The sequence below is a fragment of the Hevea brasiliensis genome, chromosome 12 (genome assembly GCF_030052815.1).
Source record: "Hevea brasiliensis isolate MT/VB/25A 57/8 chromosome 12, ASM3005281v1, whole genome shotgun sequence".
NCBI lineage: Eukaryota > Viridiplantae > Streptophyta > Magnoliopsida > Malpighiales > Euphorbiaceae > Hevea > Hevea brasiliensis.
This window is the reverse complement of record NC_079504.1, coordinates 70,834,123-70,906,211: the sequence shown is the minus strand read 5'-3', so window position 1 is coordinate 70,906,211 and position 72,089 is coordinate 70,834,123. Positions and strand designations below refer to the sequence as shown.

At 34.5% G+C, this 72,089-nt stretch overlaps 1 protein-coding gene across 1 annotated transcript; it reads right to left on the bottom strand.

Moving 5' to 3' along the window:
- Positions 1–34,963: 34,963 nt before the first annotated feature.
- On the bottom strand, positions 34,964–36,583 carry LOC110660384 (spermidine sinapoyl-CoA acyltransferase). Its single transcript, XM_021818692.2, has one exon. The coding sequence runs from the start codon at positions 36,512–36,514 to the stop codon at positions 35,069–35,071; it is 1,446 nt and encodes a 481-aa protein (XP_021674384.2). The 5' UTR covers positions 36,515–36,583; the 3' UTR covers positions 34,964–35,068.
- Positions 36,584–72,089: the final 35,506 nt, after the last annotated feature.

The following is a 72,089-nucleotide window of genomic DNA, read 5'->3' as shown; positions in this document are numbered from 1 at the left end:
ACAACTTTAAAAAATCATATTTAAATATGATTCAAACAACTTTAAAAATTCAGATTTGAATCACATTCAAACAACTTTTAAAATTCAGATTTGAATCACATTCAAACAATTTTTAAAATTCTGATTTGAATCAAAATTTAATTGTGTGATTAAAACTACTAATTAAACACTTTAATTAGTCATAGGATAGGCCTTAGATCATACAACAATTGCAAATTAAAAAGCCAAACATTGCACCACCCATGAAGCCTAAACCATGCGCACCATGTTGGAGTTCATCAAGCATGCCGCCACACATCCATTGCAACCAGCAATGGATAAATCATCTCAAGATCAAAACACACAATTAAATCATATAATCAACAATCTAAATAGTAAATATAGTGGCTCTGATACCAATTAAAGGATCGAAAGCATAAAAAATATAGGTTTATACCATTGAATTCCAAAATTTTCACCTATGGTCACATGCATCATGCAAGATTTATTTTTATCTATTTGATTTCAATGATAAACAACATATTAAAACACTTTTAATATGTTTTTGGATCTTTATTTGCCATTTAAGATTTTAGAATTAATCAAATTAATTTTTAGAATCCTAGATTAGATCAAGAATAAATACACTAAGCTCTTGATGCACTGCAGTATATTTGTGCATTTCGGATGCGTTTTCAGGACACCAGATGTTGTCCCTCTAGCTTTTCCATACCAAGAACACCTAGCCCTTGAACAGCTTCTAAAGCTTTTTCTATTAATTAGAAAATCAAGTTTTGCTTTTTAAGAGATTAAAGATGTAAACAGGACACTAGAAACGATTTCTAGTATTTTTAATTCAAGAGATTGTTTGCTAATCTCATGGAATAGATGAGAGAAGAAGATGAAGAGAAGGGGAACCTCTTGGGTGGCGGCACCAAAGAGAATAGTTGCTGGTTGTTTTTTTTTTTTTTTTCATAATAATACTTATATAAGTAGGTTAACACATAAAAGCCTTGCCACATGTCACCCTCTGATTGGTTCTAGGTTTAATTGACCCAATCACATTGTGCCAAGTGTCAAACCTATATTTAATCTTAATTTTAATCATCTTACATGATTAGAAAAAAATATTTGGTAAGCTTATGTATAGTGCCATGTGTCACCATCTCATGGTGCCACATGTCATACTGTGAAATGACCAAAATGCCCCTGTGTCTTAATTTTGAGTTCTCAACCCAAAATAATTATTTCTCTTCGTCTAATCAATTTATATCAAATATAAATCAATTAATTAATCTTTATTAATTAATTTCTCATTAATTAAATTCATATTTAAACACTTTAAATATAAATTTAACTTATACTATATATCCAATAACCTAGATTTGGTTTCAAGTCATGCTAGGGACTTTGCAACCTAATTGCAAATCAAACCTATTTAATTAATCAATTAAACTCTTTAATTAATTAATTAAATCATATTTAATTAGGTGATAACTTGTGTATGTGTGTGACTTACTAGGCTCATCACTAATTGGCAATGAGGTATGATATCAACTCTTAATATCATCAGAACTCTTTCTTACCATAAATGATTTCTCTAAATCATTTTATGTACCTCATAGACCATGGTTAACACCTAGCATAGCATGCCATGGCCACCCAATTAGTAATAAAATTTACCTTAAATGAACCTATAATCATATGTTATCATGCGCTAAAATCTCTCTGTTACAAAATCCCAACTCAAGCTGGAGTCATGGTTTATGTCAAACTCCATTTGCTATGAATATTATGTTCTCTTTTAATTCAAGTTCTTGATTAAAAAGATTTTCTCATCAGAAACTCTTTCTGAATAAATCTATCTATCCTGGCCAGGAACTTGAAATATCAAGAATAATTAAATGAACATAGGATTTTATCTCTATTTACTTAGAGGAACAGATTCCATCTTGATCAACACCTACCTCCATATAGAACTAGTAGGAGCCAACACATGCCCCTATACCCATACACAGTACAAGTATGAAAGCAGTATCAAACTCAAACCACCTATATACAAGATAACTGTGCTATCTCAGGTCTAAAGATTATATGCACTGATATGATTTATGACAATACATTGACAAGAGTAAACTCCATGTACTTGTCATAAGTGTCACTGGTTCGGCCTACTTATCATGTATAAGTGCCTTCATGTTTATTATATGGCATGAGACTCACCATTCCATCTTATTTATATCTCATATAAATAACTTGGGAACAAGCATGAATACAATCTTTCTGGATAAGTCATGTCCTTATTATGAAGTATCCTCGATTGTGAACCTATTTATGATACTTTGTACTAGAAATACCGTCACTCATATTCTTAACAACTTAAGAATAGAATTTCTAACAAAATATCAATGGACCTTTTCTATTACACATAAATATATTATGTAAACGGAAAAGTAGAAATGCCTTTTATTAATAAAAACATGTACAAGATACATACTAAATGATATGCTCTAGGGCATACTCCTAACACCTACTACTTTTGTGGGGGTTGGGTTTGTACTTGGGCTTGGGCTGACATATTATCAGCTATTTGTTGAAAGAATGTGGCCATCTACTAGGCCATTTGTATAGTAATTTGTATAGGAGGGACTGGTGTAGCCGGGCCTCCAACACTCTAAGGAGCTGGGGCCTCTTCCTGTACATCAGCCGTAACAGACTGTTCTACTATCTTATCCTTCTCTTCCATATCTATTCATAAAATTTTCTACTATTGGACAACCAACACAAGGAGATTTCTCCCCGTTAGTTTATATTCATGATGTAAATGCACTATATGTATCAAACATTTGAGTAGTTGTACTTATCGAAAAGTATTTCAAATTCACAATTCAAAACTTACATTACAAACTAGCTCTGATACCACTAAAACATGTCACACCTTACCCCTCTGTAAGATATGACATGATCCCGTAGTATACCTAATAAATTATCGAACTTCACCTACCGATAATCTATTAAATATACTACAAGGAATTTTGACGAAACAAAATTCATTTTTGAGTTTATTGTGGTGGCAAAAGAATTAATTAAGCGTCTTCTATTTAAGAACAATTCATGTAGAAACAAATAGGTATTTTTAAAATTTTACAAAAAATCCTCGTGGTTACGACTAAAACTACATAAAAACAGTTCTTTTAAAACCTGTTGGAAACCACCTGTAACAATTGTATAACATAATTAAATATATCATCATTCAGAAATTACTTTCTTTCATTCACAACCCCAAAAAGAATACAGCTTTATTTTTACAATTGAAAAATATTTTATTACAAGTTGATATCCATTGGAATTGAGGAAATTAATATTACAAAACTTACAATTGATCAAACTCACAAAAATAATATTACAACAATTTATATTTGATTAAAGTCCCAAAAATAATATTACAAATTTTTCTATACAACTGCTCGAATGTAATTACATATAAATAGCTACATGATTACATCAAAATTTATATACAAAGATATACCTATGATATACTCGAAGACCGTCCCAACAAGATTTCAAGTCACAGCTTCAAGTAGTCTCACTTAGCTGCTCTATCCTTTCTTTCACCTGCGACAGCATACAAAGCTATTGCTGAGCGGTGAACTCAATGATGCACAACTAATAATTTAAAGCTTAATATAGAACATGCTTTGACAATTCATAGTAAAGAGCTTAAACTATTTAAATTCTTCATAGTTCATAAAACCAAAATCAATATTTTCAATCATGCAATCATTTCTTTGGATGACATTTGATCAAGTAATCATAATTTACCAAATCATAAAAAAGCATTTGAAATATTTATATTTTTCTTGAATCATGAAAACAATATGACATTTTTCAACCACTAACAAACATTTATTTCAATCTTATTTTCATCAATGTATAATTTAAGGGAGTTGCCAACAATTCACATAGTTAGACCCATGACACAAAATTTCACGATGATTCCCGTGTTGTACACCACGATAAAGCAAACTCCCCCTAATAACCAAGGCTAAAGGAAGGCACCAAAGACTAGCTAGTATATATAAGTACTCATCCAAACTCAACCTCAAATGGCAAGCCAGAGGGGGAGGAAACTTAACCCCAACAAGTGGAGGAGATTACAATCAATATCATCTCACCAGACAAGCTAATGAGGAACACAATCACATTGCCATGTCAACTGTGGTTTCAAAACATTTTTAAAGAAATTCCATTCACAAAACACATTTATAAATTAACAAACGTATTTAATTATTGTAAATTTATGCACATGGTTGGCAACATATCAAGTTCACAAAAGCACTTCAAAATACATTCGAATATCAGCCCACCCCCTTGCTACAATGAAATCAAAGGCCAACATCCGCTTTTTCATAATATAAGTTCATTTCACAATTCACAATCTTCAAAATAATGTAAATAATTCTTTAGATGCATAGGAAAATCGCATTTGATTCATACAACTCCATTCAACAATTTAAAGTTCTCAATACAATAAAAATCATAATTCATTTATATAGGCTTATTCAAATCAATTTCAAAGTGAAAAACAAATAAAAAAGGTTAGTTATGCACAAACCTTCAATGAAATTTTCTTTTCTTGGCTTAATCCTTTCCTTTCTTAGAAGTTTCTTTGTCCTCTGAAATCACACAATTACTAAGCTTCAATAATCATTTCAATTATCTACAATAGCTAATCAACTTAATGCCTAATGCATCCCTAAGTAGACATTTAAATTTTCAATTTATTTTGGATCTAGGGCAGTTTTGGACCCTGACTTTGCAACCTCACTTTAACTTAGTTCTAGTCATAATTTAGTGTAGTTCTTCATGAAACTTGTTCCTCTATGTCTTAGTTTTATTTTTCAATTTGAATCACTCAATTTGGAGTTCTAGATCTCAAGTTATGGCCAAATTACTAAACACTATTTCAAATGCCATGTCCTGAGATTCCAGGTTTCTAGATTTATACCTTAACTTTGCATTCTATATCCGGGCATTTTAAGCTCATAATTTGGCCCTAGTCCCTAAACCAATATTTTAGTTCTCTGTCTTAGGTTTCCAAATCATTTTGAATCACTTCAATTGGAGTTTTGTAGAGAAAGTTATGGGCTAATAAATATTCAGAGGTCAAAAAGCCAATTAGCTGAGGAGCAGGAATTCTAAATTTAGGATTCCTGACTTATCCCAACAATTCTCCTATATTACCCTAAGAACTGAGTTCTAGTCAAAACATGAAATGAACTGAGTTCTAGTCAAAACATGAAATTTGTAGTTCTATGTCTTATGAGAATTTTGGAGTTAGAATTACCTAATTTTCATTTTTGTAGCCCAAGTTATGGATATTTTGCCAAAACTGGTCGAATAAGTAATTGTCCAGAATTTTTAGGTTAGTCAAGAATCTGGGAAGATTTATTGGACCAAATTTGTCTAGTAATTAGATCAACTTAGGGTCATAATTTAGCTCTATGTTCTCCATAAGAGTTGTTCTCCTATGTCTGAGGTTTCCATTGGTTCAAGAATAACCTAATTTGGAGTTTTCTAGAGTGAGTCATGCCTAATTTACTAAGTACTATTCATTTAGTCATTTCTGGTCAGGTCCAGAATTGCAATCCAGATTCAAGCCAAATTTAGGGCAACCTATTATCAGTTTTTGGACAAGGTGTCTTCATGGCATTTCTAGCATATTATCTTAGGTTTCATCTCTAATTAGCCTCATACCAATTGAAACTATGTAGCTCAACTTATACTCATTCAAACATGCTAGACTCAAGGGTCTAAAATTCTAGCCATTCAACACACTATAATTCTATCGATTCCTTTCATCAATTCAACATAAATTCTTAACAAAAGTATGTCAAATGACCATAATTAGTCCTTATAAACCTTAATTGCATAACATACCACAAAACCCTAATTTCCAAAAACCCTAATTTTTCCATCTTCCAAACTCATGTAATTCCATGCAAGCTCACTGCCCCAAACATATATACAACATCATTTAACTAAGAATTTATGTTCAATTCATTTAAAACACATCAAAACCCTAATCCCCTTTGGCTGGCCGAATTTCCCTCTTCAAGATTCATGCAAAATTTTCATATTTTCTTAGGCATATTCTTCATAATTAACCCTAATTTCATGCATGGATCACTAATCAAAGCTCATAAAACTCTTACCTCTAATGGAGCTTTCAAACCTTCAAAATCCTTTCAACTTTTCTTATCTTTCTTTCTCCCAATCTTCACTTTGAAGCTTAATTAGAGGTTTTCTATTAATGTAATTGGAAAATTTATGAAAAGAGTTGGAGTTTCAAGAGCTCAATTTGTATAACAATGGAGGAAAATGGATAAGAGGGAGAGAGAGAAGGGTGCCGGCCATATGGATGAGGAAGAAGAGATTTTTTTGTTTTATTTTTATCTAAATTTTTGTCTCCTTTTATACATGATTATCCTTTAATTAAATTAATTTAAATTATAATTTTAATTGTGTCATGATGAGGTCATGCTTATATCATAATTCAATTTAAAATTGAAAATTTCATTTCATTCTTTTTTCCCATCTACTTACTTCACATTTTTAAACCCTTTTCAATAATTTAATCTCATACATTTTAATGGACATTTAGGTCAAAAGTCACCTCTTAAAGTGAATTGACCAAAATGCCCCTCATTGGGTTATAGTCCATCTTTTTCCTTAATGCTCGATGAGTTCTAAGGCTCTAATTCACTTAATTATACTTGTTCCCTTTTTATTTCTTTGATTTTCCAATTTCCAGTAGTTTCGCAACTAACCCTTAACTAAGGATTTCATGGGGTCCCATACAAATTTAAGGTAGCAACTGAGTTTGTAGTCGCTTCCCGGCTCAGTCACCCATCCTCTGTGATCTAGACTCATTTAACATATTTAAGCTTCATGTCTCTTATTTTAATTCAACCTCATTTGATCTTTATCAATTTTATTTATGGCTCTTCTATGTGAATTAAGTATAGTCCCAAACATTCTAGCCATCCGGACAGACACTAGTCACCGGAACAGTAAGATGTACGAAACTACTTAATACGAAGGTGTTACATATTGCTCTTTGATAACATTTGAAGCTTGAGACTTCGTTAGCTAAAGTTCCCTACTTTGAGTACCGAAGTGGCTACTGCTTCTTATGGGCACTTAAGTTCAGGACTTCGGCAACTGAAGTTTCCCATTTTAGCAACCAAAGTTACTTGTGCTTACCTATTTTTTCATTCCATTACAAGGCTCCAAAATCCAATTTTATGCATACAATGACCTAGAACCGATGTTATGATGTGTTTTTAGAGTATTAGAAGTCTAGAGAACTCATTAGGATTTGTCTTTTATAGGATCGGACATGAGAAACTTGGAAAGCTATATTAAGGAATAGCTATCATTCATGTTTTCAGTATTGATAGGCTATAAGAGGTGAAAAACACTAATTCTAATAAATGATGACCTTTTAATTAACTATAACTGAACTCATGATCATTCACATGCATCATTTTCATGGTATTATTTGGTTGTATGTATCTAGAAGATGAATATGCTACATTACTGCATATTTAATTATTGATGTTCAATAGATGTTGAATGAACTATTGATTTTCCCTATTTTATGGATATGATATGGATATGTTATGATCGTGCATGATATAATGTGGTAAAAGTAGGTGAGGCCTAACAAGCCCCCGTGTAACACCCTCCCTGTAGCAACTCCGTACATTCTACTGTTCCGGTGACCGGTGTCGGTCCGGACAGCTAGAACGTCCGGAAAAATATTTAAACTAAAGTGAGGGACCATAATTAACTCAAATATTAATAAGAAAAATTTGGAAAAAATTTTAGAAATAAAATACAACCGAGTTAAACGAGCCGATGCCCAAGCGATGGGTAACCAGAGGGAAGTTGCGGTTCTCGCAACGAGGAGCCCTAGACCCGGGGGAAAAATTATAAAATAATTATTGGGACTCCAAAGAAGGGTCATTGAGGTTCCTATGGCGTTAGAATGCCAAGAAAATATTTAGAAAATTTTTTCAATCGGTACAGACAATTTTGACCCGTTCAGCCAAACGGAGGGCATTTTGGTCATTTCGCCTTCAGAGGTGATTTTTGGCCGACTTGTCCAGTTGAGTAAATAATTAATATGACATAAAATATGGATAAACATTACTAGAAATTAAATTGAAGATGAGTAGTGGAGGAAAGAAAAGAAAGTGAGGAAAAAGCTTATTTATGACATCATGGTGATGTCATTTAAAATTACCAACCAATCACAATTAAGCCATCATTTGACTAACTAATAAAGAGACTAAATGAAGATCAAATAACCAAAAATTTCAGCAGCCATCACCCTCTTCCTCATGCAGCCGAAACCTCCTCCTTTCCTCCCTCCATTGATGTGCAATTAAAAGCTTCCTTTCTCCTTTGTTTCCACCACTAAACCCTAACCTCACTTCATTAAAATTTTACCCCACATCTTAAATAAGCTTTTGGCAGCCTAGAAAGTGAAGGAAAGTGAAGTTTAGAGTTGGGAAAAATCTGCCCTATTCAAGGTTAGTGCATTAGATACTTAAAACTCTTTATTTTTGTGATTTGTAACTTGAATTGAGTAAGATTTGTAACTAAAATGAACAAGAATTTTGTGTATACATACTATGAATTTTCAGCAGCCCTTGTGAAGGAATTATTTTGATTGGTTTGATGGACTTAGAGTGAACTAGAGCTTATGTTTAAAGAGCATACTTATACATATACAAAGAAAGAAAGAGTTAAGTAAGGAATTGGTGAAAACTCATATGGGAATTAGGGTTTTGAGTAGTGAAAAATTGATTTGGCTTAGGAAATTGTTAGAGAACATTTTAATGGTCAATTAGTGACTATTTTAGGTAAGTTGAGCATAATTTGGACTGAAAAATAGGATTGCAAAGTGAAGATGTAGGCTGCCCTAGGACAGCAGTAGAGGGACTGAAAATTCAGTCCACTTGGACTGCCATAACTTGGGCTGTGTTGGTCCAATTGGTGTTTGGCCAATTGGACATGAAACTAGGCTTATAATGGCACATTTTTGCTGAAGAAACCATGCCCAAAAGACCAAAGCAAGAGGACCAAAACTTGGCCCCAATCCGGATACCACAGCGATTCTGAGAATGACCAAATGAACGAATCGCTCATTTGGTCATAACTCATAGATTTGGTCAATTGACCTGAAATTTTTACAGCAACAAGTTAAGACATAAAAAAACAACTTTCATGAAGGAACCTACCCCAAATTATGGCCAGAACCCATCCAACCAAGTGACTCTAGTTACTGTTCATGTTACTGTAGATATGGTCAATTCTGTAGATTAGCAATCCGGCCAGCTGTGATTTTTGGACCATATCTGGAGCTACAAAACTCCAAATGGAGTGATTCAAAAAATGAAATTCAACTAGACAAAATAAGGAACAACTTTCATGTTTGCCATTTCTTCAAATTTCCACTGTAACAGTGTGTAATGGAATAGTAAACTTAGGCTCAAAAACTGAAATTTTCTGCCCTCTTGGTTTTAAGTTAGAAATGGTAATGGTGACCAATTCTAACAAGTTTTAAATGTAAAATGTGGTATGTTGGGAGTGCTAAAGTCAATGTACATATTTTCTATCCAAAAGTCAATATTTTTGTTGACCAATGAGGTGAATAGTGACACCAAAACTTGAAATGCACAAATTGAAGAATTTAAAAGTTTCAAATGCCCTAGTATACCTAACATGATTGGTTTGGATAGTTTGGCATGCCAATAGGGTTCGATTAGCGATCGCACATGTCAATATGCCATTATGTGATTTCATTGCTTTTAGCCATTCGACCTTGCATTGAGACTTGGCCTTGTGCTCGAGATTATTCTGACTTGGTAGCCGCTTACATTGCCTGCCGGAGATGCATATGTGACCGATGGTGTGACGGCCCGAGGTACTAGGTACCCAGCGCCAGTTTACCCGTTATCCAGTCCAGTCGTCTAGTGTAGGTTACTTGGGCAACCAAATGAATGAAAGTGAACAAAGTTAATGAATTAATGTATATACCCATACTAAACAAATGAATCATACACATTCACTACATATTTGTTTTCTTGCTATTTTCTTTTATTATATTATTGCACCACTAAGCATTATTGCTTAGCGCGTTGCTTTTGCCACGCGTAGGTACTGGAGATACAAATTGAGAATGAATAAATTTGTTTATTGGAAGTGTTTTTCACAGGTTCCGAAGAACTGTTTTCTCCATTTTTAGCCGGTACTCTGCCGGATTTTCTTTAAAATTTACGGAACCTCAAATAAATTATGATTTCAATAAATGACTTAAATGAGTTATATTTTACAAGTTATATTCAAAATTAGGATGAAAATTAATTAGGGTATATTAGAGTGTGCCAGTACACCGTGTGGCATTACTTACTAGGGTATACTGTACACGGATACGGGGTGTCACACCCCGACTCACTATTTATGATAAAGGAAGTCCAACTTCTTTATGATCTGGGCACATTGATTATGTTATATATTAACAAGAAGTCCTGAGAAGCAATTGATGAGCCAGGCAAATTGGTTATGGGAAATCACTAGTGACAAATCTATCTTATGTGAATTAGTTTTGTGGCATAAAATCATGTGCTTGATGCATTGCATTTGTATGATTAGAATGAAATGAAAAACAATATCTATTACTTTACTCACTAAGATTCCTAAATCTTACCCTTTTCCCTTAACTCCAAGTGAAATATTGTAGGATTAAAGATATCTACAGGAAAGGATAGCAAAAAGCTGAGATCTAGCAAGTTTTATATATATGATTTGAGATTTTATAGTGGACATGTAATTATAAACTGTTTGATACTATGCTTGGTTTCAGTGGATTATTAGTATGTAATATGTATGAACAAGAATAGTATGCATATTTGCCTTAATCTACAAGCACTCTCTTTTGATTATGTATGATTGGATAAATTACATTTTAGCATTTGAATGTTATAAGAAGGTTCAAAATTTTAAGCCATTTTAAAAGAAATGTTTTATGCTATGTCGGACATGCTAAAGTGTGGTTGCTTACGAAGTTCTTGGGTTTTGGTTTATATGGATTAAATAAATATTTTTCCTAGGTTTTAGGCTTGCTAGGGGTTCTGACAACCTTAAGCTAACCCATTCCCTAGCACTAATAGTGGCCCATAGTTGGGTTGTTACACAACTAATGAACTTAAAGCTATGAATAAAGCATGTAAAAAGTTCACCACATGAAGAGATAATAAGGAATTCATGCCATCCAAATAATTTTAATAATTTCAGCCCAAGCAAACCAAGCAAATTCTCATATATAAATTGAAATTAAATGAGCAAGGGTAGAAGAGCTCAAACACATCAATTTATAATGGTTCGACTCTCTTAACCTATATCCACTTCCTTAAATATCACCCTTTGAGATCCTCCCCACTATTGGACTCTTTTCATAGGCAAAAGCCAAGTTAAGTGTCACACCTTACCCCTTAGTAAGGCATAACATGATCCCAAAGAATACCTAATGAACTACCGAACTTCACCTACCGATAATTCATTAAGTACACTACAAGGGATTTTAAAACTATTTTCTTGCATTTTGGAAGTGGTGAGCATTTTGGTAGGAATTAAAATCATTTATTCAAAGCTTATAAACTAGTAAAAATTTTTGTCCATTTTTATTTTTCCGAAAATTTTATAATAATTTCGGCAGAGTGCCGTCTGTATTTTGAGAAAATAGTTCTTCAAATACCTGAGAAAAACATTTCCAATAATTTTCCACAACTCCCAACCTCCAATTAATCTCAAATCAACACAGTTCAAATCATTCCACAATTCAACCAAAAATTTATCAACTTAAAATATTTCATAATTCCTTGCATTGAGCTAATTCAAGCCTTTAATCACAACCATTTAACTACTTAAAGTTCACATCACCATCTAAGTTAATCAAATCATGCAATAACGCCCCCATACACATGCTGGCCGAAAATCATTCATGGTCCCTCAACAAATTTTTATTTCATTTTAAGCATATTTCTAAGTTAACTAAGTTATAAACACAAGTAATAAACTCATTTGTAACTTAAATCACTAACCTTTGTGTAGCAACTTCTAACTCCCCTTTCTCCAATTTTCTTTCTTCTTTTCTTCTTTCTTTGATGACCAATCTTCCTCTCAAGTGATTAAATCAAGTTTTTATGAAGCAATTATGGGAGAAGTTGAGGTTTAGTAAGGATTTCAAAGCTTGAGTGCAAGCTTTAATGTAAGATAAACAATGGAGAAGTGAGGGTGAGTGAGGCGGCAATATGGGTAAAAGAAGAAGATAATGATTTTTTTTTTCTTTTCCTTTCTTTTATTTTTTTTGTCTTATGGAAGACCAAAAAAAAAATCAATTTAATTAATTTATTAATTATAGGATTTATGGTATCATGCATGATGTCATGCATGATGTCATCTTCCTACACCTTTTTCATTTTCTTTTTTATTTTTATTTTTCTATTAGTTCTTTAATTTAATTCTCGATTCCGAAATTTTCTTTTCTCCAATTTTATTTGACAGTTAGGTCAGCAGTCAGCTCTCGGGGTCAATTGACCAAATTGCCCCTCGCCGGTTCAACCCAGTTTGCAATTAATTCAATATTTCTTTTGGCTCCCTGACCTAATTATTTGACTAGCTTAACAGTTCTTTTTCATGATTTTCTCTTTTCCACTGTGTTTATAATTGTCCTAAGGACCGCAGCGTCACATTTTACGGTTCGAAATTTGAGTTTAAAACGACTTCGCAGTCCTTCCTAAGAAGGTCACCCATTGCTGTGACTCTCGGCTCGTTTAACTTCTTATGTTCTGTTCTTCTTATTTATACTTAACCAATTGGAAATTACTAATTATTTGAGGTTATGGCTTCTCTAGTTGTCTTAAGTGTGGTTCTAATCTCCTTAATTGTTCGGACCGACTCCGGTCACCGGAACAGTGAAATATACCAGGCTATACAAATGGGGGTGTTACAATTCTCCCTCCCTTAAAATAAATTTTGTCTCGAAATTTTATCTGGTATCAATCTCTGAACAGCTGTGGGTGCTATCTCCTCATGTCCTCCTCTCATTCCCAAGTAGCCTCCTGGCCCGAATGATGGTTCCACAACACTTTTACCAATGGTATCTGCTTGTTCTGTAGCTGCTTCACCTCATAAGCTAGAATCTTTATGGGTTCTTCCTCATATGTGAGGTCTGGATTCACTTTAATTTCTTCCACTGGTAGTACATGAGATGGGTCTGATCGATACCTCTACAACATAGACACATGGAAGACATTATGTATCTTCTCCAACTCTGGAGTTAGTGCCAATGGATATGCCAAAGGACCCACTCTTTCCAAAACCTCATAAGGCCCAATGAAGTGAGGACTCAGTTTCCCCTTTCTGCCGAATCTCATAATTCTCTTTCAAGGAGAAATCTTGAGGAATACTTTGTCACCCACTGCATATTCAATATCCCTTCTCTTCAAATCAATGTAGGACTTCTGACAGTCTGATGCAGTCTTAAGTCGACCTCTGATCACCCTGATCTTCTCCTCAGGTTGCTGAACAATTTCGGGTCCAATCATTTTTCTTTCACCCACGTCATCCCAACACAATGGGGTTCTACATTTTCTGCCATACAAAGCTTCATATGGAGGCATCCCAATACTGGATTGGTAGCTGTTATTGTAAGCAAACTCAATCAAAGGCAGGTGTGTATCCCAACTGCCCTCAAACTCAATCACACAAGCCCGTAACATATCCTCCAAGATCTGAATTACCCTCTCGGGTGGCCATGCATGCGTGGGTGGAATGCGATCAAGTTCAATCTAGTTCCTAGGGCTCTCTGAAGACTACCACAGAATCTAGAAGTGAACCTAGGATCTCTGTCTGATACAGTGGATACTGGCACTCCATGAAGTCTCACAATCTTATCGATGTACAACCTGGCCAATCTGTCTAAACTGTAGTCCATTCGGACTGGCAGAAAATGAGCAGACTTAGTCAGTCTGTCGACAATGACCCATACTGTATCATGACTCTTCTGTGTCTTTGGAAGTCCCATCACAAAATCCATTGTTATTCTCTCCCATTTCCATTCTGGTACTGGTAGTGGATGTAACAACCCAGTGGGTACTTGATGCTCTGCCTTTACTTGCTGATAAGTTAGGCATTTGGAAACAAACTCTAGCACATCTCTTTTCATACCCATCCACCAGTAATGCTCCTTTAGCCCTCTATACATTTTTGTACCACCAGGGTGCATGGCAAAAGGAGACTCATGTGCTTCTTTCAAAATGATCTGCCTCAAATCAACATCATTAGGAACACACATTCTGCCCTGGTGTAGCAATAGACCATCATCTTTTATTGAGAATTCTGGTTTCTTGCCCTGCTGGACTTCTTCCAATAGTCTCTGATACTTCTGATCATTCTGAGCAGCCATTCTAATCTGATCAATCAATACTGGCTGTACATGCCATGCAACTGCTGTTTGCCCCTCATCATTAATCTCTAAACTAGCATGTAATGATCTCAACTCATGTACCATAGACAAAGGAGTAACCCGTAGACTTGCCATAGTCTTGCGACTTAAGGCATCAGCCATAACATTAGCTTTCCCTGGCTGATAGTCTATCAGACAATCATAGTCTTTTATCAACTCCAACCATCTCCTCTATCTCAAATTCAACTCTTTCTGGGTGCCCAAATACTTCAAACTCTTATGATCTGTGTAGATGTAGCACTTCTCCCCATACAAATAATGTCTCCAGATCTTAAGAGCAAACACAATAGCTGCAAGCTCCAAGTCATGTGTCGAATAATTCCTCTCATGCGGTTTTAGCTAGCGTGATGCATAGGCAATGACATTTTGATCTTGCATCAATACACAACCTAACCCATTGTGAGAAGTATCACTATAAACTGTATATTCTTTACCCGGTGTAGGTAAAGTCAGGATTGGAGCCTCAGTCAAGCATCTCTTCAATTCATCAAAACTCTGTTGGCATTTATCCGTCCACTGAAATTTCACATCTTTCCTAAGCAGCTTGGTCAATGGAGATGCCAACATGGAGAATCCCTTCACAAAACGACGGTAGTATCCAGCTAAACCTAGAAAACTGCGAATCTCTGTGATATTTCTGGGTGGCTTCCAATTAAGGACAGCTTCTATCTTGCTAGGATCTACCTTAATACCCTCTGCTGATACTATGTGCCCTAAAAAGGATATATGCTTCAGCCAAAATTCACATTTCGACAATTTGGCGTATAGCTGTTTCTCCTTCAAAGTTTGTAGTACAATCCACAGATGTCTATCATGCTCTTCTCCACTCCTCGAGTAAACCAATATATCATCGATAAATACCACAACAAACTGGTCGAGGTATGGTCTGAAGATAGTATTCATCAGACCCATAAAAGCAGCCAGAGCATTAGTTAACCCGAATGGCATAACCAAGAACTCATAATGGCCATAGCGGGTTCTAAAAGCAGTTTTAGGAATACTATGCTCTTGTACTTTTAGCTAATAATAACCTGATCTCAGGTCAATTTTGGAGAACACAGCTGCACCCCTCAACTGATCAAATAAGTCATCAATGCAAGGCAATGGGTATCTGTTCTTTATTGTCACCTTATTCAACTGCCGATAGTCAATGCATAACCAGAGAGTGCCATCCTTCTTCTTTACAAACAACACTAGTGCTCCCCAAGGTGGCACACTAGGGCGGATGAAGCCCTTGTCAAGCAACTCTTGCAACTGTACTTTCAATTCTTTTAGTTCTGCTGGTGCCATTTTGTATGGCGTTATGGAGATTGGGTCCACACCAGGCATAACATCAATTTCAAACTGCACTTCTCTTTCTGGAGGTAATCCTGGCAATTCATCAGGAAACACATCCGGAAAGTCACATACAGTAGAAATGTCCCTTAGTGCTGGACTCCCTACTTGGGTGTCTATCACATGTGCCAAATATGCTTCACACCCCTTTCTGATCATCCTTCTGGCTAGTGCAGCCAAAATGATGTTTGAAGGCAATAACTGCCTCTCCCCATGTATTACTACATCACCATACTAAGGGAGACCAAAAGTGACTGTCTTCAGTCTACAGTCAATCATTGCATGATGCCTGGCTAACCAATCCATGCCCAAGATAATGTCATAATCTCTGAAGGGTTTTTCAATCAAATCAGACAGAAAAGTGTGTCCTTGGATCACCAAAGGACAATCCCTATATAATTTATTTACCCTGACCTCCTGGCCTAATGGACTAGTTACTAGCACATCATAATCCATTGGTACACACTGGATAGCAGTAGAAAACATCACACTAGCACTAACATATGAAATGTGTGGAGTCAGGAACCAATAACACATGTACATCTTATTCAAGGATGGAGAAAATACCAGCTACTACGTCTGATGTTTCAGCCTCCTCTCTCTGACGCATAGTATACACTCGATCGTGCGCCATCGATAATCGGCCGTTAACAGTGCTTTGACTCCCAGGAGTGTTACCAGGACCCTTACCTCTGCCTCTACCTCTAGTAGCTGACTGTGACCCTCTAGGTGCAGAGACTTGGGTTGATCCCTCAGATGTAGCAGAAGGTCCAGACCGGCACGTACTAGTACAATCCTTAGCGAAATGTCCGCTCCCTCCACAGTTAAAACATGTACTGGTGGCCTTGAAACAAACCCTACCGTGTGTTCTACCACAAGTTTCACACTGCCGTACCGATAGAGCTCCTCGGGGTGCCTACTGAGTCTGCTGACCAGACCAGGATGGTCTTTGGCCAGAGAATCTGCCTCTGTCAGATCTACGGGAGCTGAATCCCTCAAACTGTTTCCTCTTCCCTAAACCACTCTCAGGTGCTTGTCTAGTAGTCTTTTCAGTTTTCTCTTTCTCTTGTGTACCCTTCTTCACTGCCCCTTCTGATTCTATCCTTTCCAGTTCCAGGGCTTGTGAAATCAACTCAGAAAAATTCTGGTGTTTGAATCCTACAACTTGCATCCTCAGATTCGGCCTTAACCCAGACTCAAACCTCTTACATCTGTCTCTGGGGGTGGAGACTAAACTTCCATCGTAGTGGCTCAGTCGAGAGAAGTCTCTCTCATATTCTGCTATGGTTCTGTCCCCTTGTTTCAAACTCAGGAATTCTTGTAACTTCATATCTACATATGCATCGAGGACCCACTTCTATCGAAACTCCTCAAAAAGTCTGACCAAGTAAGGACTGGAGGTTCTACCAGGCTGTGGGGGATGGTCTTCCACCATTCATGCGCATCCCCTTGCAACAAGGAAACAGAATACTCGAACTTCAGCTCTTTTGCACACTGCAGCTTCCTAAAAACCCGTTCCATTCGCTCTAACCACTGTTCTGCCTCCAGTGGATCCACAGTGCCTTTAAACTCGGTGGCCCTAAATTTCATCAATTTTTCATATTGCCGAGCTGAGGGCTATGGGTGTGCTACAGGTACTTGCATCTGAACATAGGGTGGCACATTTCCCGCCATTTGCTAGAAGAACGCAGCCATCTTCTGTGCAAACTGAGCAGGGAACTGCGGTGCTGGAGTAGGAGCTGGAGTAGCTAACCCACTCACTTTCTGGAGTGCTGGGGCTTCCCCTTGAACCTCAGCCTCAACAGATTGTTCCACGGAATGATCTCCTTCTTCCATTTCGTTTTCCCAAAATTTCTACTTCCTGAGATCAAACACAAGGAGGTTGACCTCCGTTAGTGCATATTCATGATGTAAATATGTTATATGTATCAATTAAAGACACTTGAGCAGTTGTACTTGTCAAAGAAATATTCACGTGCATAGTCAAAATTTATTACAAAACCATGCTCGGATACCACTAAAACATGTCACACCTTACCCCTCTGTAAGGCATAACATGATCCCGTAGAATACCTAATGAACTACCGAACTTCACCTACCGATAATTCATTAAGTACAGTACAAGGGATTTTAAAACTATTTTCTTGCATTTTGGAAGTGGTGAGCATTTTGGTAGGAATTAAAATCATTTATTCAAAGCTTATAAACTAGTAAAAATTTTTGTCCATTTTTATTTTTTCCCAAATTTTATAAAAATTTCGGCAGAGTGCCGTCTGTTTTCTGAGAAAACAGTTCTTCAAATACCTGAGAAAAACACTTCCAATAATTTTCCACAACTCCCAACCTCCAATTAATCTTAAATCAACACAGTTCAAATCATTCCACAATTCAACCAAAATTTTGTCAACTTAAAATATTTCATAATTCCATCCACAGTGCATATAATATGAAATTCACAAATACAAATATTAATTTACAGAAGAAAATCCAAAAATAATATTATTACAATTTATTATACAACTGCTCAACTTTACATTGATACATAAAACATTACAATATTTACATCAAAATAACTACAAGGGTATAAAATAATACCCGTACAAAAAGATCAGTGTGGTCCTCAATTCAATAGCAGCTCACTCTGCTGCTTTCTCCTTGCTCTTATCTGCGACAGCAAAATAAGCTATCGCTGAGTATAAAAATACTCAGTGGTGCACAATAAAAATTTTAAATACAATACATAAATCATTCATTAAAAAAACACAAGTTAAATATTTCTCAATCACATTTCACAAATTATCAAAACTCATAATAACACAATTTAGTCTAATAATTTAATAAACACAGTATTGCCAAGTCATACACAACTTAAGCCATGACACAAAATTTTAGATCAATGCCGTGTTGTACACCATGACAAAGCAATCTACAACCCCACTGATCGAAATCAATGAGGGAGGTGGCTAGCTAGCTAATGAGTACTCATCTGATCTACAACCTCAACTGGTAAACTAGAGAGGGAGAAAAAATAATCGATCTCACCCCATAAATGGAGGACGAATAATAAGGCACTGTCATGCTAAGTGTGAATAAAAAATCTATTTCAAACATTTTATTCAAATAATTCATGAGAAATCCAATAGATTTCCAAAGTCATGGTTTCATTCACAAAGTGGCAACACAATTCATGAGTAACACCAAGTTTTCATAAATCATATCAAATCAAATAAAAAATAAGAAAATGATGAAATAAGATTTATTGTGCACTAACCTGACGTGAGTCGCCTCTAGGCCTTGACTCAGTCTCTCAGACCTTCCAAGTCTTTTTCAGCTGAAACACACAGTTTCACAGTGTTTCAGTACCATAACTTAGCAAAATCCAAAAATAAACTTAACTTCACTTTTATTTAGCTCTAATGTGCTAAACTCGACGTTCTCAAAATTTTTGTGTTTTGGGTTACAATTCACTATACTATTCAAGTCAAATTGTTGACTTTATAATGCTTAATAGGTATGGGAATTCCAACTTCACCCACATACCACATTTTGGTCATTAAATTTGTTGGTTTTGATTGTTTATTCAAATTCTAAGTCTGTCTTTTAGGCAAAATTGCAAATTTTCAGTTTTGGTGCCTTAGGTTGCACTGTTCCATTGGTCACTTTACTGTTAGAATTTGGCAAAACTTTCTTCATAGAAAATGTTCTCTAATGTCTTAAGTTTATTTTCCTTTTTGAATCACTCCAATTGGATTTTTGTAGCTCAAGTTATAGCCATTTGAACCATGGCTGCCAGATTGGACTCAACCTGCACTGCAGGCAATTTTTGGTCTTTGCGCTTTGGGTCACCAACTTGGGGTGGCCAAATGACTTAGTTAATGGCATAATTTAGATTTGTGTTCTTCATGAAAGTTTTAGATCTATATCTCATCTAACCACTGATAAAATTTTAGGTCATTTAGACTTCTTAGCTCAAGTTATGACCAAATGAACAAATACTGTTCATTTGGTCAGTTTGTACAGGGCAGACTGTGATTTTTCAAGTTTGGTCAATTTATTCACTAGGTTTTAGTCACTTTTTGAGCATACTTCCTAAATGAAAATTGTGTCATTTAGTGTCTATTTTCATTCCCAATTGGTCTCATACCAATTGGACTTGTAAAATTTCATTTGGTCCCTCAAAGGTAACTTGGTCATGCTGCCAGCAGCATGACCACACTCAATCCGAATTTGGCCTTAACTCCAACCATTCCAACACACTTCATTTGGTCACCATTGACCATTTCTCACTTCAAATTAGGTCCAAGACATCATTTACAAGTTTCTCACATTTTTGGTCTCTAACCCGTAATGCCCAAACCCTAATTCACAATTTCCTTGCATTGAGCTAATTCAAGCCTTTAATCACAACCATTTAACTACTTAAAGTTCATATCACCACCTAAGTTAATCAAATCATGCAATAACACCCCTATATACATGCTAGCCGAAAATCATTCATGGTCCCTCAATAAATTTTTATTTCATTTTAAGCATGTTTCTAAGTTAACTAAGTTATAAACACAAGTAATAAACTCATTTGTAACTTAAATCACTAACCTTTGTGTAGCAACTTCTAACTCCCCTTTCTCCAATTTTCTTTCTTCTTTTCTTCTTTCTTTGATGACCAATCTTTCTCTCAAGTGATTAAATCAAGTTTTTATGAAGCAATTATGGCAGAAGTTGAGGTTTAGTAAGGATTTCAAAACTTGAGTGCAAGCTTTAATGGAAGATCAACAATGGAGAAGTGAGGGTGAGTGAGGCGGCAACATGGGTAAAAGAAGAAGACAATGATTTTTTTTTTCTTTTGCTTTCTTTTATTTATTTTGTGTTATGGAAGACCAAAAAAAAATCAATTTAATTAATTTATTAATTATAGGATTTATGGCATCATGCATGATGTCATCTTCCTACACCTTTTTCATTTTCTTTCTTTTTTTTTTAAATTTTCTATTAGTTTTTTAATTTAATTCTCGATTCCGAAATTTTCTTTTCTCCGATTTTATTTGACAGTTAGGTCAGGAGTCAGCTCTCGGGATCAATTGACCAAATTGCCCCTCACCGGTTCAACCCGGTTTGCAATTAATTCAATATTTCTTCCGGTTCCCTGACCTAATTATTTGACTGGCTTAACAGTTCTTTTTCGTGATTTTCTCTTTTCCACTGTGTTTATAATGGTCCTAAGGACCGCAACGTCACATTTTACGGTTCGAAATTTGAGTTTAAAATGACTTCGTAGTCCTTCCTGAGAAGGTCACCCATCGCTATGACACTCGGCTCGTTTAACTTCTTATGTTCTGTTCTTCTTATTTATACTTAACCAATTGGCAATTACTAATTATTTGTGTTTATGGCTTCTCTAGTTGTCTTAAGTGTGGTTCTAATCTCCTTAATTGTCCGGACCGACTCCGTTCACCGGAATAGTAAAATATACCAGGCTATACAAATGGGGGTGTTACATTAAGTGCACCCATAAGCTTTTCTGTGGAGCTCGTTAACCACTTATAAGAAAAACCCACACCTAATCTCTCAATGACAATCAAGGAATACTTTCTTAAAACCATAATAAATGTGCTTGAAGAAGTATTTAAATCTCTTTCAATCACACAATTTTATGTATTGGAGTTATCATAAGAGGTAATACTACCCGTTATGATGCAATTGCCAATTTAGTAGCATTTGTAGTACTTTAAGCTAGTATAAATTCAGTAGTTCCATGCATATTTGGCATTGTAACTTGTGATGACATGGGGCAGGCTTTAAATCGAGTTGGCGGTAAGTTTGGGAATAAGGGTGCTAAGGGTGCTTTAATAGCTGTTGAGATAGCATCCTTATTAGAGCATTATTTGAATTAGCAATGTTGTTGCTATTCTTTTTTTCCTAAGACTTTTCATGCAAACAACCTTTTTGAATTATTCACATATTGTTGGATTGCGAGTTGGATGTAACATTGAAAGGTAGCCTCGATATCCCAAGATATGTTTTCCTAGTATTTGGATTGCTTTTGCTAAATTTCCCTGAGATTGCTTATAGGCTAAGGAGAACATTTTTCATGTTTTTGAACCATGGAACTTATGTAATTCCTAAGTGCTTACATGTTAAATAAGAATTATGCAGTTGTTAATAAAAAATTGGCTGAAAACTTCCAGAAAAGCTTTTGCTTTTACTGAAGTGAATAGATCCAAAAATGCTACAATGTTTGTGACACCCCTTACCCGACTACAGTGTAGCCGAGCAAGTTATGCCACTCAGTGTGCCGGAGCACTCTATTTTATCTTAATTCATTTTTATCGTAGTTTTGAATATAACTTGTGAAATATAATTCATTTATTGAAATTGTAATTTATTTGAGGTTCCGAAAATTTTAAAGAAAATCCGGCGGAGTACCGGTTAAAAATGGAGAAAACAGTTCTTCGGAATCTGTGAAAAACACTTCTAATAATCATATTCATCCATTCACAAACTCCAATATCAAGATCTCAATATTTTTCAACCATTCGTTTCTCAATCATTCATCACATGTGATAATCATATATAAATTACAGATAAACATTCACTTTTCCATTTATAAACACAATTCTCATTATTTACATGAACATCAAATTACATTTCGTAAGTTCATTTACACATGAGAAAATAAAATCAATTACAAAATGTTATGGAAAGTCAATCACTATGTTATGGAAAGTCAATCACTATATTATTTTTTCTGTATATTTTGTATTCTGTATTCCTATTTAGGATTTCTTATTTAGGATTTCTTCCTAACTAGTAGAACACAATTATAGGAATCAATTGTATATATATACCCATGTACAGATTAATTGAAATCAATAAGAATCATCTCTTTCTACATGGTATCAGAGCAGGTCATCAATCTAGGGTGACTATTTGTTCTCACTACCCAGCTCAAAAGAGACCTTGGTCGCCGACCGGCCGTTTCAACCCCGATCAACATTGCTGGCGTCGTCTCAACCCCCTCATTCCACCACCGTGTGCTATTGCCTGATCCAATATAACCATTAAAGGACTTCTGAGGTTTGGCTCTCAGATCCTATTTCGGTATTTGCTTGATTTGTGATTTTGGGTTATTTTGCTGCTATAAGCACTTTGGATTAGCGTTTCGGTTAGTTTTCTTTGTCTCAACAAATGGCAGACAATAAGAATATTATTTCTGATGTGATTCCGGTGATGACTAAGATCACGGAACACAAACTTAATGGTTCGAATTACCTGGAGTGGAGTAAGACTGTTAGGGTCTATTTGCATAGCATTGATAAGGATGATCAGCTTACTAAAGATCCACCCACTGATGATACACGACAAACTTGGCTAAGGGAGGATGCTCGATTGTTTTTGCAGCTTCGGAACTCGATTCATAGTGAGGTAATTAGTTTAATTAATCACTGTGAATTTGTTAAGGAATTGATGGATTACTTAGATTTTCTGTATTCTGGTAAAGGGAATATCTCCCGTATTTATGATGTTTGTAAGGCATTCTACCGTGCTGAGAAAGAGGATAAGTCTCTCACGGCTTATTTTATGGATTTTAAACGGGTATATGAGGAACTTAATGTATTGTTGCCTTTTAGTCCTGATGTGAAAGTTCAGCAGGCCCAACGGGAGCAACTGGCTGTTATGAGTTTTCTTGCAGGCCTTCCTTCAGAGTATGAGACTGCTAAATCTCAGATTCTCTCCAGTACTGAGATTTCCTCTTTGCATGAAACGTTCACACGGGTCCTTCGTACAGAGAGTACTCAATCTTCACAACCTGTCAGTAGTGCTCTTATTAGCCGTAATCCAAATGGACAACAGGGTAATAGAAGAGGAAGTAGAGGAGGAATTACAGGCAACAGAAGTAATCAGCGTAATGGAGAGGCTAGTTCTAATCAGGACTCAAGAGGAGTCATTTGTTATTATTGCCATGAGCCTAGCCATACAAAATATAATTGTCCGCAACTTCAGAGGAAAAATCAGCGATCACAGATGGCAAATATGGCAGTAGAGGATTCGTCAGTATCTTCCTCTGAGAAAACTATTTTGGTATCTGCAGAGGATTTTGCACAATTTTCCCAGTATCAGGCATCTCTAAAGCCTACCAGTTCCCCTGTCACTGCGATCGCTGAGTCAGGTAAATCTACTACATGCCTTGTGTCTTCTTCATCCAAATGGGTTATTGATTCTGGTGCGACAGATCACATGACAGGTAATTCTAGTCTTCTATCTGCTTTTCAGTCTAATCTCACTTCCTCTACTGTTACTTTAGCTGATGGTTCTACTTCTTGTGTCATGGGTTCTGGAACTGCGAACCCGACTTCGTCAAATTTCTTTGTCTTCTGTTTTGTGTCTACCAAAATTCTCTTTTAATCTACTTTCTGTTAGTAAACTTACTCGTACCTTAAATTGTTATGTTTTCTTTTTTCCTGACCAATGTTTGTTTCAGGATCTTACGACGAAGCAGATTATTGGAAGAGGACGCGAGTCAAGTGGTCTCTACATTCTGGAAAATCATGTACCGCGGTCGCTTGTTTGCTCCAGTACCTTAACACCTCTTGAAGCTCATTGTAGATTGGGTCATCCTTCTTTGTCTACCATGAAGAAGCTGTGTCCTCAATTTCAGTCTTTATCAGTACTAGAATGTGAGTCGTGTCAGTTTGCAAAACATCATCATTTGCCTTCTGTGTCTAGAGTCAATAAACGGGCTTCATCTCCTTTTGAGGTAGTTCATTCTGATGTTTGGGGTCCTTGTTCTATTACATCTAAAACTGGATTTCGTTATTTTGTTACTTTTGTTGATGATTACTCTCGTGTTACCTGGTTATATTTAATGAAAAATCGTTCTGAGTTGTTTTCTATCTTTTGTGCCTTTTGTAATGAAATCAAAACTCAATTTAATATTTCTAGGCGCATATTAAGAAGTGACAATGCCAAAGAATACTTTTCAGCACAATTTCAGCCTTATATGACACAAAATGGCATTCTTCATCAGTCTTCATGTGTGGATACCCCATCCCAAAATGGCGTGGCCGAAAGAAAAAATCGTCATCTTCTTGAGGTAACTTGTGCTCTTCTTTTTCAGATGAAAGTACCTAAACACTTTTGGGCGGATGCAGTTTCCACGGCATGTTTTTTGATCAATCGTATGCCGTCTTCTGTCCTTAATGGGGATATTCCTTATACTACTTTGTTTCCTACAAAATCTTTGTTCCCTATTGAACCCCGTATTTTTGGTTGTAACTGTTTTGTGCGTGATGTTCATCCACAGGTTACTAAATTGGATCCAAAATCTCTCAAATGTGTCTTCCTTGGGTACTCCCGGCTCCAAAAAGGGTACCGTTGTTTCTCTCCTACTCTTAATCGTTATCTTGTTTCTGCAGATGTCACATTTTTTGAGTCCACTCCATTTTTTCCTCCATCATCGTGTATGAGAGTCGGGGAGGAGGATGATCTCTTAATATATCTTGTCCAACCAATGTCTAGTACTCTCCCACACTGTTCCTTCGTCTCTAGACCTACTCGACCTCCCGTTGTTCATGTTTATTCCAGAGATTGGAGATTCACTCGGATCCTCCACCAGCTACTTCGTTGGGAGATCCACGTACCTCATCGATCATGATTACGATCTAGACTTACCCATTGCTCTTCGTAAAGGTAAACGTTCATGTACTTACCCTATCTCTTCTTTTGTTTCTTATAATCAATTGTCTTCTTGTTCTCGGTGTTTTGTTACTTTTTTAGACTCTGTTACTATCCCTAATACTGTTAATGAGGCACTGTCTCATCCTGGCTGGTGTGATGCTATGAAAGAGGAAATGGAGGCTTTAGATGCTAATGGTACATGGGAACTATTGCCTTTACCCACTGGTAAGAAAGCTATTGGTTGTAAATGGGTATATCTGATGAGGTAAATCCTGTTGGTTATGTGTCTAGGTTAAAAGCACGACTTGTAGCAAAAGGATATGCTCAGACATATGGGGTTGATTACTCTGACACTTTTTCTCCTGTAGCTAAACTTACTTCTGTTCGCTTGTTTATCTCTTTAGCAGCTACATATGATTGGCCCCTGCACCAATTGGATATCAAGAATGCTTTCCTTCATGGTGATCTTCAGGAGGAGGTGTATATGGAGCAACCACCTGGGTTTGTTGCTCAGGGGGAGTTGGGTAAAGTTTGTAGGCTTCGAAAGTCTCTTTATGGCTTGAAACAAAGTCCTAGGGCATGGTTTGGGAGATTCAGTGAAGCAGTACAGGAATTTGGTATGCAAAAGAGTAAGTGTGATCACTCAGTATTTTATAGGCAATCTGAGGCTGGTCTAATTCTCTTGGTAGTCTATGTGGATGACATTGTCATCACTGGGAGTGACTCTGCAGGTATTTCATCTCTTAAAACCTTCCTCCAAACTCAGTTTCAGACCAAAGACTTGGGATTGTTAAAGTATTTCTTGGGTATCGAAGTTATGAGAAGTAAGAAGGGTATTTTCTTGTCTCAAAGAAAATATGTCCTCGATCTATTGACAGAGACAGGAAAATTAGGTGCTAAGCCTTGTAGCGCACCAATGACTCCAACTTTACAACTGTTAGCAGGGGATAGTGAGTTGTTTGAAGATCCAGAGAGATACAGGGATAGTGACTGTAAGGTAGGAAAATTGAACTACCTTACAGTCACTCGTCCTGACATTGCTTATGCCGTTAGTGTGGTAAGTCAGTTTATGTCTTCCCCAACTGTTGCTCATTGGGAAGCCTTGGAACAAATCTTGTGTTATCTGAAGGGCGCTCCAGGAAGAGGTTTGCTATATGGTAATCATGGGCATTTGAATGTTGAATGTTTTTCAGATGCCGACTGGGCTGGATCTAAGGTTGACAGGAGGTCAACTACTGGATATTGCGTTTTTATTGGGGGAAATTTGGTGTCTTGGAGAAGCAAGAAGCAGAGTGTAGTTTCTCGATCTAGTGCTAAATCCGAATACAGAGCCATGGCACAATCAGTAGGTGAGGTAATGTGGATACTTCAATTACTAGATGAGACAGGTTTTAAGACCTCCCTGCCTATGAAATTGTGGTGTGATAATCAAGCTGCTCTTCATATTGCTTCTAATCCGGTGTTTCATGAGCGAACCAAACATATTGAGATTGATTGTCACTTTATTCGTGAAAAGATTCAACAACAGATCATCTCAACAGGACACATCAAAAGCGAGAGCGATTAGGAGATATTTTCACAAAAGCTCTGAATGGAGCTAGGATTGACTACATTTGTAACAAGTTGGGCATGATTAACATCTATGCTCCAACTTGAGGGGGAGTGTTATGGAAAGTCAATCACTATGTTATGGAAAGTCAATCACTATATTATTTTTTCTGTATATTTTGTATTCTGTATTCCTATTTAGGATTTCTTATTTAGGATTTCTTCCTAACTAGTAGAACACAATTATAGGAATCAATTGTATATATATACCCATGTACAGATTAATTGAAATCAATAAGAATCATCTCTTTCTACACAAAATACCAAAATGACACCTAGTGTCCTACCAATGCACTGCAGACGGTGAGGTGACACAGACACTATGCAGAACTGTGAACGGCCTTACCCAATCTGTGGTCTACTGGGCCCTCTGTCCAAATCTTCAGTATCTACTCGTTGCAAAAGCGACGCGCTAAGCATAAAGCTTAGTGGTGCAATAATAAAATAAAAGAAAATAGCAGAAAATAAATGTGTATTTAATGTATATGCCTTATTTGGTTTGCATTTGTATATCCCTTTTTTTATTTTTTTCTTTTCGTTAACTTCGTCCACTTTCATTCATTTGGTTGCACAAGTAACCTATACTGGACGACTGGACTGGATAACGGGTCGTTGGCACTGGACACCGCGGTGCCTCGGGCCGTCATACCATGGGAAGCAGAACGTCAACCACGTATGCAGTCAGTATGGCTAAAAAGCCATGATATTACATAATCGGCATAAAAGCCATGAATACGGGCATAAAAGCCATGAATACGGGCATAAAGCCATGAATACAGGCATAAAGCCTTTCACAGTACTGCTAAAACAATACCCTATTGGCATGCCAAACTATCCAATCCGACACACATGTCTAGGCAATACAAGGGCACATAATATCATTAAATGTTCATAAGTTTTATTATTTCATTTTATGTTCCAATTATCGTTCATAGTATTTTAATTTTATTTATAGTAGAAGCATAAATCTTCAAATCTCATTTTTATATAATTTATGCATTCATCATACCATTCACATTAATTGCAATTTACATCAATCGATTTTCATGTACCATTTGTACATCGAAATATTTCCATTTCTCTCATGATGAGAGCAATTAACCCATTTACCCATCCATGTGATTCATCTAATCGTTACAATATTTATATGAATTAGTATTCACATTATTACCTCTCATGTACCAATTTTTGTACAAGGTATTATAATCCTATTTGAAACAAAGACGTAAATCCTAATGATAACTTTATCTCATTTATACTCTAAACAATCTATTTGTGTTAATTACATTTTATATTTCAAGTTGTATTACTTATGTAATATGTGTCATTTTGTTTACTATTCACCTTACTAGTCAACCAAAATGTTGACTTTTTCATACACAATAAATTTATTGAACCTAAGTTCTCAAAGATACCACATTTTGCATTTAAAACTTGTTGGAATAAGTCACAAATACCATTTCCAAACTTAAAACCAAGAGGGCAGAATTTTCTGTTTTTGTGACCCAAATTTACTGTTCCATTAAGCCCTGTTGCAGTGGGAATTTGAGGATGGTAAACATTAAAGTTGTTCCTTATTTTGTCTAGTTGAATTTCCTTTTTTGAATCACTCCATTTGGAGTTTTGTAGCTCCAGATATGGTCCAAAAACCACAGCTGGCCGGATTGCCAAACTGCAGAATTGATCATATCTACAGTAACATGAACAGTGACTGTCACTGCCATTTGGGTTAGGTTCTGGTCATAATTTGGGGTAGGTTTCTTCATGAAAGTTGTTTTTCTATGTCTTAACTTATTTCTGTAAAAATGTCAGGTCAATTGACCATATCTACAGTGAGTTATGGCCAAATGAACAGTTATTGTTCATTTGGTCATTTCTGCAGGTGCTGTTGCAGGGTATCCAGATTGGGGCCAACTTTTGGTCCTCTTACTTTGGTCTTTTGGGCATGGTTTCTTCAGCAAAAATGTGCCATTATAAGCCTAGTTTCATGTCTAATTAGCCAAACACCAATTGGACCTACACAGCCAAAGTTATGGCTGTATAAGAGGACTGAAATCTCAGTCACCTTGCTGCTGTCTCTAGGCAGCCTACACATTCACTTTGCCATGCATTATTTCAGTCCAAATTGTGGTCAACTTACCTAAAATGGTCACTAATTGACCATTAAAATGTTCTCTAACAATTTCCTAAGCCAAGTCAAATTTTCACTCTTAAAACCCTAGCTCAAATTCAAGGGTTACACCAATTACCTTAGTTAGCATACCAATTCATTATACTTGTGTATATGTACCTTAAACATCATTTCTAATCCACTCTAAGTCCAACAAAACACTCATTTCTATTCCTTTAATAGGGCTGCCGAAATTTATGGCATTCATACACATAATTTTTATTCATTTTAGTTACAATTCCTTACTTATTTCAAGTCCCTTAACATAGAAATCAAGAGCTTTAGGTGTATATATGCACTAACCTCTTTGCTCAACTTATTGAGCTTGGGAAACTCTAGAATTCCTCCTCTTTGTGGCTGCCTAGAGCTTCCTTAGGGTGTATAGGTTAATTTTTGTGAAGATAACTTAGGGTTTTGGGGTGAGGGTTGAGAGATCTTCAAGCTTGAGTGAGGAAGAAAAATGGAAGTTTTCTTCTTGGCTATGGTGCGGCTGAAATGGGGAAGGAGATGGCTGCTCACGTTTTTCTTTTCCTTTGGTCTTTGTTTTGTCTCTTTTAAGTATTTAAGAAAGCTTATTAGCTTGTGATTGGTTGGTAATTTATAAATGACATCATTATGATGTCACAAATTGCTTTATTTTGATTTTTCTTTTCTTTTCATCACTACTCAATTTCAATTTAATTTTTAGTAATGTTTCTTCATATTTTATGTCATATTAATTATTTACTTAACTGGACAAGTCGGCCAAAAATCACCTCTGAAGGCGAAATGACCAAAATGCCCTCCGTTTGGCTTAACGGGTCAAAATTGTCTGTACCGATTGAAAAATTTTTCTAGGTATTTTCTTGGCATTCTAATGCCATGGGAACCTCAATAACCCTTCTCTGGAGTCCCAAAAATTATTTTATAATTTTTTCGCCAGGTCTAGGGCTCCTCGTTGCGAGAACCGCAACTTCCCTCTGAGTTACCCCTCGCTAGGGCACCGGCTCATTTAACTTGGTTGTATTTTATTTCTAAAATTTTTACTAAATTTTTCTTGTTAATATTTGAGTTAATTATGATTCCTGACTTTAGTTTAAATATTTTTCCGGACGTTCTAGCTGTCCGGACCGACACCGGTCACCGGAACAGTAGAATGTACGGAGTGCTACCGGGAGAGTGTTACAATGTTGGATGTTGAAATATCAAGCCAAATTGAGTATGTGAATCATCTATTTATGCAGTGCATGGAAAATTATGTCTTTCCACAACTTGAGAGGCTTTACACATGTATAATGAAGGGTGTCTATAATTATCCAAACTAGGGGCGTTACCAGTGCTAGGGATCAAATCAGCTTAATGCTATTGAAACCCATAGCGATCCTAAAAACCTGTTTTACATGAACATATTCTTGTACCTCACAATCCAAGCATACTCCAAACCATTACATTTTATTTTTCTTATTCATAACTTAACATAAAATGGCTCAAAATTTAAACCTTTACATACGTGAAATCACTAAAGTGTAATTAGATTGTACATGCATACTTACATGAGGAGTTTGCTTAGATTTTAAACATACATAATTACATCACTCGAATATATAATAAAACATCTATCAAAACTTGAATACTAGCACAGTAACTATTCCTTTACATATTACATATCCATTAATCATACAACATACACAAGAACATTCTACAGCTACTCTTACTGCTCAACCTCCCAAAAGGACTCTTCTATTCCTGCACTCTTGCACCTGGAAAGAGTTGAGCTTACACAAGCTAAGTGAGTAAACTAACCAATGACATTTAATTATAATTTTCATTTTATACATATGCGTCATCCATATGAGTTTTCACATCATAAAAATTTCACATAAGATGGACTTGTCACCAGTGACTACCCAAATCCAATGTGCTCGGCTCATACAAAGGCTCATTAGGACTTTCGCTTATAACATGACATGCGTCATGAACCAAGAGGCATCATAAAAGTCTCCTTCTGAATTTTATGGATCTATAACATAACATGACCATAGACATGGGGGGAGTTAGTGGGTCATCCATAATCTATCATGTACCAATAATAATTATGCAATTATACACATATTCATGTTTTAGATAGATACACCCTAAATAAATATGACATAATGCATAAGGATGATCATAATTTAAATTTAAATTTAAAAGGTTTACGTTTATTAAGGTTATAATTACTTACCTCTTATAGCCTATCAATCACCTAAGTCGAATGGTAGCTATCCTTGGATCCTTAACATTTCGAGTTCCTCAAGCCTGATCTTATAAAATCGGACCCTAGAAAGTTATACAACTCTCTAAAACTCTCTCTCTCTCTCTCTCTCTCTCTCTCTCTCTCTCTCTCTCTCTCTCTCTATATATATATATATATATATATATATAACTATCTTATTCTAGGCCCTTAAAAACCATGAAATTAGGTTTTTGAACCTTGGAATCGAAGGAAAAATAAAGTGAGCAGAACTAAATTTGACTATCAAAGTCTTGGGCTTCGACTGTCAAACCTTGAAACATTAGATGCCCATTTTGGGTAGTAGCCATTGCAGCTGCCGAAGTCTAGGACTTTGGCTACCAAACCTAGAAAATTTTCTAGAATTTCCAAGAAACTGTATGCTTCAGTTGCTAAACCTATGGTTTTTGACAGCCAAACCTAGGAATTTCCCGAATTCCCAGGTCAAAAACTTATAGAATCCTTCTCCCATTAACACCCAAACTCACTCTAAAGTTCTAAAACTCAATCCAACCACTTAAATAAGTTTCTAAGGCCTAAAACAACTTGAAAACATGTTTAATACCCACATTCATTAACCAAATACTTAAATCCTAGGTTTTCCCCAAACTCAACATAGCATATTCAAGGATTTCTTCAAATCCATCAAGGAAAACTAGCCATTTAAGGCCCAAAACACTTAAATATTACTAAACTAATAATAAAAACATGCAATTTCAACATGCATCACAAAACCCTAACCCTAACATGTATAAGTTCCCAAAACTCACTGAAAAATAACTTTACAAGAAATTGAAGTTATAGAAACCTAATCCCTCATCAACGTTCTTAGATCTACCTATTAGATCAAGAAAAAAAAAGAAGTCACCTCTTTTCTTGGAGCTTGGAGGTGAAATAATCGAAATCTCAAAGCTTGAGTCTACTCTCTCAAACTTCTAAATGGAAGAATTCACCTCCAGATCTTGAAAAACCCAAGAAAATCTCTTTAAAGAGCTCCTTGTATGCCCTAATAGTTGAGAGAGAGGAAAGAAGAGAAAAACCTAAGTGTTGTTTACAATAAAATGAGCTTTGGACCCTTTTTATACCCTTATTGTTGAGGGACTTTCAGTTGTCAAAAGTCTAGCTTTTGACTGTCGAAGTCCATTTTATGCAAAATAATATTTGAATGATAACCCATTTTGTCCAAAATAATATTTGAATAAGAAAAAGGGACTTCGGTTGCTAAAAGTCCATCCTTCGGTTACCGAAGTTCCTTCGGCCAAAAACACTTAAAAACTTTTAGGAATTAAAACTTTTAAATCATTTTTTATTCTTAAATACATTTTAAACACATCACATAAATATACATAAGTATATTTTTACATCTTACCGTTACTTCTTTGTCAGTGAAGTTTTTAATTTTCACCAAAATATTCCATCAATGACAGATATTCCGGTATCGAAAAATGATGGGGTTTACAGTGTCTTTGAAACCAAGGACAAAGAGAAAATTAAAGATGATCCTAAATACTTAATTTTGAAGTTTTTGGTAAAAATTGCCGAGGATGAGGCAAATTTTTGAACTGGAAACACTTTTTTCCTTAAAAAAGAAAAAAGAAAAAAAATCTTATAGTTAAGTGATGTAAAGTTGAGATTTTCTTTTCAATACAAAATTACTAAGTAAAAAGTAGCAAAAAAACAAATGCTAGATTTTCTTCTATATATCTTTTCCTATTTGAAATTCCTTCATTGATACGAATATGAGGATGATCTTCAGGCTTTCTTCTTACTAACATAGATGAATTTAGAGAGAGAAGGAGGTGTGGATGGATTGCACTTCTGTTCTTCATATTCATGAACTTATTAACAGAACAAAATGCATTGTTAATGGACATCCACATCCACGTAGCCGCATGATTGTATTTTGGACCTCTTAATTCACTTTTTTCAAATAATTGGCCTTTTTTGCTAATTTTTTTAAAACTTGAGGGCTCAAATGATTCAAAATGCTTGATAAGGGCTTATATGACCTTTTGCTTTTTTCCTAAGGGCCTAAAATAACCTTTTGCCAAAGAATAATAAAGAAAATCGAAAAATATCATAGCAGCTAATAATTTGAGTAATCTAGAATTCAAAGTAGCAACATTTGTGGATTCCACAGACAAAAACTTTGGATTGCTCTATTTTCTTCTCTATGCGAGGCAAAAGTTACAATACTTTCAAAACTAATTAATTATTATTATAGTTGTTAGAACTGAACTAGACTAGCCAAGCATATTGGTTTTACAGGGAATCAAACTAGTAATCTATTTGGTTCAATTTGAAACCCTTAGATTACATAAACTGGAATCAACCCACGTGAATCGGTTGGGTAGTTCATAAACTGATTGACCTGATTGGGTTCAAATGGGCAAATTAGCCTACTATATGATAAGGACTTAGGTGAAGCTATTAGTTGCTATTCTTCATAAAGTTGATAGGGAAGGATGCTTTGAGCATCAATTGAAAATTATTTTTTTATGTACTTCTTAATAATAATAATTTTTTAAATTGTATATAATAATATACTTTAACAGTAGTATTTGTAAAAAAAATAAAATAAGTCCAAAGTTAAGTTTTGAGCTAAACAAGCCTTATTCTTTTTAATTAAGGCCAAATTAGTCATCACTTAATAAAATATTATTTTTTTAATAATAAAATATTATATTTTATTTTTAATAATAAAATATTAAAGTAATAATATAATATTAAATAACTTTTATTTATCTGTTCTTTAATTTCTTTTTTTATTAAATTTTATTTTATTTAAAATAATAAATAATTTTTAATATTTAAAAATTAGGAAAAAAATAATATTTTATTATTTAAAAAATAATATTTTATTGAATGAGAACTTATTTAGCCTTAATTAGAAAGTACAATGATTTATTTAGTCTAAACCTTAATTTTGAACTTATTTAACTCTTATTTTTCAGAGTCACACACATTTCTATCTACTTTTAGACTATTGTTTTTTTAATGCCTTCTTAAAATGAATCTAATTGTTAAATTATGAAAAAAAATAAAAAATTATTATAATCGAATATAATTGTTTACTTTATCTAAGGATTTTTTATTCTATTTAAGCTGATAAAATTTATGGTTATTTACTTAAATTCTGTGTTATGATGTTTGAGGCGCAATAAGGTGCTACGTAGATAGTTTGTACAGAACAAGATGACAATTTTTAAATGTAAGTTGTGCGTTTAATTAGGTGATACTTTATCAAATTATTGAATACTTATATGTTTATGTATATATTTGTATAAATTTATTTCTGTTTCTCTTTGTTATTTGGATGCATATTTAATTTAGTGCACTCGGAAAATAAAAAAGAGTTTTCATTAGTCTGATTCAATTGAAAGTAAAATAGAAATGAGACAATTAATTAATGCAGATAAATAAACTTTGTTGCACCAATTTATTATGGCAGTTAGGGATTAGCCTCTTCATCTCCCAGCTGCAAGAGGGCATCCATCTCTTCCTTGAACTTGGGCATAGCAGCTCTTGGGAGAGAAATAAGCACTCTAACTCCACCTTTCATTGAACTATCCAAATTGGAAGGCGGCAAGAAAATACACAAATCCACATAACCAAACATGTTCCATGGCACTGGGATTATGTTCACTGCAGCCTTCCATCCAAAATCTACTTCCTCCAACAGACCCAGTTGCCTCCAATCTGTCAAAACCATGACTGCACCACTCCCAGCTTCAATCTTGATATTTTTCTCTATTAATGTCTCCATAATATTTATGCGATTCCAAATGTAGTCTGAATTAGAAGCAAGTTTCTTGCTTTCTTTGATGAGTTTGACAGCTTCAGAAAGTGGTCCTTCATTGAGATTCCTACCCATTAAGTCCACAGTTGAAGATGAAATGGCATTTCCATAGTACCCACTAGGCAAAGGTGGATTCAAAAGTTGCCTTATCCCCATAGTTAAGAAGAAGATGGTTTTCCCATCTGGGTTCAGCTTGAAAGCTCTAAACCTTGACCTCCAAATGTAGGCACCAAGCACTTCAAGAGTGGAGAAACTTTCTTTCGTTACTCCATTCTCATCACGTAATTCCTGCATTAGGTTCATTTTCAGTCTTCTTATACTCTCACTGTTCACGTAAAAGCATTCATGCAAGATGTCAGTCGTTGGCAAATATGGCGATTTTGCTAAACCAGCGCTTTCAACTATTGGGGGTAAAGGTTCCTGAGTAGCTTTTCCTACCAGTCTTTCCCTTTCCCACACGGGTTTTAACGTAGGCTCAGTCTTTCCACTTGCAAACTCGGCCATGGCTCTGAAAAATTGAGATGCACCAAACCCATCACACACTGAGTGTGATAAGCCCATTCCAATAGTGAAACCCCCACATGAAAATTTGGTCACCTGAAATACTAGAGGGTAATAACCAGACTCAATCTTTGATGGAAAATCAAAAACAAATTGTTTGGCAATGTCAACATCAATACCATCCAAGTAATGAAGAGAAGAAAGCTGGCAATTAGCAGTTGCCTCCAAGAATGGCACACCATCTCCACTGCAGGTGATATTTAGTCTACCATCACTATTCCTCTTGAGCTTTCCAGCTAGAGGATAGTACTGCACTAAAACATTGGAAATGGCATCTTTAATCACACAGGCAGGGTCTGAGTCTGCTCCTTTACAATTAAACTTTGATGCAATACCATCACGATGATGAGCATTACCATTAGAAAGAATGGGCTTTGCTTGGTATACATAAATGCTTTGACATAAAAGCTCAAGGTTACGATCATTATCGATACTAGAGAAAGAAAGAACTTCAAAGGGGGTAGGTTTCGCTGGTTTAACAAGCTCAACATCCTTTCTTTCAAGAAGAAAGGGCATGTTATTATGGTGGGTTGCCATGGAATGAAGATGTGGGTGTGAGAATCTAATTGATAATAAGAGGGTAATTACAATGAGAATAACTGATAAGAGTGTGACCGAAACATTGGCAATTACTTCATTTATATAGACAAACATTTGTTCTTATCCACTCAAAGTAAAAATTTGATGATCATCATATCTAAGGGCCCAGTCTATAAGATGTCAAAGGATAATGTTGATGGATGTTGAATTGGAGCTGTTGGTTGCGAAATCATGAAGTAAAGGCTTAATTAATTAGCTAACGTATAGCCTTTTGGACATAGGTACAAGGGAAGCAAGCGGCAAGCAACCGCCTTAGTAGCCGTGGAAAATAAAACAATCAGTTGTTAGCAGAGGATGAAGATAAATAATAATAATCATAAGTGATAAATGAACAAGTAAGCCCTCCTACAATATTCATACAATCTTAATCTTTCGATTTTTTTTTAATCAATGGTTGTGATTTCATTATCTAATATATAATTAATTTATTTTTTAAAAACGAAAATTTAATTTTAATAAACTTTTAATATTTATTTTAAATTTAAATAGAGCTAATAGATTTAATTAAATTCAGCAACTCGATTGGATCCTATCCGACTAAGTGACACATACAATTTAAAATGATTGAAATTATATTGACTTGTATAAGTAAGGGCGGGTTCAGTTGAAATTTAACATCATGATTCACGTGATTTGATCGGTAATTAACCCATTTGAGATTATCCGATCAAGCTGATTTTTAATCAAAAGTAAATGAATAAAAATTATTATTTTTTAAAAATAATATTTTGATTTGAAAACGACTCCTAAATTTACCCAAAATCTTGTGAATTGGATCAATTCACAAGTTGAAAGGAATTTGTCAAAAAAAAAAAAAAAAAAAAAAAAAACAGTTCAAACCTGAAATAATCCAAATTCGAATGATTTAAATCGCACGGCTCGTCCTGCTTTAACTTCAAAATTTAAAGGTTATGGTTATATATATAAATGTGGTAGTTCATGTTTATACAATCACATGAGAATATATAATTTAATTTTAAAGACAATTTTAAAATCATTGAATAAAAATTTATAATTGCTATAATATACTATAATTTCAAAAACTCCTTTAATACTATTCCACCAAAAAATTATAATATTTAATTTGATGTTTTGGCATTGATGTTGGTATTCTACACATATTTATCTTGGTATATAATATTCAAAAAAAATATTTTAATACTTGGTGATTTGCATGTTTTATTAATAAGGATTTGAATATTTTATATATATTTAAATATTTATATTATTACATTGTGAGCACTTAAGAATAAAATTGCTAAACGAGATTAATATATATTGACATGATAAGTCTCCTTATACTTTTAAATTAGTGTAGCAATTGAGTCTAATATATTTAACTGTATATAATCATTCCATCTAGTGCCAAGTCAGTAAAAATGAGAGAAAATAAAATAAGTTAAAATTTACTTCTATTGTAAAGAAATCAGCAACTCTTATATAAAGCAAATAGATAGAGCTCAGTTGTCAAGCAAGTTTAAGAGTAGAAGAAGACTTATCATATCAATATACATTAACATTATTTTTTAATTTTATTTTTAAATATTAATAATATAATAATATAGACTATTAAGTGAAAAAAAAAATTCAAATTTCTTTAATAAAACACGCAAATTATAAAATATTAAAGTGTAATGTTCTCTAATATTTATTATATAGAGAGACTTAAAATAGCACATACATACGGTGGCTTGACGTCATTTTTCAGTTGTTCTTCACTAGTAAGAAAGCGCGTTTTAGGATGAGATTGATATGGTTGACAGCAACGAAGGCACAAAAATTTCAGTGGAGATTTAATGCTTCCCACTTTGACAGTATTCGATTACAAGTGTAGAAATTTAATTCAGAATCATATATTGACATCGTACCTTTACAGAATAAAATAATGAATATAATAATGGCATCCACAGCAACATTTCATTGTTTAATTTGCTGCTCCAAAACAAGACATCCCTATTTTATTTTTTCCTGAAAGCAATCTTTCCTTACCGATCAGAATTCGACTTTATCAGAAAACACTCTGAAAATATATATCTTGAAAATGTCAGGCCAATGCGAGGGTATGCGTTCTTAAGATCACCCAATAAAAAAATACAGTTTTGATGTGCGAAATTTAACTCGAAAATACTCTAACCGTAATTATATATTAAAAAAAAAATACAACAGCAACAAAAATATTATAAGAAAATTTATATCTTATAATAAATTCATTTTTTAGTTTTTTCATTCAATTTAATTTAAAGTAAAATTTATATGTGTGCCAAGTATACTTTGTTACTATCAATGTATTTGTTCCTCAGAAAAATAAATTTATAGAAAATAAATTTAGAAAGAACGAAACAAAAAAAGCAAAAATATTCAACCAAACAGATGCTCTTGTTTAGCTTCCTTCTTATTTTAAAATGTCAACTACTCATATAACGTGCTTGTTGGAGCAGCAAAGGCTACCTTAAATTTTAGAAAATGCTTGATCCCACTACATTTTAGTAAATGCTACCTACATTTGTTTGATTGAGACCTGTTTCAATGGATCTTCAAGAAGCAATATCAAACTTAGAATGGGAGCTCGAAGTTTTTCAGCAACTCCGATCCATTATAGAATTGCAATCTCGGGCTTTTTTTTTTTTTTTAAAACTATTGTTAATGACTCATCTTCTAATAAAATTTTGCAAAGAGTCATTTTATTAAAAAAGAAAAAGAAAGATTTCTCTTTTTCTTTTTCAAAAGCAATCCAATATCAATGTTAATAGCCCTCAGAATCGGTGAGCTCTTGGATGGATGCTAGTGGACTAGATTGTTGAGATGGGCTCTTATGACTTCTAGATGGTGTTGGGTGACCACAGAAGAGGTTGAGGTTGATCACTCCTTTGAGCTAAAGGGGTCTTTATAGGTGACCATGGGTGGTTTGCAATATAAGAAAGGGTCAAAGAGTCAAATGGAGTTTTCTTACTTGGCACTTCAATGCCTAAGTCAGTGGTAAGAATTTTCCATTTGAAGAGTGAATAAATGAGACTGATAGGGAGTAAATTCAAGAGAGTAATTGTGTGAAGTAAATGAGTCTTAGAATGTTTTATGCATGGTACCCATAAACGGTTACATAGTGTTATTTAATCAATGGGAACACGCCATGTGACTTGTCAGAATAAGTGGACAAGTTGTAAGTATTATTAGATAGGTGCATTTTCTAAGCAGAAGTCTTGTCTGCTACACCTATAAATGGTAGCTGTCACTGTTATATCCTGTGGTGTTAGTGATGATGATATTGGGATCTAGATTTTGTTGGAGTAGCTATGTTTGTGCCTTATATAAGTAGGATTTCCTCAAACTCCTTGATATATAATGCATTCAATTGGCTATTTAATTTTCTCATTTGGCTTCAGGCAACTTGGAGTGCAAGATAGTTACAGTAGGGCTCTGTGGTACTCATTGGAAGGGTGTAGAAAGCTCAAAGGAGCTCTTATAAGCAGCTATAGTCATAATATGCAAGTGGAGACCCTTATTTGTGTGACCTTGTGGACATGTGTATTGAGGCTATGAGGAACCAGATGATGAAAAATTGTATAATTGTGAGATATATTTAGAGGTATTGAAAATAGATAACCATATGTATGTCATATTTCTTGGAGAAAATAATTTTGAAGAGCAAATAATGATTAATTAAATTTAAATAAAGTTTATTTTTATGTAAATTTAATTCTAGGAATTTATTAAAAAAAAAAAGCCTAACTAAGCCTAATTAGGCTCTGTGGGTTCAATGAGACCTAGTAAGAAATTTCGATTAAATAAACAAAAGCTTACCATTCTTTTTATTTTATTAAGAAAAACAAAATTAAATAGGAAAATTTTCTCTTTAAGACTTCTAAGACCTTCTTATTTTGGGATTAAATAAACTTCCTACAAAAGAGGAAGAGACTCACCTAGCCATAAGAAAAGAGGAATAGATCAACGTAACCACAAAAAAGCGGAGACTTTTTGTCATCTTCCCCTCTTCCTTCCTCTCTTTTCTTTTCTTTCTTGGTTCTTACTTACTTCAAGAAAGTATTCAAGATCTAATTAAATGTGAGTGTTACTAAGTGATAAATATTCAAGAAACAGATCATATGTTATATTTTGATGATTATATGCTCCTAATTTAACTCATATGTTCATAACATATATGTTTATATTGTGAATTTAAGGGAAATCAATAACTCAGCACATGTCTCTTTTCTAGGTTTGCATTTTTATTAATTTTCATGCTTTTCTATTTTTGAAAAATTGTACAAAAATTATATTTGTGTTTTTCGTGAAATTATAATAATTTTAGGCTCAAAAATCACAAAGAAAGCTTTTGATTTGAGTTAGTTGTGGCCATTCAAAGGTACGTGTCTACAGAATCCGATCTGTAGAACAACTGGCTTTCAAGGCGTATTTCTTCCCTAATTTTTAATGTTTTTCGGTGTTTTTGATTCTAAAAATAGGTTTAGGATATTGGCTAACTTTTTCTATTGGTTTCATATTTATACCTTTTGTAACTTGTGAGATATGTTGAATTTAAAAAAGTAATGCAAATCTATCTCTGATATGAAACAGTAGCGGATCCCTATTTTTTTAAATTATTGGTGAGATTTTTTTGATCAATTATTAATTTTATATTTTTTTATAATGTTTGCATGCTTCTGGAATTTTTGTGTAATTTTTGTATATATTTTGATGACATTAAAATTTTAAATCTCAAAGTACTGTAAATCTGTCCAGATCTAGAAATTTCATGTTGGTTTATAATTATTAATTTTCAAGTATTAAATTGCATTTTGATCTATTTTTAATGTTGTACATGATGTGACATAGTGTTATGAAGTGTTAGAATTGGATTAGAAGACTTTTGATGATTAGGTAGTTTTAGCCAAATAGATGTCTAAATTAATTAGGGTATAAGTGTTAGATTTTAATACAAATTATTATTAGTTTATTCATATTATAAATGAAATTGGTAAGTTGTCCTAAGGTAAGTACCAAAAAGGACAACAATTGCATAGAGTTTACATGGAGCTTAATAGGGATAAATATGGCATACTATAAGAGAAGGCCATTTCTTTAAGGGTAGCTTACCCCAATGGTGACTGTAATTATTTTAAGATAAGTATACCTAAATTTTCAAAATAACAACTATAACACCCCCTTACCCGATCTACAGTGTAGCCGAATAAAGGAATGTCTCATTCTGTGCCAAAGCACCTAATCTTATCTTATTCAATTTATTTTTCGATTTCATTCTATTATAATTTAATGAAAAGAATTTTAAAGGAAAAACTGCAAGAGTTTCCCTATTTTATTAACGTTTGACCTATTAAATCCTTAACCTGTTTAAATCATCTCAAATAATATAATCTCAAGTTATATCAATCCAACATCTGAATCGAATTCCATATTTATTCACATAATCAACTCCTTCCATTTCCATACATAAATTTCTTCCATTTCATTACTTACAAGATGTACATAATTTTATACAACTCAAAATTTTATTTACAAACTTGTGTTTATACAACATATAGTCATGCATAATTGTGAGCTAGTGAGGCCTACCAAAAGATGAGTAGAGGTGACAGTAACACTTATGCAGATCAGCTCACAACTCCCTGTCTCAAGGTTTACTGAGCCTTATCACCAGAACTTGCGCGAGGGAAAACCATCTCGCTAAGCAATTCCGCTTAGTGGTGCACTAATAGAATGAAAGTACAATATACAAGTAAAAGTAATAATTTTATACTTGAAATGATATAAGAATAATGCACATTTAATTTAATCATGCATCATTTTAAAGAAAAATAAATATAGTGTATAATATCAAACTTTTTTTTTAGTCACTCTGCAGTTTAATCACATAATGAATTTAAAGGCTTTTCACCATATTTTTCATGATCTTTCAAGTTTACACATTTTTTTGTAATCTTTGGAAGCATGTATTTCTTTGGGATCTTTCCTTTTCTTTGGGATCTTTCCTTTTCTTTATCTCTATATTCAACTTCTTTGTAACACCCCGAATCTCCGAGCTCTGAATAGTGTCATTTTTTATCTGTAACAGTATTATTCAAAGATACCTTGAGGACTAAAAATAAAAGGAAAATTAATTGAGATAGATACCATAAAAATTCAAGTAAACCAAAGACCTAAGGACTCATTGGGTATTATGAAAAAGAAGGATTATGACCCGATGAGGGGTATTTTGGTCAATTCACTTCAAGAGTTGATTTTTAATCAAAATGTCAATTAAACTAAGTGAAATTAATGAATTGAATTATGAAGTAATTTTTGAGGAAAAATTTAAAATAAAAATGTGTAAAGGAAATAAAAGAATTGAAAACTTAAAATTTTAATTCTATTATAACTTAATTAAAAATTAATGACCAATGGGCTTTGGATAACTTAATTAAAATTAATTAAATAAATCAAAACTTGGGATAAGTATAAAAGTAAGCCATCTTCCTTCTCTCCCCCAAAGTTGCCGCCACCCCTCTCTTCCCTTTCTCTCTTTCTTTCTTTCTTCTTCTTCCTTCTTTCTCCAATGACACCCATTCTCAAAACTCAATTCCTTACTTTTCCTCCATGGGTTTTCCATCTAATTGGTAGAGAAAATCAAATTAATCTTTGATTGAGAGATTAAAAGTAAGGAGAATGAAAGATTTGGAAGAAATTGAAGATTGGGAAGGTCACAATTGAGGTAAGTTTCTTTTCATAGTAGATTAGTTGTACAAGCTTTGAATTAAGGTTGATTATGGAAAAATTTCATGAGGAAGCATGAGAATCATGCATTGAACCTAAACCAGGGTTTTTGGCCAACTTGGGGAAAACTTAGGGTTTGATATATTGTAATGAAATTGATGATGAAATCAGGCTTAGTTGAAGTAGTTTGCATGATTGGGGTAGTGAGATTGCATGAGATTTGCATAAATTGAATTATGAAAGATTAGGGTTCAAGGGGAAAGTGGGGCTTTTATTTTATGAAGTGTAATTAGTATTTATAATGACAAATTATGGTCATTGAAGTTCCTAGAATAAGAATTAACATTAATTGGATGAAAGGAATTGATGGAGTTGTAGGGATGGAGAAAATGCAAACTAGGGTTTTGAAAAATTAAGGGTTTTGTGCTAGGAAGTACTATTGATGTGTTTAATGTTAAATTGTGAATTAAATGTGAATTGAGGTTGGTTAGTGGAAGTAATTGAAGAAATGAAAATTGAACCTTAGGCAGAATTTCTACACACTGAGTCCAGTGTGCTTGGAAGCTCATAAGTTGAGCTACATAACTCCAATTGGTGTGAAACCAATTGAAAATAAAACTTAAGACATAGGGCTAGAATTTTCATGAAGATACCCTGCCCAGAAAATGACCATAAACTGCCTTAAATGAACCTTGAAACTAGAAGTGAAATTCTGAATCTACAAAATTTGAACCACGTGAACAGTAAATTTTGAATAATCATAACTCTCTCTAAAAAACTCCAATTTAGATGATTCTTACACCGATGGAAACCTAAAACATAGTAGAACATTTCATATGAAGAATATAAGGCCAAATTATGAACTTAACCTAATCAAATTGCTATGCAAACTTGAGTCACCAAATCTACCAAAATCTGAAAATCTGCAAATTGACCATATGAACAGTAAAATTTTCATATTCATAACTCTCTCTAGAAAACTCCAATTTAAGTGATTCTTGAACTGATGGAAACCTAAAACATATTAGAACATTTCAAATGAAGAACTTAAGGCCAAATTATGAACTTAACCCAATCAAATTGCTAAGCAAAATTGAGTCACCAACTCTGCCAAAACCTAGAAATCTGCAAATTGACTATATGAACAGTAAAATTTGCATAGTCATAACTCTCTCTAGAAAATTCCAATTTAAGTGATTCTTGAACCGATGAAAACTTAAAACATATTAGAACATTTCATATGAAGAACTTGAAGCCAAATTATGAACTTAACCCAATCAAATTGCTAAGCAAATTTGAGTAAATGAATTTGCTAGAACTGGAATAGTCACATGAATAGTAATTTTTACATGACCATAACTTTCTCTAGAAAACTCCGATTTAGGTGATTCTTAAACTGATAGAAACCTAAAACATAGTAGAACATTTTATATGAAGAATCTAGGGCCAAATTATGAACTTAACTCAATCAAATTATTGGACAAATTTAAGTCACCAAAATTTCCAGAATTAGCCCACCTGAACAGTAATTATTGTTTTGGTCATAACTCGAGATACACAACTCCAAATTAGGTGATTCAAAAAGGAAAATAAAGTTAAGACCTAGATGAACAATTTCCATGAGGAGCACCTCATCAAATTATGAGGTTAGCTAGATAAAAATTCCATTCAAAAATTAGGAGACCAAGATGTCCAAAATTCAAAACTCTTTGAAAATTGCCAATCTAACTTAGGGAGGCATTAGACATTTATGAAATGAATTTTGGCAATATTTGGGATGAGTATTAAAACATTCTACTTGTGTGTTTTTTAGTAGAATATAAAGTTGGGACGGATAAGGCGAAGTAAGTAACGAGAAAGGAAAATTATTGAAGGTTTATGCACAACTAACCTTTTTCTTTGTTTTTAAACTGGTAAACTATTTGCAATGAGTTTATTTGAATGAGTTTGCTATGAATGAGTTTAATTTGAATGAGATATGGTTTTTCTCTTGCATTTGAGGAATTTGGGTGTTGCCACCTCTCTATTGGTTTTATGATGAATTTGAATGTGTTTATTGGTTCGCAGATGTGATTGTTGATTGGAAAACTTTTGAAAATTATTTTGAAACCACAGTTAGCATGACAGTTCCTTTCGGAACTCCCCAGTAGTAATAGCTACTTGGGGTTTGATATTTGATATGATTATGCCCTCCATTAATAACGGTTAGTAGGGTGAGACTATATGAGTACTCATTAGCTAGCTAGCCCTTGCCTCATTAATAATGGTTAGTGAGACTGAGATTGCTTTGTCATGGTGTACAACACAGTATTTATCATGAAATTTTGTGTCATGGTATAAACTGTGTGTTGATATTGGCAACACTTATATTTTGTGAATTGTGATTTGTGAAGTATGATTTCTCATTTGAAAGGTGATTTCAATAATTGGTTCTTATGGACTTAGAACTATTATGATGTTTTCATGCTTAATGAAAATATGATTTATTATGCTTTGATAAGTTGTACTTTACTTTAAGTTTTAAAGTTATTAGTTGTGCACCACTGAGCGAAATACTTAGCGATAGCTTATTCATGCTGTCGCAGGTAAGAGAAAGGAGAAGGCTGCCGAGTGAGAGACTTGGAAGCAGCATTTTGTATTGACTGTGGGTATATATAGTAGGTATACCCCTCTAATTTTCTTTTGATGTATTTTGTAGCTGTATGTATGGATGTTCAAATATTGAGCAGTTTGTATTAAAAAGCATTACATTACTAGAGCAATTTGGGATTGTAAATATTTGAAATTTTATTTTGAGACTTATGAAAATGTAACTTTTGTAATATTTAGTTTATTATTATTTCCAATGAATGTTTACTTGAAATGTAAATGAGTTTTGGGTTTGCTATAGTTTTAACCACCAGAATACAGTTTTCTGCAATATAAAAGTAAAACAAAATGCTATGTTTTGTTTAAAATCCCTTGTAGTATATTTAATGGGTTATCGGTAGGTGTAGTTCGGTAATTCATTAGGTATGCTACGAGAACATGTTATGCCTTACAAGTAGGTGTAGTTCGATAATTCATTAGGTATGCTATGGGAACATGTCATGCCTTACAAGGGATAAGGCGTGACATGTTTTAGTGGTATCAGAGCTATGGTTTTCATACAAGTTTTGAATTGCATATTTGAAAATTTTTGATAAGTACAACTGCTCAATTGTCATAAATTGGTACATATAGTGCATTACATCATGAATATGGACTAATGGAGGGAAATCTCCTTGTATTGGTTGTTTAGGGAGTAAAATTCTTTGTGATTCATAATGGAAGAGGGGGATCACATCGTAGAGCAATCTGTAGCAGCTGAGGTATAAGGGGAGGCCCCAGCTCCCCAAAATGCTAGTGGATCAGCTGTACCCATCCCACCCACATAGTTTCCTACTGAGTTCACTTAGCAGATGACTATACTATTTCAGCAAATGGTTGGCAATATACCAGTCCAAGCTCCAGTACAAGAACCTCCAGTGCAACCACCACCTCTAGCCAGACAGTATGAAAAGTTAATGAAGTATGGGGCAATAGAGTTCAAGGGTACAGTAGACCCATTGGAAGCAGAATAATGGCTTGAGAGAATGGAGAGAGTATTTAAGAAATTACACTACACAGATGATCTGAAGTTCGAATACTCAATTTCTTTATTGCAAGTGGATGCTTATGAATGGTGGAAGACCATTCCCCATTGTAACACCCTCACTGTAGCAACTCCGTACATTCTACTGTTCCGGTGACCGGTGTCGGTCTGGACAGCTAGAACGTCCGGAAAAATATTTAAACTAAAGTCAGGAACCATAATTAACTCAAATATTAATAAGAAAAATTTAGGAAAAATTTTAGAAATAAAATACAACCAAGTTAAACGAGCCGGTGCCCAAGCGATGGGTAACCAGAGTGAAGTTGCGGTTCTCGCAACGAGGAGCCCTAGACCCGGGGAAAAAATTCATAAAATAATTTTTGGGACTCCAGAGAAGGGTTATTGAGGTTCCCATGGCATTAGAATGCCAAGAAAATATTTAGAGAAAATTTTCAATCGGTACAGACAATTTTGAACCGTTAAGCCAAACGGAGGGTATTTTGGTCATTTCGCCTTCAGAGGTGATTTTTGGCCGACTTGTCCAGTTAAGTAAATAATTAATATGACATAAAATATGAAGAAATATTGCTAAAAATTAAATTGAAATGTGGTAGAAAAGAAAAGAAAAGAAAAATGAAGGAAATTAGGGATAATGACATCACATGATGTCATTTACATACCCTCCACCAATCACCATTCAATAAGTCTTTTTTTAAACAATTAAAAGAGACAAATGGACCCAAAATTCTGCTGTTTCCTTCTTCTTCTTCAGCCAAAACGTGAATCTCTCCCTCTTCTCCCTCCATTGATTTTCAAACAAAAGCTTCATTTCTCATGCTTCCTCACCATATTTCCTCAAGACCCCAACACTAAAATGAATCCTTGGACCTAGAGGAAGTGTTTGGCAGCCAAGAGAGTACAAGAAAATGAAGATTTAACTTGGGAAAATTCTGCCCTACAAGAGGTTAGTGACCAAAACCTTAAATTTCAATTCAATTTCATGTTTAAGCACTATATTGGTGATTAAATGACAAAGAAACTTGATGAAAGACATTGGTATGCCATCCCTTATTTTTGGCAGCCATGGTTAGGGTTTGATGGTGTTGAATTTAATGAAGTTAAATGGGTAATAGGGCTGCCCACAATATGTATTTGCTAAGTAGATTGATGAAATAAAGTGAAAATGCATGATTTTGAAATTATTGAGCTAGGGTTTGGGAGTGAAACTTGGATTTAGCTTATGCAATTGTGAAAGAACATTTTAATGGTCAATTAGTGACCATTTTAGGTAAGTTGACCACAATTTGGACTGAAAAATGGCATGGCAAAGTGAATGAGAATGCTGCCTAGGGACAGCAGCAAGGTGACTGAAATTTCAGTCCACTTGGACTGCCATAGCTTGGGCTGTGTAGGTCCAATTGGTGTTTGGCCAATTGGACATGAAACTAGGCTTATAATGGCACATTTTTTCTGAAGTAACCATGCCCAAAAGACCAAAGCAAGAGGACCAAAACTTGGCCCCAATCCGGACACTCTGCAACAGCCCCTGCAGAATTGACCAAATGAACAGTAACTGTTCATTTGGCCATAACTCACTGTAGATTTGGTCAATTGACCTGAAATATTTACAGCAACAAGTTAAGACATAGAAAAACAACTTTCATGAAGAAACCTACCCCAAATTATGACCAGAACCTAATCAAATCATTGAGCAAACTGAAGTTTACTGTACTGAGATTTCCAAAATTTTCATTTGAGCAGCAATGTTTGGAGGACTATAACTCTCTCTAGAAAACTCGGATTTAGGCAATTCTTGAACCGATGGAAACCTAAGGCATAGTAGAACATTTCATATGAAGAAAGTTAGACCAAATTAGGAACTTAACTTGATCAAATTACTGACCAAAGTTGGATCAAAATCTGCGAAAACCCAAAAGTGCAGCATGAACAGTGCACATGAACAGTAAACTTATTTTGGCCATAACTTGAGCTAAAAAACTCCAAATGGAGTGATTCAAAAAAGGAAATTCAACTAGACAGAATAAGGAACAACTTTCATGTTTACCATTTCCTCAAATTCCCACTGTAAAAATAACAAATGGAACAGTAAAGATGAAGCACCAAATCTGAAAATTTTGTTCAATTAGCATTAAGCTTAGAAATGGTATTGGCAACCAATACCAACAAGTTTTAAATACAAAATGTGGTATGTTTGGGGTGTTAAAACCAATACACCTATTTTCTATCCAAAAGTCAACATTTTTGTTGACCAATGAGGTGAATAGTGACACCAAAACCAAAAATTGGCAATTTTGCCAAAATAACCTAAGCTTTGAGAAAGTGACCAAAACTAACAAGTTTTGAATACAAAATGTGGTATGTTGGGAGTATTAAAACCAATGTACCTATTGTTTATGCAAAAGTCAACATTTTAGTTGACTAATGAAATGAATAGTGACATGAAAACTTGAAATTCAAAAATTATGAAACTTAAAAATGCAAAATGCCTTAGTAGGCCTAATGTGATTGGTTTGGATAGTTTGGCATGCCAATAGGGTATTGTTTTAGCAGTACTGCGAAAGGCTTTATGCCTGTATTCATGGCTTTTATGCCCGTTTTCATGGCTTTTATGCCCGATTATGTGATATCATGGCTTTTTAGCCATACTGACTGCATACATGGTTGACGTTCTGCGTCCCATGGTATGACGGCCTGAGGCACCGCGGTGTCCAGTGCCAACGACCCGTTATCCAGTCCAGTCGTCCAGTATAGGTTACTTGGGCATGAAAAAGTATAACTGTAATTGAACTGATTGTTAAAGAAAATATGAAAATTAAATATCAGGAATGATTACGATAGAATACAAAGAAACTCAAGATCATGAAGAAAATAATTAATAAAATGCATGAAGAAGTTAATATCATAAAACGTAATTAGCCCTCGACTAAACATTAAGTTGGTAATTATTCAGTTCTTATGAACACAATGGCTAAGAAATTATGATTTTTATTTGCATATTATTTCTTTCTATTTTATTATTTGCACCACTAAGCTTTATGCTTAGCGCGTCGCTTTTGCAACGCGTAGGTACTGAAGATTTGGATAGAGGGCCCAGTAGACCACAGATTCGGTAAGGCAGTTCACAGTTCTGCATAGTATCTGTGTCACCTCACCGTCTGCAGTGCATTGGTAGGACACTAGGTGTCATTTTGATATTTTTTTAACTAAATTTTTATCTTCTCATATGTACTTGGATCTATGTAACATATTTTGATGTTCATGTAAATAATGAAAATTGTATTTGTGAATGGAAGAGTGAATGTCTATTTATGACTTGTACATGATTAACAAATGAGATGAATGATTGAGAAATGAATGTGAACTAAAAAATATTGAGATTTTGATAAATGGAGTTGAGATGAATGAATAAGAATATAGGAATTCTTTTTCACAGGTTCCGAAGAACGGTTTTCTCCATTTTTAGCCGGTACCTTGCCGGATTTTCTATAAAATTTTCGGAACCTCAAATAAATTACAATTTCAATAAATGAATTATATTTCACAAGTTATTTTCAAAACTATGATAAAAATGAATTAAGATAAAATAGAGTGCTCGGCACACTGAGTGGCATAACTTGCTCGGCTACACTGTAGTCGGGTAAGGGGTGTCACACCCATAGCCTGGTAGAGCCTCCAGTTATGACTTAGGAAGATTTTTTGAGGGAGTTTAGACAGAAGTATGTTCCTGATACCTACGTGGATATAGAGCTCTAAGAGTTTTTGAGTCTGAAACTGAAGGAACGAAAGCGTGAAAAACACAAGTTTATACCATTGAATTCAAAAAATTTCACCTAGGGTCACATGCATCATGCAAGATTTATTTTTATCTATTTGATTTCAATGATAAACAACATATTAAAACTCTTTTAATATGTTTTTGGATCTGTATTTGCCATTTAAGATTTTAAAATTAATCAGATTAATTTTAGAACCCTAGATTAAATCAAGAACGATTACACTAACCTCTTGATCCACTGCAGCATATTTGCACCTTTGAGATTCGTCTTTAGGACACCAAATGTTGTCCCTCTAGCTTGTCCACACCAAGAACACCTATGGCAGCCCTTGAAAAGCTTCTAAATCTTTTTCTATTAATTAGAAATTCAAGTTCTTCCTTTTAAGAGATAAGAGATGTAAACAGGACACTAAAAATAATTTCTAGTATTTTTAATTCAAGAGATTGATGGCTAATCTCTTTGAATTGATGAGAGATGAAGAGGAAGAGAAGGAGAGCTTCAAAATGGCGTGACAAAGGAGTGTGGCTGCTGGTTGTGTTTTATTTTTCTCATAATAACACTTATATAGCTAGGTTAACATATTAAACCCTTGCCACATGTCACCCTTTGATTAGCTCTAGGTTTAAGTGACCCAATCACATTGTGCCAAGTGTCAAACCTATATTTAATCTTAATTTTAATCATCTTACATGATTAAAAAATATTTGGCAAGCTTATGTGTAATGCCATGTGTTACCATCTCAAGGTACCACGTGTTACACTGCGAAATGACCAAAATGCCCCTGTGCCTTAATTTTGAGTTCTTAACCCAAAATAATTATTTCTCTTCTTCTAATTAATTTATATCAAACATAAATTAATTAATTAATCTCTATTAATTAATTTCTCATTAATTAAATTCATATTTAAACACTTTAAATATAAATTTAACTTATACTATACATCCAATAATCAAGATTTGGTTTAAAGTCATGCTAGGGACTTTGTAATCTAATTGCAAACCAAACCTATTTAATTAATCAATTAAACTCTTTAATTAATTAATTAAATCATATTTAATTAGGTGATAACTTGTGTATGTGTGTGACTTACTAGGCTCATCACTAATTGGCAATGAGATATGATATCAACTCTTAATACCATCAGAACTCTTTCTTACCATAAATGATTTCTCTAAATCATTTTATGCACCTCATAGACCATGGTTAACACCTAGCATAGCATGCTGTGGTCACCCAATTGGTAATAAGGTTTACCTTAAATGAACCTGTAATCATATGTTACCATGCACTAGAATCTCTCTGTTACAAAATCCCAACTCAAGCTGGAGTCATGGTTTATGTTAAACTCCATTTGCTATGAATATTATGTTCTCTTTTAATTCCAGTTCTTGATTAAAAAGATTTTCTCATCAGAAACTCTTTTCTGATTAAATCTATCTATCCTGGCCAGGAACTTGAAACATCAAGAACAATTAAATGAACATAGGATTTTATCTCTATTTACTTAGAGGAACAGATTCCATCTTGATCAACACCTACCTCCATATATAACTAGTAGGAGCCAACACATGCCCATATACCTATACACAGTACAAGTATGAAAACAGTATCAAACTCAAACTACCTATATACAAGATAATTGTGCTATCTCAGGTCTAAAGATTATATGCACTGATATGATTTATGATAAAACATTGACAAGAGTAAACTCCATGTGCTTGTCATGAGTGTCACTGGTTCGGCCTACTTATCATGTATAAGTGCCTATCATGTTTGTCATATGGCATGAAACTTACCATTCCATCTTATTTATATCTCATATAAATAACTTGGGAACAAACATGAATACAATCTTTCTGGATAAGTCATGTCCTTATTATGAAGTATCCTCGATTGTGAACCTATTTATGATACTTTGTACTAGAAATACTGTCACTCATATTCTTAACAACTTAAGAATATAATTTCTAACAAAATATCAATGGACCTTTTCTATTACACATAAATATCTTATGTAAAGGGAAAAGTGGAAAAGCCTTTTATTAATAAAATATGTACAAGATACACACTAAATGATATGCTCTAAGGCATACTACTAATAATCTCCTACTAGCACTAGAGCCATTCATTACAATATCTTAGACCCATCTTCTCAAGATGTCGGTCTAGCTGAGTCTGTGACATAAGCTTAGTGAATGGATCAGTTGGATTTTCAGTTGATGCTATTTTCTGCATGGCTATATCGCCTCGTCCAACTATTTCTCTGATAATGTGGTAGCGCCTTTCTATGTATTTGGATTTTTGGTGAAACCTTGGTTCCTTAGCCTGTATGACTACTCCACTGTTGTCACAGTGTAGTGGAACTGCTGACTCAATGGAAGGAACTACTGCAAGTTCTGTCACAAACTTCTTTATCCAAATAGCTTCCTTTGTAGCATCTAATGCAGCAATATACTCAGCCTCTGTAGTGGAATCTGCAGTCGTGCCCTGTTTGGAACTCTTCCAACTGACTGCACCTCCATTACAAATGAACATATATTCAGATATAGACTTTCTATCATCGATATCTGATTGGAAATCAGAATCAGTATAACCATCCAATTGCAAGTCTCCACCTCCATAAATCAAGAATAAATCCTTAGTTCTTCTCAAGTACTTAAGGATATTCTTGACAGCTATCTAGTGTTCCAAACCTGGATTGGATTGATACCTGCTAGTCAAACTAACAGCATATGCGATATCCGGCCTAGTACACAACATTGCATACATTAAAGTTCCAGTAGCCGAAGCATATGGAATCCTGGCCATCTTATCTCTTTCTTCAGGTGTCTTTGGAGACATCTCTTTAGAAAGATGGATACCTTGTCTCACTAGTAACAATCTTCTCTTGGAATCAAGCATGTTAAACCTCTTTAACACCTTTTCCAAGTATAGACTTTGGGATAAACCAATTATTCTTTTCGCTCTATCTCTATAGATGCGAATCCCAAGAATATAGGTTGCCTCCCCTAAGTCTTTTATGGAGAATGTATTTGACAACCATATCTTTACAGTTGTCAACATACCTGTGTCATTACCCATCAACAGTATGTCATCCACATATAAGACAAGGAAAGTGATAGCACTGTCACTAACCTTTTTATATACACATGGGTCATCCTCATTTTTAATAAAACCAAAGGATTTAATGGCTTCATCAAAACGAATGTTCCAACTCCTCGAAGTTTGCTTCAACCCATAAATGGATCGCTTTAGCTTGCATTCCTTGGAACCATTTTGGGATTCAAACCGTGCTCTGATACCACTAAATGTGACACCCCTTACCCGTGTACAGTATACCCGAGTAAGTAATGCCACACGGTGTACTGGCACACTCTAATATACCTTACTTAATTTGTATCATGCTTTTGAAGCTAATTTATGAAATATGATTCATTTAAGCCATTTATCGAAATTATTATTTATTTGAGGTTCCGAAAATTTTAAAGAAAATCTGGCGGAGTACCGGCTAAAAATGGAGAAAACAGTTCTTCGGAACCTGTTAAAAACACTTCCAAATAATTTCCAAACAATCCCAACTTCAATTTATCAACAAAATCTCAATATTAAGATCTCAACAACATTTCAATTCCAGTTCTCAATCATCCATCACATGTGATGATCACATATAAATCACAAGTAAACATTTACTTTTCCATTCACAAGTACAATTTTCATAATTTACATAAACATCAATATACATTACACAAGTTTAATTACATAGGAGAAAAACAAAGTTAAGTTACAAAATGTCAAAATGACACCTAATGTCCTACCAATGCACTGCAGAAGTTGAGGTGACACGGACATCGTGCGGAGTCTGCAGGATGGACTCACCCGATCTGTGGTCTCACGGGCTCACGATCGGAATCTCGGTACCTACGCGTGGCAAAAGCAACGCGCTAAGCCATAATGCTTAGTGGTGCAATAATATAATAAAGGAAAATAGCAAGAAAATAAATGTGTATAGAATGTGTATGCTTTCTTTGTTTGGTGTTGGTATATTCATTATTTCATTAACTTTGTTCACTTTTATTCATTTGGTTGCCCCAAGTAACCTACACTAGACGCATGGATGGATAACGGGTAACCGCCTTTGGGTACCTAGTACCTCGGGCCGTCACACCATCGATCACATATGCATCTCCGGTGTGCAATGAGCGGCTAACAAGTCAGTAAATAATATCAGGCACAAGGCCAAGTCTCAATACAAAGTCAGAATGGCTAAAAGCCATGAAATCATAGAATGGCATATCGCCATGTGCAGTACTGCTAACTAAACCCTATTGGCATGCCAAACTATCCAAACCAATCTTGTTAGGTATACTAGGGCATTCGATACTTTAAAATTCTTCAATCTTTGAATTTCAAGTTTCGGTGTTACTATTCACCTCTATGGTCAACTAAAATGTTGACTTTTAGGTAGAAATTAGGTACATTGGTTTTGGCACTCCCAACATACCACATTTTGTATTTAAAACTTGTTGGCATTGAGCGTTAATACCATTTCTAAGCATTAAACAAAAGGAGCAGATTTTTCAGATTTTGTACCATAAATTTACTGTTCAATTTGGAACTGTTACAGTGGAAATTTGAAGAAATGGAAAACATGAAAGTTGTTCCTTATTTTGTCTAGTTGAATTTCCTTTTTTGAATCACTCCATTTGGAGTTTTGTAGCTCCAGATATGGTCCAAAAACCACAGCTGGCCGGATTTCCATTCTGCAGAAATTACCATATCTACAGTAACATGAACAGTGACTGCCACTGCCATTTAGGTTAGGTTCTGGCCATAATTTGGGGTAGGTTTCTTCATGAAAGTTGTTTTTCTATGTCTTAACTTGTTGCTGTAAAAATTTCAGGTCAATTGACCAAATCTACAGTGAGTTATGGCCAAATTAACAGTTACTATTCATTTGGTCAATTCTGCAAGGGCTGTTGCAGTGTGTCCGGATTGGGGCCAAGTTTTGGTCCTCTTGCTTTGGTCTTTTGGGCATGGTTTCTTCAGAAAAAATGTGCCATTATAAGCCTAGTTTCATGTCCAATTGGCCAAACATCAATTGGACCTACACAGCCAAAGTTATGGCTGTGCAAGTGGACTGAAATTTCAGTCACTCTGCTGCACTAACAAGGTAGCCTACACATTCACTTGGCTATACTATTTTTCAGTCCAATTCATGGTCAACATGCCTAAAATGGTCACTAATTGACCCTTATAATGTTCTTTCACAATTTCATAAGCTAAATCCAAGTTTCACTTCTCAAAACCCTAATGTCCAATTTAAATTACCCATAAACCTCAATTAGCACACTATTTTAACATCCATGCATATTCATACCTTAAACATCATTTCTATCCATTCTAAATTCATTAAAACAATCAACCTCATCCTTCCTTAGGGCTGCCGAAAATTGAAGATGCCCTAACACATATAATTTACTTCAAATTCTTATAATTTCTTAACTTAAAATGATGCTCTAACAAGGATTAAAGGAGTGAGAGTGAAAGAATAGCACTAACCTCACTTTAACCTCTTGTAGGGCAGATTTCTTCAAGCTAAAACTTCACTTTCCTTCTTCTTCTTGGCTGCCAAAAGCTTCCCCAAGTGATATGGTCAAGGTTTAATGAAAGGGGTTAGGGTTTAGTGGTGTAACAAGGTAGGAAATTAAGCTTGCTTGATTGAACATCAATGGAGGGAGGAAGAAGAGAAACTCACGTTTTTGGCTGAAGAGAAGGCAGCTGGTTTTTGGTCTTCCTTGGTTTAGCTCTTTTATTAGTTAGTCAAATGGTTACTTAATGGTGATTGGTTGGCAATTTTAAATGACATCATCAAGATGTCATAAATGAGCTTTTCTTTGATTTTTCTTTTCTTTTCATCACTACTCAATTTCAATTTAATTTCTAGTAATGTTTATTCATATTTTATGTCATATTAATTATTTACTCAACTGGACAAGTCGGCCAAAAATCACCTCTGAAGGCGAAATGACCAAAATGCCCTCCGTTTGGCTTAACGGGTCAAAATTGTCTGTACCGATTGAAAAATCTTCCTAGGTATTTTCTTGGCATTCTAATGCCATGGGAACCTCAATAACCCTTTTTTGGAGTCCCAAAAATTATTTTATAATTTTTCCCCCGGGTCTAGGGCTCCTCGTTGCGAGAACCGCAACTTCCCTCCGGTTACCCATCGCTTGGGCACCGGCTCATTTGACTTGGTTGTATTTTATTTTTAAAATTTTTACTAAGTGTTTCTTATTAATATTTGAGTTAATTATGGTCCCTCACTTAAGTTTAATTATTTTTCCGGACGTTCTAGCTGTCCGGACCGACACCGGTCACCGGAACAGTAGAATGTACGGAGTTGTTATCGGGAGGGTGTTACACTATATCTGATATAGCTTCTTCATAGGTGAGTGGATCATCTCCATGATCTACTTCTTCATGAGTAGACAACTCTTGTTCTTCTTCATGAAGGAAACCATATCTCATTGGTGAGCGAGATACCCTGGTTGTTCTACGAGGAACAGCTATAGATGTTTCATCAATGGGTATAGGTTGACTAGATGGATCTATATCCATCTGATTTGTTGATTGGTCAGAATTCTCCAATTCCAACTCTATTTGCCTTCCTTTGCCTCTTTCTTGAACAAACTGTTGTTCAAGAAATGTGGCATCTCTACTTATCACAACCTTTTGTGAAGTAGGTAAATAAAAATAATATCCAAAACTATCTTTTGGATATCTAACAAATCGACCTTTTTCTGATCTGGTTTCCAATTTATCAGTGTTCAGCTTTTTGATATAAGCTGGACAACCCCAAATCTTAACATGCTTAAGACTTGGTTTTCTTCCATGTCATATCTCATAAGGTGTGGAAGAAACTGATTTTGATGGAATCCTATTCAGAATATACAAAGTTGATTCTAATGCAAATCCCCAAAAGGAGATTGGCATATCAGTATAGCTCATCATACTACGTACCATATCCAATAGGGTACAATTTCTCCTTTCAGATACACCATTTAGCTGTGGCGTTCCTGGAGGAGTCAGCTGGGAAACAATGCCGTGCTCTCTCAAGTATTCATCAAATTCAGTACTCAAATATTCACCTCCACGATCTGATCGAAGAGCTTTAATACTCTTTCCTGTTTGATTTTCTACTTCAGATTTAAATTCTTTGAACTTTTCAAAGGATTCATGTTTGTATTTCATCAAATACAAATACCCAAACATTGATTTATCATCAGTAAAGGTAATAAAATAATGAAAACCGCCTCTAGCCATTTCCTTAAATGGACCACATATATCACTATGTATTAGCTCCAAAATATTTTCAGCTCTTAGCCCTTGTCCAATAAAGGGTGATCTAGTCATTTTGCCCTGAAGACAAGATTCACAAGTAGGAGTAGGCTCAGAGCCCAATGAAGATAAAATCCCCATTTTCTCCAATTTTGCAATTCTATCTTCTGCAACATGACATAACCTTAAGTGCCAAATATATTTTGAACTTGAGTTAGTTTTCACCATGGCATTGCATTCTTTTAGATCACTTGCATTCAATTTGTGTTTGTCATTATTATCCAAATAATAAAGACCATCATTCATATAACCCGAACCAATATATTTATTTCCAAAATAAATATTGCAAACATCATCTGTGAACTGAAATTCATAGCCATTTCTAGTCAAACTAGATATAGAAATGATGTTCTTAAAACCATCAGGTACATATAAAATATTATCCAAACACAAAATATGTCCAAACATGTAAAAAGATTTAGATCCTATGGCTAAAGTTTCAACAGTTGAGCCATTTCCAATCCGGACTCTAACATCTTGAGAACGCAAGCTTCTGCTACTTGCTAGTTCCTGCATATCATTAGAAATGTGAGAACTGGCACCAGTATCTAAAACCCAAGCTGTAGATGAACTATGAGTATCATCAGAATCTAAATAACAAGATATGGACATACCTTCCGAAGGTGTATCCTTCTTGTCCTTCTGAGAAGCAAGATACTCTGGGCAGTTGCTTTTCTAGTGCCCATCTTTTTGGCAGTGGAAACACTTTCCTTTGCCTCCTTCAGCTTTAGTCTTCCCTTTCTTTTTAGCTATTTTCTTAGAAGGACCAGGAATCTGAGGTTTCCTTTTCTCATTGCCTTCTTCTTGTTGGACTTTCCAATAAAAGAAGATGCAATCAAAGCTACCACTTTTCCTTTAATGCCCGGCATATTCTTTTGGGCAATAACCAGCATGTTGAGTAAATCAGCTAAGGTGCATTCCTGTTGAATCATATGGAAATTTGTCACAAAATTCCCAAAAGACTCAGGAAGGGACTGAAGGATCAAATTCGTCTGTAGTTGGAAATCCATGTTGAAGTTAAGATGTTCCAATTGCTCAATCAGCCGAATCATCTTGTGAACATGATCCCCAACATTCTATCCCTCAGACATCCTCATACGGAATAGCTGTCTAGATATCTCATACCTAGCATTCCTACTGTGCTCACCATACAACTCTTGTAGGTGAAGGAGGATCTCACTCGCACTCAACATGTTCTCATGCTGCTTCTGTAACTCATTACTCATGGAAGCAAGCATGTAACACTTAGCTCTCATATCATGCTCCTTCCACTTGTCCAAAGTTTCATGTTCCTCTTGTGTGGCCTCTAGAGGTAAGGGACCAGGAACATTTGAATCTAGAACATATCCTATATGTTCAAGGTTCAGGACAAGTTTCAAATTTCTTAGCCAATCAGAGAGATTAGGTCTTGTCAACCTATTGCGATCAAGTATGCTTGCAAGGATATTGGATGGTGGTGGTTGTTCTGTGCTCATTATTATCAGAAAATTAATTGCAGAAAATAACCAGATTATTTAGTAAATGTATCAAGTAATTAACCAAAATGATTATGGCTTTTTAATCAAATTGGTCCTCCCACTAACTTAGCGAATCCTACACTTCCAAAGTAGAAAATGGAAATCCTAGTTGGATGGATTTCTAATGGGTGATTGAATTCTTATAATTCTATTGATCATCCTTAGGTACATCCATTATTAGAATTACAATAAACTATAAGTGAGCAACTCCTCGCCCATCACATTTCATGTGAGGTTCAATCATTTACCTAGCCCATAATGCTCAAAATCTCAGGTACATCCTTTATTGACTTATCTTGCATTAGTTAAGTTGATCCCATTGAGCCAGTAATTATGCAAATAATTTTAATGTCCTCAGGTACATCCAATATTGGCCACCAAACTATTTACATATTTACAACATCTCATGCTTAACAATTATTCTTAAGAAAATCTCTTAAATTAATTGCATCTTATGCAACTATTTAAAATTTCTTAAAATAATTGCCCCAATGGAGGGCCCATATTATAATTACTATAATTATAGCATTTCCAACTTAATCATTTGTTTGGAAGATTTTATAGTCATCCTAATTACTATTAAGGTCTCACTTTGCACATTATCTATTTAGCATGCATATACCATATAATTGCATACATTCCCATACATCTCATGCATTCATGGATAAGCAGTAAATATGATATGATCATGGACTTTCTAAGGGATTCAATTCTGAGCCACCAAGAATTGAATTAAGGCATTCCTAGGTGCATTTCATTCATTCATTTTACAAGAGTTGATGAAGGAGTACATAATCAATACTTGATCTTGAATTCCTCCCACTAGTCCCACCAATGCTCTTGACCTCCTTGAACTTCTTGCAATCCAATATTACATAGTAATCCTTGGCATACCAAGGCGAATTCACAAGAACTTAAATAAATGAAATTACAACCCAAAAATTATTACAAACTTAATAATACATGCCCAAAATAAATTAATTAATTTACAATCCCAAAGAAACATAAAAGAAATAAATCCAATCACATTGGTCTTTTATAGTCCATGATCATCCATCATGCATATTACTATTTAATAATTAAATAAAACATATATACTTAAATTAAATTGAATATCTCATATTCAACTTAAAAATCCAGATTTGAATATGATTCAAATAAATTTAAAAATTCAAATTTGAATCTCATTCAAACAAATTTAAAAATTCAGATTTGAATCACATTCAAACAACCTTAAAAATTCAGATTTGAATCACATTCAAACATTTTTTAAAAAATCAGATTTGAATCACATTCAAACATTTTTTAAAAAATCAGATCCGAATATTATTCAATCAACTTTAAAAAATCAGATTTAAATATGATTCAAACAACTTTAAAAATTCAGATTTGAATCACATTCAGACAACTTTTAAAATTCAGATTTGAATCGCATTCAAACAATTTTTAAAATTCTGATTTGAATCATAATTTAATTATGTGATTAAAACTACTAATTAAACACTTTAATTAGTCAAAGAATAGGCCTTAGATCGTACAACAATTGCAGAATTAAAAGCCAAACCTTGTACCACCCATGCAAGCCAATCCATGCGCACCATTGATGGTGTTTTTCAAGTATGCCGCCAAACCTCCATTGCAACCAGCAATGGATAAATCATTTCATGATCATAACACACAATTAAATCATATAATCAACAATATAAATGGCAAATATAGTGGCTCTGATATCAATTGAAGGAATGAAAGCGTGAAAAATACAAGTTTATACCATTGAATTCAAAAAATTTCACCTATGGTCACATGCATCATGCAAGATTTATTTTTATCTATTTGATTTCAATGATAAACAATATATTAAAACTCTTTTAATATGTTTTTGGATCTGTATTTTCCATTTAAGATTTTAAAATTAATCAGATTAAATTTAGAACCCTAGATTAAATCAAGAACGATTACACTAACCTCTTGATGCACTGCAGCGTATTTGCGCCTTTGAGATTCATCTTCAGGACACCAAATGTTGTCCGTTTAGCTTGTCCACACCAAGAGCACCTATGGCAGCCCTTGAACAGCTTCTAAAGCTTTTTCTATTAATTAGAAATTCAAGTTCTGCCTTTTAAGAGATTAGAGATGTAAACAGGACACTAGAAACAATTTCTAGTATTTTTAATTCAAGAGATTGATGGCTAATCTCTTTGAATTGATGAGAAATGAAGAGGAAGAGATGGAGAGCTTCAAAATGGCATGACAAAGGAGTGTGGCTGCTGGTTGTGTTTTATTTTTCTCATAATAACACTTATATAGCTAGGTTAACACATTAAACCCTTGCACATGTCACCCTTTGATTAACTCTAGGTTTAAGTGACACAATCACATTGTGCCAAGTGTCAAACCTATATTTAATCTTAATTTTAATCATCTTACATGATTAAAAAACATTTAGCAAGCTTATGTGTCATGCCATGTGTCACCATCTCATGGTGCTACGTGTTACACTGTGAAATGACCAAAATGCCCCTGTGCCTTAATTTTGAGTTCTTAACCCAAAATAATTATTTCTCTTCTTCTTATTAATTTATATCAAATATAAATTAATTAATTAATCTCTATTAATTAATTTCTCATTAATTAAATTTATATTTAAATACTTTAAATATAAATTTAACTTATACTATACATCCAATAATCAAGATTTGGTTTCAAGTCATGCTAGGGACTTTGCAATCTAGTTGCAAACCAAACCTATTTAATTAATCAATTAAACTCTTTAATTAATTAATTAAATCATATTTAATTAGGTGATAACTTGTGTATGTGTGTGACTTACTAGGCTCATCACTAATTGGCAATGGGATATGATATCAACTCTTAATACCATCAGAACTCTTTCTTACCATAAATGATTTCTCTAAATCATTTTATGCACCTCATAGACCATGGTTAACACCTAGCATAGCATGCCATGGCCACCCAATTAGTGATAAGGTTTACCTTAAATGAACCTATAATCATATGTTACCATGCATTAGAATCTCTCTGTTACAAAATCCCAACTCAAGCTGGAGTCATGGTTTATGTCAAACTCCATTTGCTATGAATATTATGTTCTCTTTTAATTCCAGTTCTTGATTAAAAAGATTTTCTCATCAGAAACTCTTTTCTGATTAAATCTATCTGTCCTAGCCAGGAACTTGAAACATCAAGAATAATTAAATGAACATAGGATTTTATCTCTATTTACTTAGAGGAACAGATTCCATCTTGATCAACACCTACCTCCATATATAACTAGTAGGAGCCAACACATGCCCATATACCCATACACAGTACAAGTATGAAAGCAGTATCAAACTCAAACTACCTATATATAAGATAACTGTGCTATCTCAGGTCTAAAGATTATATGCACTGATATGATTTATGACAAAACATTGACAAGAGTAAACTCCATGTGCTTGTCATAAGTGTCATTGGTTCGGCCTACTTATCATGTATAAGTGCCTATCATGTTTGTCATATGGCATGAAACTCACCATTCCATCTTATTTATATCTCATATAAATAACTTGGGAACAAACATGAATACAATCTTTCTGGATAAGTCATGTCCTTATTATGAAGTATCCTCGATTGTGAACCTATTTATGATACTTTGTACTAGAAATACTGTCACTCATATTCTTAACAACTTAAGAATAGAATTTCTAACAAAATATCAATGGACCTTTTCTATTACACATAAATATCTTATATAAACGGAAAAGTGGAAATGCCTTTTATTAATAAAATATGTACAAGATACATATTAAATGATATGTTCTAGGGCATACTACTAACAGAAACAAGGGGATAGGACTATGGCAGAGTATGAGAGAGAGTTCTCTTACCTGAGCCATTATGCTGGGAACTTACTCACCACCAGTAGAGATAGATGCAAGCAGTTTGAAGCTAGATTGAGGCCTAGCATACGACTACAGGTGGTTAGTTTTAGACATAAAAACTTCTCAGAGTTGATATCTTAGGCCCTTAAGCTGGAAATGATAGAACTGGAAGGGCTATCTAAGAAGGTAACCACTAAAAAAGAGAAGAATAGTAAGCCTACAGGTTAGAGTTTAAATAGCAATTCGGGTAAAAGGAAGAGTTTTGGGGGACCAAGTAACAGAGGATCTAGTAAGGGAAGATTCTCAGGGTAGAAGCTACCTAGATCTGGTCAGCAGACATCTAGAGGTTCCTTTCCTATCCACAACTGTGAAACCTGTGGCAAGACACATGGAGGAGTATGTTATAAGGCCACAGGAGCCTGCTACAACTGTGGTGGAAGTGGGCATTTTGCTAGAGATTGTACTAGTGCCTGCAGATCTGGGCCACCTACCACCACTGAGGGGTCTGCTCAAGGTTCTACTTCCAGAGGACAACAGACAATTAGTAGAGGCCGAGGCAGGGGTAGAGGTAGCACTTCTGGTAGTCAGGGCATAGTGAGCCAACCAGAGCAGAGTGGTGCACCAGCTAGGGTGTACACCATGCGCCAGAGGGATTAGGTTGAGACATTAGATGTTGTGGCTAGTACCTTTTCCATCCTTGAACAAGCTGTTTATGTGTTGTTTGATCCTGGCTCCACACACTCATATGTTAATGCTAGAATTGCTTATTTTGCTACTATTCCTTGCTTGAAAATGGACTTTGATATACTAGTGACTAGTCCATTAGGTCAAGAGGTCAGGGTAAATAGGTTGTATAAGGATTATCCTTTAGTGATCCAAGAACATATATTTCTGTCTGACCTTATTGAGATGCCCTTTTGAGATTATGATATCATCTTGGGCATGGATTGGTTAGCCAGGCATCATGCTATGATCGACTATAGACTGAAGACGGTCATTTTTGTCTTCCTGAGTATGCAGATGTAGTAATACATGGGGAGAGGCAGTTATTGCCATCCAACATCATTTCAGCTGCACTTGCTAGAAAAATGATTAGAAAAGGGTGTGAAGCATATTTGGCCCATGTGATAGACACCCAAGTGGGGAGTCCAAAATTAAGCGATATTCCTATTGTATGTGATTTTCCAAATGTCTTTCCGAAAGAATTACTGGGATTGCCTTTGGAGAGAGAGGTGCAGTTTGACATTGAGATCATACCTGGTGTGGAACCAATTTCCATCACTCCTTATTGGATGGCACCTGCTGAGTTGAAAGAGTTGAGGTGCAATTGCAAGAGTTGCTAGATAAGGGTTTCATCCGCCTTAGCATGTCACCTTAGGGAGCACCAGTATTGTTTGTGAAGAAGAAGGATGGTACTCTCTGTCTATGCATAGACTATAGACAATTGAATAAGGTAACCATAAAGAATAGAGATCCTCTGCCACAGATTGATGACTTATTTGATTAGCTAAAAGATGCAACTATATTCTCCAAGATTGAGTTGAGATCGAGCTACTATCAGTTGAGGGTGCAGGACCAAAGTATACCTAAAACTGCCTTCAGGACTCGGTATGGCCACTATGAATTCTTGGTGATGCCATTCGGGTTGACTAATGCTCCAGCTGCTTTTATGGGTCTGATGAACACTATCTTTAGGCCATATTTGGATCAGTTTGTAGTGGTGTTCATTAATGATATTTTGCTGTACTCAAAGAATGTAGAGGAACATGACAAGCACTTAAGGGTAGTGTTGCAGACTTTGAGGGAGAAATAGTTGTATGCCAAACTGTCAAAATGTGAGTTTTGGCTAAAGAAGATTACATTTTTAGGGCATATTGTATCTTCAGAGGGTATTCAGGTGGATCCTAGCAAAGTAAAAGCCTTTCTTAATTGGAAGCCATCCAGAAATGTCACTAAAATTTAGAGTTTCCTTGGTTTAGCCAGGTATTACCGAAGGTTTGTGAAAGGATTCTCCATTCTAGCATCTCCACTGACTAAGCTACTTAGGAAGGATGTGAAATTTCAGTCGACTGATCGGTGCCAGTAGAGTTTTGATGAGTTAAAGAGGTGTTTAACTGAAGTTCCAGTCTTAACCTTGCCTACATTGGGTAAAGAGTACACCATATACAATGATGCTTCTCATAAAAGATTGGGCTGTGTGTTGACACAAGATAGGAACGTCATTGCCTATGCTTCACGCCAGCTTAAACCGCATGAGAGAAATTATCTTTCACATGACTTGGAGCTGGCAGCCATGGTTTTTGCCTTGAAGATCTATAGACATTACTTGTATGGGGAGAGATGTTACATATATACAGATCATAAAAGTTTGAAGTACTTGGGCACACAGAAGGAGTTAAATTTGAGACAGAGGAGATGGCTTGAGCTGATAAAAGATTATGATTACTTGATAGACTATCAGCCTGGAAAAGCTAATATTGTAGCTGATGCTTTAAGTCATAAGACTATGATTGGTTTAAGGGTTTCTCCTTTGTCCATGGTGCATGAGTTAAGGGCATTGCATGCTAATCTGGAGATTGATGAAGATGGGAAAATGGTAGCTACTTAGCAAGTGAAGCCAATGCTGACTGAACAAATTAAAGTAGCTGTATAGAATGATGATAAGTATGTGAAGTTGATGGAAGAGGCTTGGGATGGCAAGAAACTAGAGTTGTTAGTAAATGATGAGGGCTTCTTGTTATATAAAGGCAGAATGTGCATTCCTGATAATGTTGAACTGAGGCAGACAATTTTAAAGGAAGCACATGATTCACCTTTTGTAATGCACCATGTTGGAACCAAAATGTATAGAACCATGACAAAACACTATTGGTGGAGGGGAAGGAAGAAGAACATTGTAGAATATGTTGCCAAATGCCTAACTTGTCAGCAAGTAAAGGCAGAACACTAAGTGCCAGCAGGGTTGCTACAGCCATTGTCAATTCCCGAGTGGAAATGGGAGAGAATCACTATGAATTTTGTGACTGGACTTCCTAGAACACAAAAGAATCATGATGCAGTTTGGGTTATTGTTGAAAGATTGATCAAGTCTGCACACTTTCTGCCAGTGAGGATGGATTACAGTCTGGAAAGACTGGCTAAATTGTACATTGATGAGTTGGTGAGATTACATGGGGTGCCAGTGTCTATTGTATTAGATAGAGATCCAAGGTTCACTTCTAGATTCTGGGGTAGTCTCCAAAAATTCCTAGGAACTAGATTGAACTTCAACATAGCATTCCATCCGCAGACAGATGGCCAGTCTGAAAGGATCATTCAGATTTTGGAGGATATGCTTCGAGCTTATGTGATTGAGTTTGAAGGAAGCTGGGACACACACTTGCCTTTAATTGTAGTTGCTTACAACAATAGCTATCAGTCGAGAATTGGGATGCCTCCATATGAAGCTTTATACGGTAGAAAGTGTAGAACTCCCTTGTGTTGGGATGAAGTGGGCGAGAGGAAGTTGATTGGTCCCAAACTTGTGTAACTGATGAAAGAAAAGATTAAGCTCATTAGAGACAGACTCAAGATTACATCGAATAGACAGAAGTCCTACATTGATCTAAAGAGGAGAGATATGCAGTATAGTATGGGTGACAAGGTTTTCCCTAAAGTTTCTCCTTAGAAGAAGATTATGAGGTTTGGCAGAAAGGGGAAACTAAGTCCTCGCTTCATCAGGCCATATGAGGTTCTAGAAAGAGTGGGTCCGTTAGCGTACAAACTTGCATTACCTTCGGAGTTGGAAAAGATTCACAATATCTTCCATGTATCCATGTTGAGGAGGTACAGATCAGGCCCATTGTAAGGAGGGGGGGGGGGGGGGTTGGCAGCGTGATGTGAAATATCATCCATTAGAATTATATAAAATGCACCAGGTAATACCCAGTAAAGATGGTGGAGTCACAATGGTCTCACTTAAGTACCACCTCCTTAGACAGCATTTCCTAGACATGCACTTCATACAATCCTAATAGAATCAAACCACTGGTAAGTATTGTCTTCCCATAACACTACCACGGTACTAAGAATTTATGCCACGAAGGCATAGATAGACAAGAGTCACCACCCGGGTAATAATCGGGACATATTCAGTGTTTCTTTCGAGGGTTATGGATGACAACTTACTCCTTGCAGAGTTTCCATAACCGTCATTACCATAGCCCAATGTCTAGGTTCGGGATAGTGGGTATATTAGGAGAAGGTGTTAGGCACCTCTTATGCCTGGTCTAACCTCGTTAATTCAAGTGCCAGTCCTCTACTAATGTTTCTAGAAGTCTTGTTTATTATTCCTTTTTTAAACTTTATCCTAAAAATGTAATTCTAATTCTACACACACAAGTAATTCATAAAAGGGTTGTTGTTTACAAACAATTTCCATACATAAGTAATTCCTATCTATGGGGTTGCTAATTATTTAAATGATATTTACCAGATGACTAAAATTAATTTATTATTGAGAATTTAATTTACAAATAAATTCAATTTCAAATAACCCTAAGTTTCTATTTAACCTAATTAATTAATTTTTCACAAAGTTACCATAAGGATAATTAAACTAAATTAATTATGCACATGTGTAATTTATTCTAATATCACATAAGGCCCAAACAATCACAGCCTAATAAAGATTTCTAACATGTAAATTTATTTTATAATTACCAAGTATTAAATTAAATTTATTTTACATGCCAAGATTAGTTTAATTTACAAACAAGATTAATTTTAATTTACAAACTATTTATTTAAATTAATTACATGCAAAAGTCAATTAAATTAAAAACAAAGTTAATTTTAATTTGCTAAATAAAAATCATATTATTACTAGAATTTAATGCCAATGGTTATTCTAGGAATTTAGGATTACTTACTTGTTAGTAATTGCAGTTGCCATTGGGACAAGCTACCCTTAAAAAAAGGTCTTCTCTTCTAGTATGGCAATGACATCCCTGGCTTACTCTCGTTTAGCTCCATTTTAGCTCCATGCAAATGCCCTCTTTGGTACATACCTTCGGTCTGCTTACCAATTTTATTTGTAATAGAAAAAATAAAGAAACTAAAGAAAATAAAAAAAATAAGAAAATACAAATAACAATTCATATTAAATTCTAACTCTAGTCTCCTAAAGGGGTTAAAATTCCTAATCAACTACAATTAACTAATGGTCTAAGTCTTCTAATGTAATCCAAACACTTCATAACACCTCTTAAATTAAAAGAACATAGAAAAATAGATCAAATATCAATTAGAACCCAAGAACACACAAGAACATGCACAAACATACAATTTTCAGATTTTGGCAGATTGATAGTAGAAAGAAATTTGATTTTTGAAAAATAGTTAGACATGCCTAAAAATCATGAAAAAATTATAGAAGACAGCCAACATATCATACAAGATCATAAAATTTGTAAACCAGACAAAACCCTAGCCGAATGGTCTACATAAATCGTAACTTTTCTAAGTGATAGAATTGTACTAATTTTTTGTAAAATTCATAACTCATTAACCACAACAGATATGAATGCAAAACTAATTCGAAAAGATTCATAAGATTCTTAAATTAATTTTAGACACCATATTCACACAAAATTATTAGGAAATAAGAGAGATATGAGCTTTACAATTCGGGTATACTGCAAATCGGATTTTGTAGTAACCCTAATTTCAAATAGCCATAACTTATAAAATATAAAAGCTTTTTTAGTTATTCTTGAGCCTAAAATTAATATAATTTCATGAAGAATATGAATATAATTTTCTTAAAATTTTTGCAGATTCAAAAATAATAAAAAATAATAAAAATATAAGAGACAGAAAACTGAATATGTACAGAGTTGTGTATTCCCTTAAATTAAACATGATTACATGATCCATATGAACATGCAAGATAAATTAAAAACAAGGAACATAGAATTAAATATTACATGGCATAGATCTTGAAAAGAAAAAAAAAAGAACTAACTTTCAAGAAATATTCCAAGAAAGAAAGAAGAACTAAAAGAATTTTGACTATTTATCTCTTTAATTTTTTTTCTTTTTTTTTTTTTTGTCTTCTCCTCCTCCTTTTTTTTTTCCTTTCTCTAGTAGGGTATTTATGTTAGTAGTATGCCATAGAATATATCATTTAGTATGTATCTTATACATATTTTATTAATAAAAGGCAATTTCACTTTTTCCGTTTACATAATGTATTTATGTGTAATAGAAAAGGTCCATTGATATTTTATTAGAAATTCTATTCTTAAGTTGTTAAGAATATGAGTGACAGTATTTCTAGCACAAAGTAACATAAATTGGATCACAATCGAGGATACTTCACACAGGACATGGCTTATCCAGAAAAATTGTAATCATGTTTGTTCCCAAGGTATTTATATGAGATATAAATAAGATGGAACAGTGAGTCTCATGCCATATAACAAACATGATAGGCACTTATACATGATAAATAGGCTGAATCAGTGACGCATATGACAAGCACATAGAGTTTACTCTTGTCAATGCATTGTCATATATCATATCAGTGCATATAATCTTTAGACCTGAGATAACATATTTATCTTGTATATAGGTGGTTTGAGTTTGATATTGCTTTCATACTTATACTGTGTATGGGTATATGGGTATGTGTTGGCTCCTACTAGTTATATATGGAGGTAGGTGTTGATCAAGATGGAATCTGTTACCTTAAGTAAATTGGGATAAAGTCCTATGTTCATTTAATTGTTCATGATGTTTCAAGTTGCTGGCCAGGACAAACAGATTTAGTAAGAAAAGAGTTTTTGATAAGAAAATCTAATTAATCAAGAACTGAAATTAAAAGAGAACATAATATTCATAGCAAATGGGGTTTGACATAAATCATGACTCCAGCTCGAATTGGGATTTTGTAACAGAGAGATTCTAGTGCATAGTAACATATGATTAAAGGTTCATTTAAGGTATTCCTTGTTATTGATTGGGTGGCCATGACACTCTATGCTAGGTGTTAACCATGGTTTATGAGATACCTAAAATGATTTAGAGAAATCAATTATTGTAAGAAAGAGTTCTGATAATATTAAGAGTTAATATCATATCTCATTGCCAGTTAGTGATGAGCCTAGTGAGTCACACATATACACAAGATAATCACCAAGTAAAATGTGATTTAATTGATTAATTGAAGAATTTAATTGATTAATTAAATAGGTTTGGTTTGCAATAAGATTGTAAAGTCCCTAGCTTGACTTGAAATCAAATTTGGATTATTGGATGTATAACATAAGTTAAATTTATATTTAAAGTGTTTAACTATGAATTTAATTGTGAGAAATTAATTAATTTATATATTTGATATAAATTGATTTGAAAAGGAGAAATAATGATTTTGGGTTGAGAACTCAAAATTACAACATAAGGGTAATTTGGTCATTTCACATGGTGACATGTGGCACCATGAGATAGTGACACATGACATCATATAAGCTTGCTATTTGTCTTCCTATCATGTAAGATGATCAAAGTCAAGATTAAGTCTAGCTTTGACACTTGGCTTAATGTGATTGAGTCAATTAAAAATAATATGCAATGAGGTGGTGACATGTGGCATAGGGTTTCGTGACTTAATGACCTAATTATATAAAAGGGAAAAGAAAAGAAGAAACATAGGACTCTTATTCTCTTCCTCAAGGTGGTGGCACACCTCTCTCCCTCTCCTCTTCACCTTGTCTCATCAATTCAAAGAGAATTTGTAACACCCCTATTTGCATAGCCTGGAATATTTCACTGTTCCGATGACCGGAGGTCCGGACAATTAAGGGGATTAGGACCACACTCAAGACAACTAGATAAGCCAGAAACACAAATAATTAGTAATTGTCAATTAGTTAAGTATAAATAAGAAAAACAGAACATAAGAAGTTAAATGAGCCGAGACTCACAGCAATGGGTGACCTTATCAGGAATGACTGCGAAGTCGATTTAAACTCAAATTTCGAACCGTAAAATGTGACGCCGTGGTCCTTAGGACCATTACGAACACAATGGATAAGAGAAAATCACGAAAAAGAATTATTAAGCCAGTCAAATAATCAGGTCAGGGATTCGGAAGAAATATTGAATTATTTGCAAACCGGGCTGAACCGGCGAGGGGCAATTTGGTCAATTGACCCCGAGAGCTGACTTCTGACCTAACTGTCAAATAAAATTGGAGAAAGAAGAAAAGAGGAGAAAAATTGAAGATTGAATATCAAAGTTGAGGTAAGCACCCTAATTTGAAAACTTGAGATTTATTAGTTGTGTTGTAGCTTAAAGTAACTTAGAAGCTAAAGAAATGAAATGAAACTAATTATTGAAGGACCAAATTGAAATTTCAGCCAGCATGTGTATGGGGACATATTTGCATGGTTTGATGGATTTGAATGAGTATATGAACCTTAATTAGTTGAGTGATGATAGTTAAAAGCATTGAATTGGTTAAATGTAACAATTAGAGTGAATTAGGGTTTTGGACATTAGGGTTTAGAGACCAAAATTGTGAAAAATTGGTAAAAGATGTCTTGGACCTAATTTG

Bases quoted from the DNA above. Each gene is read 5' to 3' on its own strand.
- LOC110660384 (XM_021818692.2), bottom strand. From the start codon at position 36,514: ATGGCAACCCACCATAATAACATGCCCTTTCTTCTTGAAAGAAAGGAT.